Raw genomic sequence first — 71,589 nt, 5'->3', positions numbered from 1 at the left:
GCTCGAACTAAGGCGCCTATTCCTCAGCAGTGATCACCAGAGAGCTACGTTGGATTTTTGCCTCGACCATTAGTCTCGCTTTCAGAAAACCCAGCTGATCTGGAAGTATTAACCCCAGCACATTTTTTGAATGGTGGTTCGCCTTCCTCTTTCATCGAGCCGGATTTGACCAGTCTTAACTTTAATCGCTTGGATGGATGGCAACGCGTGACTTACTTGCAGCAGATCTTCTGGTCCCGATGGAAGGAAGAATACTTAACATTACTGCAGCAGCGGTCCAAGTGGCGCACCCCAAAACCTGGCATGGTTGTCGATGACTTAGTTCTGGTCAAGGACGAAAACCTTCCTCCCATGAAAAGGCCCCTCGCCAGAGTGATCGAGCTTCTGTTCGGTGGAGATGGGGTTGCTCGAATTGCCGTTCTGAAGACAGCATCAGGAGTGACAAAGCGAGCAGTAAACAAGCTGTGTCTGCTTCCCCTTAAGGATGATGTTGAATCCCAGGCTTCCAACGGGGGGAGTGTGACGGGTCACGCAGCCGCAGCAGTTAATTAACTTAATTCGATCTCTTATATTAATTGCATCGCGAAAAGTAGCTCTCTCTATCTAGCTCTCTCGTTATACCCGTTACTCGTAGAGTAAAAGGGTATACTAGATTCGTCGGAAAGTATGTAACAGGCAGAAGGAAGCGTTTCCGACCCCACAAAGTATATATATTCTTGATCAGGATCACTAGCCGAGTCGATCTAGCCATGTCCGTCTGTCCGTCTGTCCGTCTGTCCGTCTGTCTGTCCGTCCGGATGAACGCTGAGATCTCGGAAACTATGGGAGCTAGGCTATTGAGATTTGGCGTGCAGATTCCTGAGCTTCTTACGCAGCGCAAGTTTGTTTCGGCACAGTGCCACGCCCACTCTACCGCCCACAAACCGCCCAAAACTGTGGCTCCTACAGTTTTGATGCTAGAATAAAAATTTTAACTGAAATGTATTGTTCTCATCAATACCTATCGATTGACCCAAAAAAAAGTTTGCCACGCCCACTTTAACGCCCACAAACCGCGAAAACCTGTGACGCCCACAATTTTCATGCTAGATAAAAAATTTTAACTGAAATGTATTGGTCTCGTCGATACCTATCGATTGATCCAAAAAAAAATTTGCCACGCCCACTCTAACGCCCATAACGCTTAAATCTGTATACCGCCGGTAGGTGGCGCATTTTAATCTCGCTTTGCTGCTTGCATATCTCCATATAGCTGAGTAACGGGTATCTGATAGTCGAGGTACTCGACTATAGCGTTCTTCCTTGTTTTTTTTGTACTTGCATTCTTGGGCCCAGCATTCGGCTGGCTGTCCCTTTGTAAAAGTAGTACGAATTCTGATCTCGACATTAAATGCACTCTCGTTTCGCCTGCTGTACTCGCTCTCGCTAATAAATTCTTAACAAGCCTAAAGCAACCTGAAATTCGTATTTTAATTTAGCAATAACTAATAAAAAAGCTTATTAGTTCAACATATGATTTTATCCAATTTAGTAATATCGAAGGTATACCCAAGCGTGCCAGTTTTGCCTGTGGCTAACTTTGTCAAAGGCTTTCGCAAAATCAGTGTATATAGCATCAATCTGAGATCGCATATCAAAGGCATGATTGCAATAGTTGCTGAAAATGGCAAGGTTAGTCGAGGTTGACCGAACTGCTACAAAACCATGCTGAGAAGTGCTTATGTGAGTTTTTACAAGAAATGATAATTTATAAGCCACAATGCGTTCGAAGAGTTCATCGATATTAATGATCTTTGCTTTAGGCTTGTAATTGGCAATGAAATTGTTCGGCCCTGATTTTAAAATAGGGGTCACAGATGCGACCTTCCATCTATCCGTGAAGTGACCACTAGAAAGTGATTTATACAAGAGAATTGTTAGTGGTAAGCATAGCACCTCTATACAATGTTTCAGAATGTAGGCCGGAAATTTATCACAGTCTGGAGTGTAAGAATCACGATGATGATCAACAGCCATATGAATATTCTCTTTTAGCACGGTTAAACTACCTAAATTCAATAGAGGAGTGATCGCATTTAGGGTTTGAGAATCATTATAGGCTGCTGTTGGCTCAAAATTAGCTTTAACATAAGAGGCAAAGAGATTTGCAGATCCTATATTTGAATGCGAAGATAAATTCCCTAGGAACATAGCAAATGGGACTGAAGAAGCGTTCTTCTTCGAATTGATGAACCGCCAAAAAGAGTTCAAATTGAATTTTAGCCCGGTATTAACATTCGCTATATACTGATTATAAAGAAATTTATTAAGAAGTTTAAATTCTTGCTTGTGCTGCAAGTGTCTATTCCAATCACCAGGACCCTGTGTAACTAAAAACCTTTTATTGAATTTATTTCTAATATTTTTAAGCTTTTTCGTATACCAAGGCAACTTAAGTGAGCTGTGGACCCTTTCTCGAGCACTGTTCTTGATTATGTTTAAAATAACAACTAAAAAAGTTTCATAACACTACTCCAAACTGATATGCGATAAAACTGACTTCCAGTTAATGGCAGAGAGCTCATTTCTGATGTCACAAAGGCTGGTTTTATTGAAAGTAAATGTAGGAAAATATTGAGCAGAAGGCGCAAAACTGTAAAGGTTTATTCCTAGTAGCAATGGGCTATGATGGATATCACAATTGCTTATAGGAGAATTATATTGGACTAAAGAAAAGTTAATATCAGCGCTAACGAATACTAAGTCTAAAATTGTATGTAAGTTATTGAACAAATTATTGACTTGTACTAAGCCCATACATCCAATTGACAAGCAGCGCAAATTACAGCGAACAGCAAAAATTATGCCACCCCCTCTAGCACAGTGGGTTTTCGGGCTATCTTTGTCTTTGCGGAACACATGGTACAAATTGGGGTCAACGAATTCATTTGAGTAAAAGTTTATATTGAGCCAAGTTTCAACTAAAACTATAACATAAAACTCGCATTGGGATGTGGCAAGGTATACTTGCTCCGGCGATGTCCGCATTCCAGAGATGTTTTAAAAATATATTTTTAGTGGAGCTGTACTCACAATAGCACGATCAACAACCTCCGGATTCGCATTTAAGGCATCACAGTAATGTAGTGATTTTGATACGAATTTTATCATGCAGACTAGAATTGAGGTCATTTTGAAGTTTGCTATGTACTTTTAATAAAGAGCAACTAGTTCTTAAGAGCGATGGCAATGTCGTTGTTAAAAGAGCATATCTATCTAAGTTGAGAAGAGAAGAGCAATGTTGTTGTTGATGCAGCCATAGAGAAGAGCCACACAAAGCAGTCGATAAGAAATCCAAGCAATTTCGAAACGTCAGAGAGGAGCGCATTAGACGAACGTAACACAAATCAAGCAACGACAACTCCAGCTGACGTTGTGGTTGGTTTGATTGTGATGAGCGCACAACTCCGAAGAGCGCGATCATAGCGGGAATCATGATGAAATATGATGAGAGCGCCTCTTTAAAGAGCGTTGGACGAACGTCGTGCGAAACAGACAACGTATACGGTAGTAAATTGAAATGCAACATTATTTTAATCTTTCTGTAACTAGTTTCTAGTTTTCTAAGAATAGGAAAGCTCCGAACATACAACGCTCCCACGGTAAGGATATAGAGACTACGGATTACCGAAGTAAGCTTCCTTTCCTGTTTATTTTTAAGTTTACATATAAACAGCTGAGCTTCACACCTTAAGCAATGAACAAGACAGTATTCTTTTCCAGTATGCTGACGATTTTTTCCTAGTCTGCTATGATAACGACTTTACGTTTGCCGAAGAAAATTTAGGGCAGAAAGTTTATAGTTTTATGGATATGTGACTTAATCTTGACAAATCGGCCACTATTCATTTTAATCTTCGAAAATTAACTTTAAGACCTTTCTTTACAATAACACTACCTTAAAAAGCGAAGATAGTGTTAAATATTACGTTACGTAGCATTATAAATGCAAAAAACTCTTCTGTTCAGCATGTGGAGAAATCGATTTCTAAATCAAGTCAATAAAATATGTTTCTTTAAATACTCAGTGGCTGCCTCTTTGGAGTACATCCAAGCAAGTCACTGCTTTTCTATAAGGCTTTTATTAGAAGAAGATATGAGTATGCCTACTCCTCATTTTCTAACATTTCAAAAACAGTGTAGAACAATATCAACAAACATCATAATTTCCACCTTAGAAAGGCTTTAGGACTACTTAGATCGACCCTAGTAAATATTATAAATAAATTTTGTAGTAAAACTACCTGCAGTTTTTAGAATTAAATTTGCTACAATGCGCCGCCTACCCGCGATCTCAATTTATGGTTATGTGGACGGTAGACTGATTTAAGCGATATGGGCGTTAGAGTGAGCGTGCCAAACTTTTTTTGAGTTCTTGTTCTATTTTCGGTCTAAGACATGGAACGGAGTTTAGAAATTACTCCAAATCCATCCACACATTCTTGAGTCTTTTCTTTGGTCAAAAAAGTTTGGACAAAAGTAGTCGGGAGATATGACTTCGGTGCAGAATTCGATTACAATTTTGGATACCATGGTTGTTGATATGCCAAATAATCTGCCAATAGTTCTGTATTCCGAGGATGAGCAAGCGAATAGAGGGCAACAGCAATACGTTTATCCAATGGTATGGCGAAACCCTGTATCATTTTGATAGGCCTGGTGCCATCCCCACCATATGCTGAAATGATTTCCCGCCAACGCGGAAGTATTCCTTGAAAAACACATTCGAATTTTGGTGCGCTTCAACCTCCCAAAAGTTTCCATTTTGTTTTTATCCATATATAAATGGGTTTTAAATAATAATAATATTTGTCTTTTTTCTAGCTCATGTAAATTAGGTTTCTCACTAGTGAATTGATTAAAAAAATTTATTTTTATTTTTAACAATCACTTATTCACTATTACAATTTTACAATAGGTCGAACTTATTTAATTCACTGCTCTTGTATTTATTCTCGAATATTTGTTCTGCTCGATTCGGATCTCAAAAACGGACTGCCTGCTCTCTAGTTCAATGATCAATAATCAAACCTCGGCTTAAGAGATTTTATCCCCAAAAATTGATAAAGAGAATGACTCAAGAGAGTCGGAAAATAGGATGATGCAATTTGCCAATTAAATTCGAAGTCCAATCTTGGCCGGAAATTGGTGTTTACATTAGCGGAGTTTAGGGACCGCTTTGGGGATCTTTTTGTTTACGTTAGCGGACTCGGGACTCGCTTTGGGGATCTTTTGTTTACGTTAGCGGACTCAGGGCTCGCTTGGGTCTCCGATTGTTTACAATATCGGTTTGGATGTTTACAGCATCCGTTTGATTCGGACTGCGTGAAATTGATCTGGGTGGGAATGATTTGTAGGCCTGCTTGGCAGAAATAGCTGACCACGGATTTATCTCGGGTCTGTCAGAGTTCTTTGGAAATTAGCTCTCGGCTCAAAGTTGTTTATAAATTGGGTAAGAGCCCCTAAATAATGTGTCATATAACTCCCCCCATTCTAAATTGAATCGTCCCGATTCATTGGAACTGTTGGGTATATTGAATGTAATTGATTGGTTAATTCGACAATGATATTTTCTTCTAGGGTATTTTCATTGTCGGGTGTATTATTTATCTCAATATCGGAAATATTGCTTTCTGGTTCGATTTCTATACGAATTTGCCATGGTTTGAATATTACAAATTTTCTGAATTTGATTATAATCATAATAATTAAATATATTAATGCTAATATGATTAATATTAACGTAATTGGTATTTGAGTTTGTTTAATTTGAATAAATGGATTTAGTACGTTAATATTATCAAATGAGAGTTCCGAATCATTAGATATAATATATTCGGATATTAAACAAGGAAGAACGCTATAGTCGAGTACCTCGACTATCAGATACCCGTTACTCAGCTAAATGGAGATATGCAAGCAGCAAAGCGAGATTAAAATGCGCCACCTACCGGCGGTATACAGATTTAAGCGTTATGGGCGTTAGAGTGGGCGTGGCCAATTTTTTTTTGGATCAATCGATAGGTATCGACGAGACCAATACATTTCAGTTACAATTTTTTATCTAGCATGAAAATTGTGGGCGTCACAGGTTTTTGCGGTTTGTGGGCGTTAAAGTGGGCGTGGCAAACTTTTTTTGAGTCAATCGATAGGTAATGACGAGACGAATACATTTCAGTTAAAATTTTTTATCTAGCATAAAAATTGTGGGCGTCACAGGTTTTCGCGGTTTGTGGGCGTTAAAGTGGGCGTGGCAAACTTTTTTTTAGGTCAATCGACAGGTATTGATGAGAACATTACATTTCAGTTAAAATTTTTATTCTAGCATAAAAACTGTAGGAGCCACATATTTGGGCGGTTTGTGGGCGTTAGAGTGGGCGTGGCAGTCTACTGAAACAAACTTGCGCTGCGTAAGAAGCTCAGGAATCTGCACGCCAAATCTCAATAGCCTAGCTCTCATAGTTTCCGAGATCTCAGCGTTCATCCGGACAGACGGACAGACGGACAGACGGACAGACGGACATGGCTAGATCGACTCGGCTAGTGATCCTGATCAAGAATATATATACTTTATGGGGTCGGAAACGCTTCCTTCTGCCTGTTACATACTTTCCGACGAATCTAGTATACCCTTTTACTCTACGAGTAACGGGTATAAAAATCTGTATATTTTCGAGCTGTGATGTATTCCAATATCTTATTGTCTACATTGGTGTAGGAAATATTATTAATTATAGAGGTGCCATTAAAAGTAATTAAATATGACCCATTTAAATGAGTGTCATTAACCGTATTTTCTCCATTTACAAAAATGGCTCCATCTTGGATTACATCTACTTTTTTATTTTTTTCTCTGATTTTGTTACAAAAAGATTTTTCTCCATTTAGTAATCTGGTGAAACAAGAACCTTCTGGGTTAAGTGTGCAATAATTGTTAAATATTTCTGTCTTAAAATTAGACATTACATAGTACTTATTTCTACATTTTGCGACGTGATTATCAATTAATAATTTTCCATCATCATGTGAAATGGATCTTGAATTGTAAACGTCACAGCGATCGGTAATAATAGGGTATTTTATGTAAATTATAATAAGATCTTGATGCAAAGCGATTTTAAATTCAGATATATCTAAAAGGTCTGTTATAACTACAGGTCTATTTTCGTGTTTATAAATTTCTTGTATATCGTCGTTGTTTAGAATTTTAGTATTAAATACATCGATTTTGGCGAGTGTAATTGTGTCCATTAAATTCATAAGATCGTAAGTAAGCAAACGCAGACGATATTTTCTAAGCGGAATTTCTTGATCTTTAAAGGCTGTTTTGAATTCTTCAGATAAAGATTTTATCTCTTTAAATATTTTAGAATTAATAACGTATTGATCGTTATTATTTTGTATTAAATCATCGATTTTATTTTGAACAGTTATGAAATCATCATGATCTGGTGTTCCCGCTATCCATTTCCAAATAGTGCCTATTTCATTAATGCCTCTTTTCGATCTACTGGGTATAATTTGGGAGATAAGTATTTGGATAATTTTTAAATCGTGGGATATTTCCCAAAGAAAATTGTTGCTGTCGTGACTCCTCAGAAATTCTGTTTCAAGATTAATTATATCTCTATAAAGACTTATATTAGTTATATGAAATAAATCTGCGTATGATTCATAAATAAGAACATCTTTGGTATCCTTGTAAAGAAGGAAATCATGGTTCGTGTAATCCATAATTTCGGATTTGGTTGTAGCTACCAGCAGTAATAAGTACATTATTGAAATCATTATCTGTAATTTGAAACAAATTATTTTATATTATCTTTATGAATCGTACGGTTTCTGTTATTTATAATAACTTTATTAGGGAGATTTTCCTTAACTACTTGTTTTTTGTATCTAGAATTTAGCTTGTTTCTTTCCCCATGTTTCTTTTCGTAAATTACCTCTCCTACGTGATAATTCTTATTTTGTCTATCTTTATTGTGGGAATGCAACATTTTCTCTTGAGCTTGTTGCAATAATTTAGGCATATCTTCGTGTTTGATTTTATTAAATAGTATGTCAAAAGGTCGTTGGTTGGTTATTGAGTGAATTGTTAAATTATATTTTTGTGCTGCTTTAATAATAATTTCGGAATAGTCAACTAAATTAAGCTCATCTTTAATGCAGCGAGCAATTTCTGTTAAAGTAGAGTGTGCCCTTTCTATTTGTCCGTTGGACGTACTATGTCGAGGATCTGCAAAGAATAGAGATATCCCATTTCTTTGAGCAAAGGATTTGAATTGGGATGAAGAGAAACTTGGTTCGTTATCTATCATCAAAGATTTGGCTAATGGAAATTGTTGTAAAATTTCTGAAACTTTATTTTCTATATTTAGTTTGTTAGGGATTTCTTTTACGACCAAATATTTCGAATAGGAATCTATACAAGTAATGAATATAAGATTTTGGGCGTAATATATGTCAAGATGCAAATTTTCACCTTCTCTTTCTGGAATAGGCGCTTGACCGATAGGAATCTGTACTGGGTGTCTGTTGTATTTGTTTTGATTGCAGATTGTGCAATTCTTTATAAATTCCTTAAGCTTTTTGTATAAATTAGGCCAATAATAGAGTCTAGTTATTTGCTTATAATTTTCATCAAGCCCTCTATGAGCTCTACAATGAGTTTCTGTGATAATCACGGATCTGTCTTCAGCGTCTTCGACATCCTGGACAAATGTCTTAGTGTATAAAAATGTATTTATAAAATTGTCTTTAAGTGGTTTTTGAATTCTATAAAAATCTTCTAGAGTACAGTGAACTCCTATTGTTATATTGGGTGGAATATATTCTCTTAATATTGATATTAAATTTTCTGGAGTATCATACTCTATTATATGTCTAGTATTTCCGAATACATTAATCGACTGATGTATTGTATACCTCCCCGTTGCTATTAGCAATTGTTGCTTAAATTGGTTTAAGGGTTTTCGGGTTTCTTGTATAACATTCTCAAAACTACTCTCTGCTGAATGCTGAGTATTTTGATCTGAGACCGATTCATTACTTTCCGTTAAGTTATTAACTTGTATCCTTGATAAAGCGTCCGCAACAACATTTGTTGCTCCTGGCTTATAAATTATTTTGGGTGAATAGCTTTCAATAAAAGAATACCATCTTTTCATTTCGATATTTGGATTTTTTTGAGAAATGGAAAATGAAAGAGGTTGGTGATCGGTATAGATCTCGATGTTGTTAACCCCATATAAATAATTACGAAGGTTTTTAAAAGCCCATACTATGGCTAAAAGTTCCTTTTTATTTGTCGCGTATAATTGTTCAGTTTTGGTTAGAGTTTTTGAAATAAATGTGATTGGTTTTCCTTCCTGAGAAAGAACCGCACCAATTGCTAAGTCAGACGCGTCAGTTGTTAGGGTAAATTTTTTATTATAGTCCGGTTGTACTAGTTCTACTTGTGCAATTAGATTTTCTTTGAGCTCGTTAAAAGCTCTTACAGCTGAATCATCAAACTGTATTAAAGTTTTACGTGATGCTTTTTTAGATACTTTGCCGTTTTGGCCTTCTAAATATTTTGTTAATGGTTTAGCTATCTTTGCGTAATTTTGCACAAATTTCCGGTAATATCCTGTAAGGCCTAGGAAGCTTCTAAGCTCTCGAATATTTTTAGGGATTGGATATTTTACAATTGTTGAAATTTTTTCGGGATCGGTTTTGATCACATTGTGAGAAACAACGTAAACGAGAAAGTTTGTTTCTAATTTAAAGAACTTTGATTTTTCAATCGAAATTTTCATGTTTGCGTTCAGCAAAATTTTAATAATGACAATTAGGTCTTTGTAATGTTGCTCAATTGTTTTTGAAAATATGATTATGTCATCCATATAAACATGACATGTTTTACCCACTTGTTCTCTCAAAATATCGTCCATCGCTCGTTGGAATATTCTAGGAGCGTTTGTCAAACCGAAAGGCATTCTTAGGAATTCGTATTTCCCATTATTTATTGAAAATGAGGTTTTTTGTATGTCAGGTTCGTTCATGAGAATCTGATGAAATCCAGATTCCAAGTCAATTGTTGAAAAGTATTTGGCTTTTCCGAGATTTGATAAAATCACTGAAGGGTCCTGCATTGGATACCTATCAGGTATAGTATTTTCATTTAGTTTTTTATAGTCAATTACGAGTCTTAGTTTTGGAGTTCCATCTTCATTGAAACCCTTTTTTGGTACCACTATTATAAGGACTTCTACTTGGCCTTATAATTTCTTCTTTTAGCATTCGACTTATTTCAGAATTTACAAAATCTGAAGCTGATAAAGCATAAGGGTATTGTTTGCTGTAAATGGCCCTATCATTTACGGTGTTTATTTCACCGCGTATATCTGTCCTAAAAGGAATCTGCATATTTATTTTTGAATGCTCTTCATTTATAATATTTAATATTTCATTCTCCAGATCTTTTCTTTGATCTGCAGATGATATTTTTATGTTGTTTATTTTTTGATTGTCGGATAGTTCAACGACGGCGTGTTCCGAATTTTTAAATTCCAAACTTTTATTTTTGTCGGATATTTCAACGACGGCGTGTTCAGAATTTTTCAATTCCAAACTTTTATTTTTGTCGGATATTTCAACGACGGCGTGTTCAGAATTTTTCAATTCCAAACTTTTATTTTTGTCGGATATTTCAACGACGGCGTGTTCGGAATTTTTAAATTCCAAACTTTTATTTTTGTCGGATATTTCAACGACGGCGTGTTCAGGATTTGTATATCCCAAACTAAATTCGCTTTGATTACCCATTTCAGATTCGGATCTGATTTGAGCCTTTTCATCAAAGTATTTTTTTAATATATATTCTTTTAATGGAAGAATGGTGTTTTCTTCTGTTAAAGAATGTTGGTTTAAATTGTTTCCGTTGTCATAATATAATTTCTCTTCTATTCCGTTATATTTAATAACTCCCTTAGCTGTATCAATCACAGCTCCTATTTTTTTCAATAGGTTATAGCCGATCAGTAGATCTGAGTCTAGCCCTTCTATTTCATAAAAAGTATACCGTGTATCCAAAATAGTTATTATATGATAATATTTAATTATTGAATATCCATTCACTGTGGATACTCTTTTGTATATTGGAAGCTCATTCTTATTTTTGTAAACTCCAGTTCTAATATAACACGAGGTTGCCCCAGTGTCAATTAATATTTTTAATTTTTTATTTATTTTCGGGTCATTTCTAAATAAGTAGGGTAAGCCTACTCCTGACTTTTGTCTAAAAAATGGTTCTCCTCAATGTTGTTTAGTCTCATTGTCTTGTTAGCCGGTTGGTTAACAGTTCCAGTTGGTACCCTTTTATTTTGGGCTTGTCCTTGCTGAGTATTCTGGGTCTCAAACTTTTTTGTTTGATCCCACTTGTTTTGGCTATAATTATTATTTTGATATTTATTATAGTTTTGATTATAGCCGTTGTTAGCCCTATTCTGAACCTGGATAGACTCGTCTACCTCCATTGGTTCTGGCTTATTTTGTGGCTGCCTATATGTGTTCCACTGATTTTGTTGGTTATTATTAAATCTACCCTGGTTCCAGGAATTATTTTTGTTCTGATTATAATAACCATAATTATTTTTGTTCTGGTTGTTGTCATGATTAAACCTTAAATTATTACTATTTCGCTGGTTATTGTAATTGTTGTTTTGTTGTCTTTGCTTTTGGTTGAAATGTGTTTGGCCATTTCCACCAGAGTTTGGCTCACTATTTTTTCTCTGAGTGGTTGAGAAACTATTTGCGAAATGCGCCCTCATGTTGTTGCTTTCCAATTCCTGAACTATGACCATTGCATTCGGTAGGTCAGGTGGATTCATTGAGAAAATTGTGTCTGAAATTTAACCGTTTAGGCCGGTAATGAAAACTCTAAGAGCAGTCTTCCTATGTTTTTCATTCATTTCTGCTGTTATCGGTTTGTTTCTCCCGTAGGTCATAATTGTTTTATTAATAAGTAGAGTTAACTTTCTATTAACTGTACCATAATAATCCATAATTGATAATTTTCCCTGACTCAAAACACTTAGTTCCTGTTCAATAATATGAATAGGACGTTTGTCGCTAAAGACAAAGTCAAGTCTGGCCATTATGGCATCGAAATTTAATACCGTTCCGTTATGGGTTAAGGCATCGTTTGCCATTCCCGTTATTTTGTTTCTTAATATCGATAGGGCGGAATAAAATCTTTCACTCCCTCTGGCATATTGCCCCATGGCTATTTCAGCCGATTCTCTCCAGCTTACATATTTATCTTCTTCTCCTTTATATTCCCTAACAGATTTGATGATCTCATAAGATGTGTCGCACTTTATATTTGGATCTATAATCTCTATCTGATAATCTTCAACCGTTTTAATTTTATGAGAAAGCTGCGATCTTAAGTTAACGATCTCTTCCTTTAATGGATTCAATTCAAAATTTACAATTTGTTTAATTAAATCTCCTACATTTAACATGGTATTGTTTGTTATCGCCTGATGATGTTCTTGAGGCGAACTTATGTGGAGTCTTTTATTTGCTCCGTTCTGGCTTGTTGACGGTTCTGACATTTTGAGAATATTTTCGAAATCAGAAATTAATTCTTCCACTTTGTATAATTATATTTTTTTACAAATTTCTTATTAAATAATAATAATAATAAAAAAAAGGATTATATCGCTCACGAATCGTCCTCCTTATTTTTCTTGTCGTTGTTTTTGGGGTTGTTGTTTTTCTTGGATGATCCTGCTTGGGGTCGTCCTTCTCTTTTTTTGTATCTTGGGGTCTTCCTTCTTTCTTCAGTGTTTATTTCTTGGCGAGGGATTGCCCTTCAGCCTTTTTGTCTTTAAATGTCTTTTCGAAGATTTGTTTGTAGATTTTTGTTTTTAGATATTTTTTTAATTAAATTGTTTTTCACAATGGTTATTTATTTCAATGAATTTTGTTGTCACTTTTTAAAATTTTTTATTTTGTCCGAGCAGTGAATTTATGTTACGAACACTATTTTGTAATGTGAGATTTTAAGGGGATTATTCCATTAATTATTTTCCACCTTATTATTTTTTGATCAACACAAACTTTTTATTTTTTTGCCGGTTGTATAGAGTTTAAGGGGATTATTGCATTTATTAATTTCCACCTTATTTTTATCAACACAGGCTTTATATTTTCGTCGGTTGTATCGGGTTGTTGGCCGCGCAAAATTCCTTTTTCACTTTTAAACTTTTTTGGGGTTTATTTAAAAGCTTTGCTTTAGAATTTTTTAATCACACGGCCCCACGTTGGGCGCCAATTAAGTTTCTCACTAGTGAATTGATTAAAAAAATTTATTTTTATTTTTAACAATCACTTATTCACTATTACAATTTTACAATAGGTCGAACTTATTTAATTCACTGCTCTTGTATTTATTCTCGAATATTTGTTCTGCTCGATTCGGATCTCAAAAACGGACTGCCTGCTCTCTAGTTCAATGATCAATAATCAAACCTCGGCTTAAGAGATTTTATCCCCAAAAATTGATAAAGAGAATGACTCAAGAGAGTCGGAAAATAGGATGATGAAATTTGCCAATTAAATTCGAAGTCCAATCTTGGCCGGAAATTGGTGTTTACATTAGCGGAGTTTAGCGACCGCTTTGGGGATCTTTTTGTTTACGTTAGCGGACTCGGGACTCGCTTTGGGGATCTTTTGTTTACGTTAGCGGACTCAGGGCTCGCTTGGGTCTCCGATTGTTTACAATATCGGTTTGGATGTTTACAGCATCCGTTTGATTCGGACTGCGTGAAATTGATCTGGGTGGGAATGATTTGGAGGCCTGCTTGGCAGAAATAGCTGACCACGGATTTATCTCGGGTCTGTCAGAGTTCTTTGGAAATTAGCTCTCGGCTCAAAGTTGTTTATAAATTGGGTAAGAGCCCCTAAATAATGTGTCATATAACTTGTACGATGTGCAAATGCTCTTCTGCGATGTAATTGATCAATAGCAAGCTATATTATTTGAACACAGTGTTTACTAAAACGGCTGTTCTCTTAAAAAGCACCGACCTCCAATTCCGTGTTGGCGCCGAAATCGATTTCTTGATTTCTTGATACCCGTTACTAGTAGAGTAAAATGGTATACATACTAGATTCGTCGGAAAGTATTCAACAGGTCGAAGAAAGCGTTTCCGACCCTTTAAAGAATATATATTCTTGATCAGCATCACCGGCCGAGTCGATTTAGCTAAGTCAGTCTGTCCGTCGGTACGTCTGTCTGTCCGACCGTATGAACGCTGAGATCACGGAAACTATACAAGCCAGAGAGTTGAAATTTGGCATGTAGATTCTTGAGCTTTTAAGCAAAAGCATGTTTGTTTCAATAAGGTGCCATTATAACGCCCACAATCGCCCATAACGCTAAAAGCCATCTAGCACTCCTAATTTAAAATATTTTTGAAAAATGTTTATGAAGTTTGGTTTTGTTTATCAATTACTACTACTACTTCTAAATTGTACACATCGAGAACGCAGATATACAGGGGATCTTCTAGATCCTTGAGCCTTGTATAGCTCAAAACTGGTAAGCGGCCGGCCATCTGCTGCTGCTTCTATTTGTGGGGAGTTATTCAACTCCTCACAACTGCTCTGAAGTGGTCTCACGGTTACGTTTGTTGTCCGGAGTGAGCAAACGCGGCACCCATCTCGGCGACAGCTTTCTCATGCCCAAAATTTCATGCAGGATATGATTCACGCGATCTTTTGACATGCCTACTGTCTTAGGTATCTCGCGTATCTTCAACCGGCGGTCTGCCAATACGAGATCGTGGATTTTTGTCACGTTATCCTCCGTGGTAACCGTTTTCGGGGCACCTGGGCGTGGCTCATCAAAAACCGACGAGCGACCACGTTGAAACTCGTTAAACCAATTTTTGACGGTCGTCATCGAAGGAGAAGAGTCACCGTACACAGCATCCAAGCGCTCTTTGATTTCGCTGCGCGATTTCCCTTCCAAAAAGATGAATCGAATCACAAACCGATATTGCTCGTTCTCCATTTTTCTAAAATCCGCGGACACGTCCGATACCACACGCAGTCAAAACAAAATTACGAGTCCGGTTCGGCTGAAATTTCTACAGTAGCCGTCTACGAGAATGTACTACACGACAGTAAATTTCTCTTGCGACAGTGACGCCATTGGGCGGTGAGGCTAAGTACTTATCGGACTGTCCTCGTATTTCTGCCATTTTTACCTCAGTACTTCCAAATCTAACTGAGTCCTTTTCATACTGTATCTTTAGTTTAGTATCAAGTACCATCATCATCGCATCATAATGTTTTGATGTGAAATAATCGTGCTCAACTACACAGGTCTTTAGCAAAACACTATGGTTATGTATAAGAACCTTTTGGAGGTCTAAAGAGTTTTGAAACTCCTGTTGTGATTGAGATGGCAGCAAGAGCTCAATGGTCTTGTCGGAGTCGGAGAATTGGTGGCAGAAAGCAACACACTTTTTCAAAACACGTGGCACGAACTTCACTTTTCAGACGTTTCCGACCCCATAAAGTATATAATTATTGATCAGCATCACTAGGCGATCGACTCGACTGTCCGACCGTTTCTACGCAAACTAGTCTTTCAGTTTTAAAGCTATCGGGCTGAAACTTTCCCAAAAGTCTTCTTTTGCAGGTGGTACATAAGTCTGCACCAGCCGGATCGGAAAATAATATCTTATAGCTCCCATAGGAATAATCGGAAAAGAAAATTTTAAAAAATTATATCTTTAGTGTTTTTTAACATATAACCTCCTACGCTTGGAAATAACATTTTTTTAATAGTTTTTGTTGGAAATAAAGGCCACAACTTGTCCGTTCTAAAGCCAAAGTCAAAGAGAGAGAAGACAAGCCACTTTCAGTGTGACCAGCCCTTCGGTGTTGAACAATCTTTTGCGTATAGAAAAATACGAAGATGGTATTTTTTCCACACACACAATTTAAAATTAAATTAGTATTACAATAATATTCTTATTTGGACAGTTGTGTTTTCGGGGAACAATAATAATGATAATTAAAAAATTCAAATTTCATTTGACAAATTAAATGTTTCTTAGCTTCCAGCTAATAAATACACTAAAATTCATAATTTTAGTTAAATTAAAATATCAGTTCATCTTAAAATTCATAATTTTAGTTAAATTAAAATATCAGTTCATCTTTTTCTTTAAGCTAAGTTCTAAATTAAATATCAGTTTCAATAGTTTCCTTTTTTTTTTGGTTCATAGTATATAGTATAGATTTTTAGTTCTTAAGACCCATCTCGTTTCTTAGTGTCAAGAATCATGCAGCGGGCAACGGCTTCGTGAGGACATCAGCAACCTGGTGTTCTGTGGGAATATACTCTAAGATAATTAATTTATTTTCAATTTGCTCTCTTGAGAAATGGTACTTTATATCAATGTGTTTGGATCGTTTGTGGCATGTAGGATTATTAGCTATGCTTATGCAACCTTGGATATCTTCTAATATTTTGATTGGTGTATTTAATTCAAATTTTATACTAGAGACTAACGGTTTTAACCACAAAGCTTCCCGTACTGCTTCAAATAAAGCCATACATTCCGCTTCAGTCGAAGAAGCAGCCACTGCATTTTGCTTCCTCGTATTCCAGCAGATCACATTAGAGTCAAACATTTTAAATATAAAACCTGTTGTACTCTTTCTGTCAGATACACTTCCTGCCCAGTCAGAGTTAACATACCCAATAATTGTGTCGCTCAAATTTTCATTTTTGATAAAAGTTAATTTCTGATCCACAGTACCCTTTAAATTTCTTAAGACTCTTTTTAAACTTTGCCATAATTCTGAATTGTTTTTGTTTGTATATCTACTAAGTATACTTATTGCTGTACTTAGATCAGGACGCGTACATAACATTAGATACATCAAACACCCAATCAGATTTCGGCACGGCGCATTACATTCTTCGTCTGAGTTTAAAGCTTCATAATTTAGCTTGGTTGGAAGTGGTGCTGACTGCATGACATTCGACCATATTACATTTTTTTTAAATACTGTTAATGTATGCTGATTGACTAAGATATAAATAACCATCTTTTCTTTCTACTTTTATTCCAATAAAGTGTCTGATTTCACATAAATCTGTCATCCTGAATTTACTCATTAGGAATGTTTTAAGATTTTTCATTGTGTCAATGCTCTTTGTTGCAATTACAAGATCATCTACGTATAAAAGCACATAGATATTTTTTAAGATATCCCCATGGTCTAGTAGATAGATACATCTATCCACTGCCGAATTAATAAAACCGATGCTCTTTAAAACATTTTCAAATGTTTCGAACCAACATCGTGCCGCTTGTTTTAGCCCATAAATAGAATTGTTCAATTTACAGACTTGACCATCCTCATATGGTAAGCCCTCCTGAATCTTCATTAAGATTTCCTCTTTCAAAATACCATTTAGGAATGCCGTCTTAACATCCATATGGTGAACTTTTAAATTGAATTGGTTTGCCATGGATAAAATGAATCGAAAACTAGATATTCTTGCAATTGGAGCAAAAATCTCATCATTATCTAAAAGATACTCTTGAGTGAATCCCCGAGCTACTAATCTGGCCTTATATTTGATTTGCTTGCCATGCTCATTAGTTTTTATAGAAAACACCCACTTGCAATCAACAATATTTTTATGTAGAGACTGATCAACTAAAGTCCAAGTTTTATTATATAAATGCGAATCTAATTCTTCTATTACGGCTTCTTCCCACTTAGTTCTGTCTGTTCTATTTTTAATATCATTGTAGTTATTTGGGATATCATCACAAAAGGCGTGAGCATTCATTAAGCAATTGTTTAAGAACCGATAAGACGTTTTTGGCCTGTCTTTTAATCTTTCACTTCTTCTGACTTTAATTTCATCTACTTTTAATTGCATACTAGGCAATTCTTCACCAATGATTGGATCGGCATTTTCACAAGTTGTTGTCTCACTAGGCTGTTTATCTGACTTAAAAAGATCAGATTTTCCATCCGTACTCTCATTCGGGATATTCGACTCCTCTGCTCCTGAATTCATTTCAGTCGACAATTGTGATTGTTCATACTATCATTCTGAATACTTTTTACCAGTTCCATACATTCATTCTGAAACTCTGAGTCATTTGCCACAGTCCTAGTATTCTCCATATTCATTTTATCAACAACTACGTCTCTAGCTACCAAAAACCTCTTTGAATTTATGTCCCACAACTTATAGCCATTCTGTTCATAGCCAACCAGTATACATTTGAATGATTTGTCATCAAATTTTCTTTTCCGCATTTTATCATGCACACCCAGTCGTAAATGACAGCATTCCAGCATGCGTTCTTTCATTATGAAATGGCATCAAAAAGGTGTTCCGGAAGTGATGAGTCTGTCCATTCTTTTTACACGGGTGCGGGACAAAAAAGAATGCACCCGTTGCACGCTTCTGGAAGCATATATCTGGAATGCACCTGGAAGTAACAAACTAAACACATTCTGGGTGTACTCTTTTTTAATGCACCTGGGAGCAACATACTAAACACATTCTGGGTGTACTCTTTTTTAATGCACCTGTAACATGTACCCAGGAATGCACCTAGAAGCATTCAAAAACCAAATATCTGGAAGTTTTCCCCAGGAATATATTAAACTGGATTTCAATTTCATATTTATTTTCATTTCAATATTCAAAAACGCAACTAATTTTTAATCGGAGTAACTCCCCTTCTGTACGGTGCTTCCTTCTTGTTTATGTACTTTTGTCATTTACGCAGTTCAGTCCTTGGTGTGCCCATTCATTTTTTGCGATTCTGAAAAATATAAAGCAAATTGAATATAATATATTTTGAAATATGTGTATATACATTACAAATATACATTATTTTTATTTTGTATGTACAATTTACAAACAAATAGTTATTATTTTATTTGTTTAATATGTTTTTAGTTTGAATGTTCAGTGTACATGTACTGTGTTATTTTATTGTGTTCATCTACACTTTACTTACCTGTGAAAATATTGATGTAAAATTGGTGGCAGAAAGCAACACACTTTTTCAAAACACGTGGCACGAACTTCACTTTTCAGAACTAAAAATGCAACTGACGAGAAATGCAAGAGACAAGAAAAACCGCTCGCTTCCTTGCATGTTCCCTTTTGTCTTTATTATTTGTTTGTCAAGAGAACAGTTCCGAAAAAAACCGATTGTAAAAAAATGGGCATCGGCAACCTTCGGGTTTGAGTTTGGTTTTTTACATTCCCACTAAAATACACCTGGATGCACTATATTGAAATACACCCAGATGGCACCCAAAAGACTGCCCCCAACACGCACATTTTGCTGGGTAAATTTGTTTTGCGTAAAAAAGATACGACCCAGAACTATTTTTTTTCGGAATACATTCCCGAATACCCGTTTGGGCAATACCCGTTCTGAAACACATCTAGAAGGCACCGCCATAGAATGCACCCAGCACGCACATTTTCCTTGGTAAATTAGCATGCGTGCTGTTTTGCGTAAAAAAGATACGACCCAGAACTATGTTTTTTTTAAACACGTTTCCCAACTTACGACTGGGACTGCTCTAGATAGATTTTCATATTGACATGAACAGAGCGCATAAAACCTTAGAATTATGACAATTAGTTTTTTTCTTGAACAGATATCTTAGAATTAAATGAGGACCAGTTAAAGCGAAGATTTTTATTATTAATGAATGTTACACCAAGTCTCGAACTGTAGGATGGGTTATGAGAGTATGTTGGAGAGCCATTCTTAAGACAAAAAAAACCTGAGTTGTGGAGGGCATTTTCCAAGTGGTCGCCTCTGGCATCTTGAGTATAATTGCCCCAAATGCTAGGCTTGGCACAGGCAGGGCCTGTGGTTGCTAGGCCTCTCGATTGAGTGGCATTTAAGATTAGATCATTACAGCCTTGTTCAAATAAGCTTTTGTCAGGGTTTGGTGCAGCATAAATACTGAAGGTAATTTATTTGAGCGTAATGACTCGTTTGCGTGAAGCAATTCGTCTAAAAACACCAGATGCTTAAGTACTAGATGCTTACGTACTATTTACAGCATCGTGCGTTCGTAGTAGAAATCAGAGGTCTTGTTAAAAATAATTTAACATCTTACAAAAAAAATTGGCTCCAACTTGTAAAAAACCCATTGTGGCTGATAAGCTGGCGCATAGAAATTTTTTTGTGGGAGAAAGGACTAAACTATTTTTTAAAATTCAAATAGTTTTTAATTTGAAAAAATTAAAAAAATAAATGTCTTAAAAAATGTATTTTAAAAGAAGGCGTTTCAAAGGACCAAAAACAAAACAAGGAAGAACGCTATAGTCGAGTAACTCGACTATCAGATACCCGTTACTCAGCTAAATGGAGATATGCAAGCAGCAAAGCGAGATTAAAATGCGCCACCTACCGGCGGTATACAGATTTAAGCGTTATGGGCGTTAGAGTGGGCGTGGCAAATTTTTTTTTGGATCAATCGATAGGTATTGACGAGACCAATACATTTCAGTTAAAATTTTTTATCTAGCATGAAAATTGTGGGCGTCACAGGTTTTCACGATTTGTGGGCGTAAAAGTGGGCGTGGCAAACTTTTTTTTGGGTCAATCGATAGGTATTGATGAGAACAATACATTTCAGTTAAAATTTTATATCTAGCGTCCAAACTGTAGGAGTTACAGTTTTGGGCGGTTTGTGGGCGTTAGAGTGGGCGTGGCAGTCTACTGAAAAAAACTTGCGCTGCGTAAGAAGCTCAGGAATCTGTACGCCAAATCTCAATAGCCTAGCTCTCATAGTTTCCGAGATCTCAGCGTTCATCCGGACAGACAGACGGACAGACGGACATGGCTAGATCGACTCGGCTAGTGATCCTGATCAAGAATATATATACTTTATGGGGTCGGAAACGCTTCCTTCTGCCTGTTACATACTTTCCGACGAATCTAGTATACCCTTTTACTCTACGAGTAACGGGTTAAACATCATTAGGTGACGATCCAAACTGACAATCTTTCTTGGAACAAAAAAGAGCCATTTTTAAAAAATTTTAATTTTAAGAAAAAAAAGTTGTTTATAAAACCAAAGAATCAAAAGAATTATAAATACCTCACTTAATTTGACACTGGGATCAAACAATAAAAATGTAGACACACAAAAACACAAAAGTATAAGAGCGCGAAGAGACTGCGAAAGCGAGAGAGCGCGACAGAGTGGCTGTCGACTGAGCGTGGCTTGCGAAACACAAACAAAATATACACGTCAACAGTTGAGACGACAAGAAACAGGAGAGAGATTACAAGAAAGTTATGGGAAACAACAACAAAAGCTATTGAAACAAATGCACCGCAGCGTACAGAAGTTACAATAACAAAATGCACAGGTTAAAAACAGAGTTAGGTTTTGTTAAAATTGCTACAATAAAATAGACAATTAAACATAAACAGACGATTTAAAACACAAGCAGGGCTGGTTATGTTGGACTAAGACACAAAGCAAGGCACCAGTAACACAGATATTAATGACAAATTGACAAAAATCACAGAGCACAAGATAAACACAACCGGTCACAAGCGACGCTAAATCGATTATGTATATGTTTCATAATAAATGTATATCAAAGAGAGCCATAAATAAAAGCCAGGCTGATGATCTGGACAAAATATAACAAGGAAGAACGCTATAGTCGAGTACCTCGACTATCAGATACCCGTTACTCAGCTAAATAGAGATATGCAAGTAGCAAAGCGAGATTAAAATGCGCCACCTACCGGCGGTATACAGATTTAAGCGTTATGGGCGTTAGAGTGGGCGTGTCAATTTTTTTTTTGGATCAATCGATAGGTATTGACGAGACCAATACATTTCAGTTAAAATTTTTTATCTAGCATGAAAATTGTGGGCGTCACAGGTTTTCACGATTTGTGGGCGTAAAAGTGGGCGTGGCAAACTTTTTTTTGGGTCAATCGATAGGTATTGATGAGAACAATACATTTCAGTTAAAATTTTTATTCTAGCATCAAAACTGTAGGAGCCAAAGTTTTGGGCGGTTTGTGGGCGTTAGAGTGGGCGTGGCACTGTACTGAAACAAACTTGCGCTGCGTAAGAAGCTCAGGAATCTGCTCGCCAAATCTCAATAGCCTAGCTCTCATAGTTTCCGAGATCTCAGCGTTCATCCGGACAGACAGACGGACAGACGGACATGGCTAGATCGACTCGGCTAGTGATCCTGATCAAGAATATATATACTTTGTGGGGTCGGAAACGCTTCCTTCTGCCTGTTACATACTTTCCGACGAATCTAGTATACCCTTTTATTCTACGAGTAACGGGTATAAAAAATGAAGTCCGGATAACTACAGCTGCAGATATAGATTCTCAAACAGAGGACTTTTTTAAATTTTGTCGTTTTTGGCAAATTCAAAAAAATTAAAATAAAAAAAACGATTTATTCGGCCAAGTCCCGAAACACGTGATTACTTATAGTACGCGAATAAAATGATTCAGAAAAATTAAATATGTTAAAAATGATTTTTTGCGAAATCCTTTCGGTTTGTACATTATGTACATTAAACATACAATAGAAAAACAAATTAATTAAATAAAATAATAAATATTTGTATGTAAATTGTAATTGAAATAAATAAATTGTAAAATATATATATTAATCCATTTGCTTTATACCTCTCAGAATCGCAAAAAAGAGATGGGCACCCCAAGGACTGGACTGCGTAAATGATAAAAGTACAAAAACAACGAACAACGCTGTAGTCGAGTACCTCAACTATCAGATACCCGTTACTCAACAAATGGGAACAAAGGAAAATGGAGGTATGCAAGCAGCAAAGCGAGATTGAAATGCGCCACCTACTCGTGATCTCAATATGTTGTTATGTGGGCGGTAGACAGATTTAAGCGTTATGCGCGTTAGAGTGGGCGTGGCAAACTTTTTTTTGGGTCAATCGATAGGTATTGATGAGAACAATACATTTCATTTTTATTCTAGCATCAAAACTGTAGGAGCCGCAGTTTTGGGCGGATTGTGGGCGTGGCACATTTCTGAAACAAACTTGCGCTGCGCAGGAATCTCAGGAATCTGCATGCCTAATCCCAGTATTGTAGCTCGTATAGTTTCCGAGATCTCCGCGTTCATACGGACAGTCAGACATGGCTAGATCGACTTGGCTAGTGATCCTGATCAAGAATATATATACTTTATGGGTTCGGAGACGCTTCCTTCTGCCTGATATATACGTTCCGACGAATCTAGTATACCCTTTTACTCTACGAGTACTGTCCACTTAACCATATATTGAGATCGCGGGTCGCATTCCATTCTCGCTCAACTGAGAACGGGTATCTGATATTCGAGATACTTGACTATAGCGTTCTTCCTTGATTTTTCTCAAGTGGCGTCTTTTTCCTCGGCGTTACCTTATTGTTCTTTTGTTAGTGCTGCTACGTGGTCAACTCGTTTTGGCGGGGCGATTTAATTTACGGCAATAATAACTACCCTTGCTTCAAGACAATTTTTGAGTTGTTGCAAAATATCACAAGTAATGAAGATCATACAAAAAAATTTAAAAAACGTGTCCGCGTTTGGAACATAACTTCGGAAAATACTTACATTTACAAATTTCTCGAGCGACCAATGTCCAATAGTGTCTCGAGCACAATAAAAATATTTGATCAATTCTGAAATTCACAGAAATTAATTTATAACTTCTTCAACCGATGCACTATGAAGAATTTAACCACTTTTGTTGGTCAAAACCCGTATTTGAAAAGTCTTTAAAAAAAAATTTTGTTTCAGGATGCATTAACAGAAGACCATTTATCAATATTGCGTTTCAGGAAATCCAATGGTGTATCTAAAGACCGAAATCGGCTACTCACAACTGGTTGTCTTTTATGGTACGCATAAAATGGATATGTATAAAAATGGAGTTTTGTTGAGATGAGATCTGAACTTTCTCTACAATGTTCATTTTTAATTGGTAAGATTATTGATCCGAGCATTCTAAAAAGATGTTTTAGTTTAAAATAGCTCGATAACAGAACATGTATACATTATTACCTACATTTGTATACTAAACTCAATACGCAAGCTACATTGTTGCTTGTGTAAAATTGAGCTTCGTTTGCCAGCTGTTTTTTAGAAGTGGTATATTTAAATTATCATGTGTACATATGTAATCCTTTTTAGTATATTTTGATCAATAAAAAGCTAAAACAAGGGTGCGGCAACAAAATGTTCTCTTATTAAGGTTTTCGCGCTTAGTTGTTCCCCCTTTACCAAGTGGTACAGTACCTCGTATTAAATATTACTTTCTTTAGAAAGATGCAAATGTGTTTTGTATATATTTGTATATATTTGTGGTTGCTGGTTGACGACGTAGTTTAAAAATGGATACACAGAGAGAACTAAATGGATACAGAGGATGTCCTGCTTTTCAGCGAAATTTTGTAAGCTCCTGCGGCTGCTAGATGTTGTTGCTTCCGCGCTGATGATGTTGGTTCTCTGTCCGCGTCTACTCCTTGTCGAAGGGTGGTTGGCTGCCTTTTTAAATTTATGTTTGAATAAATATTTAACTTGAGTTTATTTATTTGCTGATCTCTGAATAATTTATGTTTGCGCTCGGTTATTAATTTTGCAGTTCTTGGTGGCTGATTTGCTAACTCACTTTTTATTTTGAATTATTTCTTAGTTGTTTTGCGGCTCAGCAGAAAATATTTAAATCAAATCGGCAATGTTAGCAGGCATTTCCTCAATTGTTGTATGGTAGAATTGTTCAATATCCTTAAGGATTCGTCGATCATCATCTGTTATAAAGTTAATCGCAACACCCTTACGACCGAATCGACCACCGCGACCAATCCTGAAATGGTGCACAAGATGCAAAAAATGTTTTAAAAAAAATGTAAAGTTTGGATTCAGTTGTTAAGGGTACTACTCACCTATGGATGTAGTTCTCGCGGTTTGAGGGCAGATCATAATTGATGACCAAAGAGACCTGCTGCACATCAATACCACGCGCCAGTAAATCAGTGGTAATCAAAACACGAGAAGAGCCCGAACGGAATTGTTTCATGATGACCTCGCGATCACGCTGCTCCATGTCGCCGTGCATAGCCGAAACGGTGAAGTTGTGGCTCGACATCTCCTGGGTCAGCTGGTCCACCTACAGAAAAGGGGAAATCGATAATTATATAATATATTTTCCCCTGCTTTGACCTATTGTAAAAAATCAAACTAGTTTGAGTCTTTCAAATCTAATTAAGCCTGAAACTCTTCCAGCTTGCCGAATAAAGCTAGCCTAAACAGTAAAATGTTAATATTTCTAAGCATTGAAGACTGGAAACAAAATTTAACACAAATGTATAAAGATGAGTGAATTAACCTTGCGACGGGTATTGCAGAAGATAACCGACTGGGTAATGGACAGCGTATCGTACAGATCGCATAGGGTACCCAGTTTCCAATTTTCTTGCTTAACGTTCACGTAAAACTGCTTGATGCCCTCGAGAGTCAATTCTTCCTTCTTCACCAGAATGCTGACTGGTTCGCGCATGAAGCACCGGCTCACTTCGAGCACATCCGGAGGCATAGTGGCGGACAGAAGGATGACCTGCACGTCTGGGGGCAACATCTTGAACACGTCCTGGATTTGGTCTTTGAAACCACGCGACAACATCTCGTCGGCCTCATCGAGCACAAACAGCTTGATATACTGGGTGCGCAGCACCTTACGGTTGATCATGTCGTAGACGCGACCAGGCGTCCCCACCACGACATGGCAGCCGGATTCCAGGATGCGGGCGTCCTCACGCACGTTAGTGCCGCCGATGCAGGCGTGCGAGTGCACCTTCATGTACTCTCCCAGAGCCATCACCACGCGCTGGATCTGCGTGGCCAACTCACGAGTTGGCGCCAAAATCAGCGCCTGGCACTCGCGAATGGAAGTATCGATCTGCTGAAGGATAGCAATCGAGAAGGTGGCAGTCTTGCCAGTACCTACAGAACAGAATAAGATGAGAAATGGTTAGCACGCTTTTATTTTAGTTTGCAAAGGGGATGTTTTTGAATACTATTCGTAGTTTCCGTAGAATGTGATTATATAAAACTGCGCAGTATTTATAAATTTAGTAATAAGAAACAACATGCACCGAAGAGGATAGGATTATAAATAAAATATGCATGTGTATAGAAAGAGTTACGCTTTTTAAACTCTGATCTTCACCATTTTTTAATTGTCTTAGGAACGCTATTTCAAGGTAGGTCTTGTTCGTGAAAACCTCAGCTTATAACTTATTTCAGTGTCCACACGGCTAATATCCTCTGCAAGGATTAAGAGGCCCAGGTAGAGGCGAAGTGCAAAGTAGGGGTGTGGATGGGATAGACTACATGGGTTTAAAGATCCTTCAAAATGGATTAGTACCAAATAGGCGGTGTAGGTAGATCGCATTTCTTTCAGTTGATCTTAAAAACGCAGCTCACGGCTGGAGTCCTATGACGACCTTCTTTCTGGGAACTTTCTTCTGTCTTGGTGTTTTTTGAGGCGAAAGGCAGCTGTCCAGCGAAAAGGGGCGCGCAAGCGCAGCGACGCCAAGATGCGAGAAAGAGCGAGCGTCAGATGAAGGAAAAGAGAGATCGAGTAACAGGGAGGCAATTTCAACAAAGAATATAGGCGCAGTAGCTGAGTCATCGCTAATACTTTCCTAGCACTTTTTTTCCCCCGATTTTTCACATTGGCAAGTTTTTCTTTGTTGCTGACGATGAGGTTCGAGGGGAATTGGGAAACTTGGGAATGTGAACCCGGAGCTTGGAATACAATTTATTTACTCACCCGACTGTGCCTGGGCAATGACGTCGCGACCCTTGACACAGGGAATGATGGCGCGCTGCTGGATGGCCGACGGTTTCTCGAACCCGTAGCCGTAGATTCCGCGCAGCAGCTCTTCGCGCAAGTTCATATCATCGAAGTTGTCGTACACCTCGTGCCAGGTAGACTCGATGACTCCCTCGGGGTCCATGCTGGCGGGGCCATCCTGAGCTATTTCACTTCGGTCATCCCTGCGAGAAAGAGAAAATGCGTTGATGGGCGAACGAAACAACTTCAAATTCAGGTGTTCAAATGTTCCAGCTACATTTGTTGGTTACGTCGAAAATCGCGAGTAGCGCTTGGCAACCAGAGTCACTCACATAATCAACAATAAAAAATTGTCTAGGTAAACTTATGTCCTGAATTTCGACGGCTTGAGCCCGGTAAACTCAATCAACCTGTCCGTCTTGAACAAAAAACAAAGAATTTCAGTTGAGTCTGCGGCCTGTGTTGTTTTCTCCCGAAAGTCGAATACCGAACAAATGAACATAAACGCGTTTCCAGTGTTACTTTTTTGCTTCGGTGCGCTCTGCCTGCGTTGCCTTTCGTACGAACGCGACTGCCAGTTGCGACGACAGCTGGCCGTTTGCTGTTGAGCGCGGCAAGAATCCGCCCCTGAGCGGGTGCGAGCGGGATGACCCTAGTGTCGCGTGTGTCAATGTCAGTCGGCGAGAGGGGTCTAGCGATATGTGCACGTAACTGCGAAGACAGTGTTGGTTGCCTAACGATGGACGCAAATAGTAGTAGCCGGTTAAAAAAGGCAGAAGTTGCCAAGGTAGTTGATTAGGCGAAAACTAGACAGGCAAATATTCCAGGGCGTGTGACAAGCCGACGAATATTGAGATAGAATCATTCAATATGCGTCATGGAGAAGTTATGAGTCAAGCAAGAGTGTGTGCGTGAGATTGAGTCAAGTGGAAACAGGCGTCATCAGATTTCAGCAAACTCGCCTTATTCGGATGTTCCGAAAAGAAAAGGTCGAGCCTGGAAAGTCCGCTAACAAAATTCTCTTGTAGCAACCACTGCACTCTCTCGCTCTTGAAGTTCGGGCGTTGAATATTTTTTCTTCGAGGTCCACGCATTCTGACAGTCAGAAATTTTATAAAGTATTTTCTGCATTGAAGCACACTTGGACCGGATACAACGGTTTTCTATTCAATGAGGAACACGTTCACCTGGCCGCTTTCCCTATTTTAAACTCTTAAATTATGATATATACTAACATTTTTTGAAAATTATTTGGCACTTTTATACACGTGCTGCTACTGATTTGTTAAAATCAAGCAAAAGAGGCTCCATCTTGCAAAAGTTTTAGTGATGTAAGAAAACATCGCCGACTATCGATAGCTCGATCACCATTTAGCTGTCAGTGAATATCCTGCATTTCCGTCGCGATTTTGGAGAGCATCGACCGCATTCAAAAGGGATGAAAAATTGGGCAAACTTTCTTCCTAATATACATATTTTATGGGGTGCATTTTCATTAATTTGATTATTTTTCGGGACTTTCTGACGACGCTTAGGGCTGCATCTCAACTGCAACTGACTGAATGGAACGCCTATCAAGTTTCTTTGGTTTATGGCGAAACTATTTAACTATTAATCATAGTACTCACATTGACGAAAACCGTGAGCTATCAATAGGAGAGAGTTCGTTTTTGACCTCGGTACTCAGATGAGTTAAGGGAATACCAGATTTTGGGAGTACATTTCAAGGAACGCCGTTATACCCTCTGCACACAGCCGCTTAAAAATCGGTGTTGCAACCTTACGCGGATTCCTGTTCACATAGAGAATCGCTGAAGCGAACAGCTGATCGGCAAAAGCTAACCGTATCCGAAGGGAAGAATGTGCAAGTTCTCTCGCTCCGAAAAAAATGGAAAGCAACGCAAAAATGAATACAGTTTAAGCGCTTTCATGTGGGATGTTTTCAGCGCCAATTGATTATTTCTTTGCTATTAGCAAATTAAACAATGATGAGATTTTCATTCATGCTAGCTTAGTGAAAATTGAATGAGACTATTTTTGGGCCAACAGTGACGCCACGACAATTTTCGCAATTTAGAACCGTTTAGACCCCTAAAAGACATTATAACACCTTCCTCGCATACTGTTCTTTGACTATATCCATTTCTAAGCAAACATTTTGAGAGGTGGACGCGCCTTCAAATGGCTTTTTATTTATATATATAATGTGCGTTTTGGTGCGACAGATGCCAAGTCTTGCCAGGAAGGGCAAAAGTTGTTGGTTGCCTATTTTCTTAACACAAGCATAGCAATAATTATTTTCAAATTGATACTAATTGCTAAGTTCCGAGCCGTTGGGAGGCTTCTTGAGCCTGCTCCAACAACAATTTCCTTATAACGGCGCCACTGCACTGCAGTGACTGCAGTTTAAATGAATTTCTGGCTCAAAAAAATTACGAAACGCAAAATACAAAAATCACCTAAGATCGTAAAAAATACTAAATAAAATACTGGAATACTGAATCGGCTTGCGTGCGCGGTCCCATTTTTCCCTGCAGTGAGTTTAAGTAACTTTTTGCCGTCCCATTCCTACACTTGCATTTCTCATAGAGGAAAAAGTCGCCTAATCCCCTCTGAGTGATTATGCCTTTAGCCATCACTTAAAGGATAAGAAATTTAAACTTTCGGTGTATTTGTGCAGAAAATGAAAAATGGAAGGAAAAACCCAAAAACGCCTGCAGGAGGTCAGTGCAAATCAAAAAGGACTCCTAGTCCACACTGCTGCCATTATTGTGGGACTTGACCCACACACACCAAAGAACCGGGCAAATCCGCAGAAGAATGGTTGTGGTGAAGGTAATCCAATCAAGAAAACCATTGTAAAGGAAATTGCCGAGAGGCTTTTCACTTTAATGGAGATCCTGCCGGACGTGTCCTCGCAAAGAAAGTAGGTTCTGGCCAAAAGAATTTGGTTACGCTGCACTAATATAAATAATTTAAGCAGAACCATTAATAATACGATCTGCGACGAGCTCTCCATTGGGGAATTGCTGGACTCCACCAGCATCAGCTACTTGGCAGCTAAAACGGAGCTGGAGGGGCCGCTGGCTTCTACAGGGTGTTGTAAAAAAGGACGCCCGCTAAGGGACGGCTGCAGGGGCCATTACCAGCCATTGGAAGGATGCTGTGCGACTTTCTGCAGCATCAGCGGAACAACCCCGATCCCAATTCGGCTTCCACTCTCTCAAGGCCCATATTGGCATATTGGTAATCGGAGCTAAACAGATGGCGCGGAGAAGATGGCGAAGCATCTTCGAAACGCGAAGGAAGCTTTAAACTACTACCCAGTCGTAAGTTGGGGAACGTGTTTTAAAAAAACATAGTTCTGGGTCGTATCTTTTTTACGCAAAACAGCACGCATGCTAATTTACCAAGGAAAATGTGCGTGCTGGGTGCATTCTATGGCGGTGCCTTCTAGATGTGTTTCAGAACTATGCATCCAGAAGCATGCCCAAACGGGTATTCGGGAAAGTATTCCGAAAAAAATAGTTCTGGGTCGTATCTTTTTTACGCAAAACAAATTTACCCAGCAAAATGTGCGTGCTGGGGGCAGTCTTTTGGGTGCCATCTGGGTGTATTTCAATATAGTGCATCCAGGTGTATTTTAGTGGGAATGTAAAAAAACCAAACTCAAACCCGAAGGTTGCCGATGCCCATTTTTTTTACAATCGGTTTTTTTCGGAACTGTTCTCTTGACAAACAAATAATAAAGACAAAAGGGAACATGCAAGGAAGCGAGCGGTTTTTCTTGTCTCTTGCATTTCTCGTCAGTTGCATTTTTAGTTCTGAAAAGTGAAGTTCGTGCCACGTGTTTTGAAAAAGTGTGTTGCTTTCTGCCACCAATTTTACATCAATATTTTCACAGGTAAGTAAAGTGTAGATGAACACAATAAAATAACACAGTACATGTACACTGAACATTCAAACTAAAAACATATTAAACAAATAAAATAATAACTATTTGTTTGTAAATTGTACATACAAAATAAAAATAATGTATATTTGTAATGTATATACACATATTTCAAAATATATTATATTCAATTTGCTTTATATTTTTCAGAATCGCAAAAAATGAATGGGCACACCAAGGACTGAACTGCGTAAATGACAAAAGTACATAAACAAGAAGGAAGCACCGTACAGAAGGGGAGTTACTCCGATTAAAAATTAGTTGCGTTTTTGAATATTGAAATGAAAATAAATATGAAATTGAAATCCAGTTTAATATATTCCTGGGGAAAACTTCCAGATATTTGGTTTTTGAATGCTTCTAGGTGCATTCCTGGGTACATGTTACAGGTGCATTAAAAAAGAGTACACCCAGAATGTGTTTAGTATGTTGCTCCCAGGTGCATTAAAAAAGAGTACACCCAGAATGTGTTTAGTTTGTTACTTCCAGGTGCATTCCAGATATATGCTTCCAGAAGCGTGCAACGGGTGCATTCTTTTTTGTCCCGCACCCGTGTAAAAAGAATGGACAGACTCATCACTTCCGGAACACCTTTTTGATGCCATTTCATAATGAAAGAACGCATGCTGGAATGCTGTCATTTACGACTGGGAAGTGATACTCCACATAGATCGTTGTATGGGGTGTCCGCTTTTCCACAAGTGAAAATTGAAAACGAATTTTTTTGACGTTACTCGGGATTTCACTTGTTCCTTATACTCATTTGTCGTATGGCCTGTTACCTACAGGTGGCGGGTCCCACGTGTAATCGCTTGTGAGATTCAGAATCTTTCCTATGAGTTTTCACTTATAAAAATATAGAATTTAAAATGCATATAATTTTATTTACATTTTAATTCATTTTAATTATATTGTGTTATTAAAGTTTTCCGTTAAGGGACAATTATTGTAAGTAAGCTTATTTATCTGTTTTGTTAATTTTTTTTGACGTTGGACATCGCTATATTCATTTGTCCGCTTCCTTCGAATTATTAACCAACGCTCCTGAAAATATGTATGGTCATATGTTTTAAAAATGCGTTTTGCTATCTTTTGTATATTTACCTTTTAGAGCTGTTTATAACCCTTCGCGGGATTTTTATTGGCACAAGACATTTCATCATTCACTTTTGGCTAACGGAACCCATAAAACACCTTCAAAAGGTACGTACTTTAAACTAAGATCAATGCACAACATCTTAAACTTACCTGACCTTATGATTTTCACTTTTAGAAACGAAAAAAGTAAATCTGCTGCGCACAATTTAAATGTCTTCTCCTCAGCCCTTTACTTGATTTCTTTTGTTTTCTCTTCGCTGTTGGCGCGCCCCTGCACCTATACCCTTTCTTAAGCGAAAATTACCCGACTATATAGTATATACTCCTTGAGTAAAAAATACAATATAAATTTTTTAAAAATGTTAATATTTAAATGTTTTAAGTATTTAAATAAATTTTAACGGACTAAATTTCTATAACTAAACTAAAAAATTCTATTTTAATAAAAATGTGCAATACGTAAATATAACTTTATAAGTAAATTCAATTTACTTAATTTTACTATAATCAAATAATTTACTTTTCTAGTTGTTGCTTTCTGTTAGTTGCTTTTTAAGAATATACAAAAATGCTCCCAAAAAATATTACGGCTTTCACATGTCGCTGCTCCACGAAAACTTTTCAGCCGAAATGTTAGTCGCTAGCCTAGTCAACAGCGGCACAGCGTTTTTAGCACAAAAAAAACAAAAAAGCTTTTTGCATTCTGATATGTCATTCCGGCCCTACTGCAGAACTGAAGGAAAGTCATTCCTTGAACATTTAATGTATTATACCCGTTACTCGTAGAGTAAAAGGGTATACTAGATTCGTCGGAGTCCATCTAGCCGTGTCCGTCTGTCCGGTTGAACGCTGGGATCTCGGAAACTATAAGAGCTAGGCTATTATGATTTGGCATGCAGAATCCTGAGCTTCTTACGCAGCGCAAGTTTGATTCAGCAGCGTGACACGCCCACTGTAACGCCCACAAGCCGCCCAAAACTGTGGCTCCTACAGTTTTGATGCTAGAACCAAACCTGTGACGCCCACAATTTTCATGCTAGACAAAAAATTTTATCTGAAATGTATTGGTCTCGTCAATACTTATCGATTGATCCAAAAAAAAATTTGCCACGCCCACTCTAATGCCCATAACGCCTAAATCTGTCTACCGTCGGTAGGTGGCGCATTTTAATCTCGCTTTGCTGCTTGCATATCTCCATTTACCTTTGGTCCCTTTAGCTGAGTAACGGGTATCTGATAGTCGAGGTACTCCACTACAGCGTTCTTCCTTGTTTTTTATATATTTCAGATCAATTATAAAAATAATTCCAGGACTTAGCAATAAATGACCGATCACGCTGTACTCGGATGCCTCCTCTAGTTTTGCATCAGCGCCAGGAAGTCCTTCTTCTGTCCTCGATAAAAGTTTCCCAGCGATGGGGTGGACGCTAACTTGCCCAGTTCGGCATCTTGGCTAGCCATTTGACTTTTTGTAGTGCAGTCTGTGTTGTCAGCCACCGAAAAGCACGTTACAGTGTCCAAGAAATAAATATATTAGAATTAGACAAACATAAAGTAATTACAATTAAAAATGGGATACTTACCATTTGCTCAAAAAAATATATAAATAAACATATGTCAGAGTGACCGCGACCATTCAGCCAAAAAAATATCTTTAGTACCATACTATATACCATAAATACACAAAAGATACGAAAGCACAGTCATACTTTTTTTTCGAAGACTTTTCGATGTTACTTTTGACATGAAAAACATATCAAATTAATTAATTAACTAGTTAATACGAATTTATATATGAAAATGATGCCAAATCCTATAAATTAGAAATGTTGGCATGAATCCGTATCATATTGATATGAAATCATATTGATATGAATTCATATCAATTTGATATAAAAAAGGTGATATGTCAAAATTGAGGAGACAATATCAAACGGGTATTTTTTCTTTTTTTTCTCTGTTTAGAATTAAGACTGCAGGAGGCACAGTTTTGCGCGGCTTGTAGGCGTAAGAGTGGGCGTGGCACCCTGACGTAACAAACTTGCGCTGCGCAGAAATCTCGTAGCCCTTATAGTTTCCGAGATCACAGCGTTCATACGGACAGAAAGACAGACGGATAGGCGGAAATGGCTAGATCGACTCGGCTAATCCTAATCAAGAATATATTTACTTTATGGGTTCAAAAACGCTTCCTTCTATCTGTTACATACTTTCCGATCTACCCTACGAGTGCTGCTCAGCTCCGATTTCCAATATACCAATATGGGCCTTGAGAAATGGGAGCCGGATTTGAAACGGGGTGGTTCTGCTGGTGCTGCAGGAAGTCGCCCAGCATCCTGGCAAATGGCTGGTACTGGCTTTTCCAGCTGGCAAATCAGTTGGAGCCATTAAAAAAAGAAGAGTCTGCTGGTGCACGAAGAAATTATAATAAAAGCAAGGAAGAACGCTATAGTTAAGTACCTCGACTATAAGATACCCGTTACTCAGCTAAAGGGACCAAAGGGAAAGAGAGTCTCGCGAAGCGAGACTAAAATGCGCCACCTACCGGCGGTAGACAGATTAAAGCGTTATTGGCGTTAGAGTGGGCGTGGCATATTTTTTTTTAATCAATCGATGATATTGACGAGACCAATACATTCCAGTTAAAATTTTTTATCTAGCATGAAAATTGTGGGCGTCATAGGTTTCGTTGGTTTGTGGGCGTTAGAGTGGGCGTGGCATATTCGGGTAAAAAACTTGCGCAGCGCTCAAGGCTACGGAATCTAAAACTGAGATCCCAATTCTCTATCCTTGATAGTTTCCAAAATAACCACGTTCATATTTACGATTTTTTGGGTATTTAGGCGGTTTGTGGGCGTTAAAGTGGGCGTGGCAAACTTTATGTCAATCGATAGGTATTTTTCAATTTCAATTAAAATTTTTATTTTAGCATTAAAACTGTAGGAGCCACAGTTTTGGACGGTTTGTGGGCTTTAGAGTGGGCGTGGCACTCTGCTGAAACAAACTTGCGCTGCGTAAGAAGCTCAGGAATCAAATCTCAATAGCGTAGCTCTTACAGTTTCCGAGATCTCAGCGTTCATCCGGACAGACAGACAGACGGAGAGACGGGCATGGCTAGATCGACTCGGCTAGTGATCCTGATCAAGAATATATATACTCTATGGGGTCGGAAACGCTTCCTTCTGCCTGTTACATACTTTCCGACGAATCTAGTATACCCTTGTACTCTACGATTAACGGGTATTATAAATGGAATGTTCAACGAATGCTTATAATTATGAATTGTATTGTTGAACGTTGATCCATTACAAACATTACAAACAAATGGCCCAAACAGCACCAAGCACGTGCTCGCTACGCGCGTACACATTTTTATTTCGGGCAAATACGGTTCGCGAGGAAGGTACATAGAACAAATAAAGACAGGACAAAACATTGATCAACTGAGACTAAAGCAAATGAGCTAATTTTTAGTTTTTAATACAGGTATATAAGTTGAGAATCAATTTATAATTATTAGAAAGAACGCGAAAGAGCTCGTACTGACTAAAATTAAATATACATCGTAGCAAGTTAATAGGATAGTAGTTTCGCATTTGTTTAACGGGAACATTAAAGGTTAGGCGGCTTACCAAATTAAGTCCGTAGCAATATCTCCTCTGATAAGATTATGTAGGAAAGTAGTACCAAGCCTAGTTCTACGATTTACTAGAGTAGGCAAATTAATCAATAGCAATCTACTCGAGTAAAAAGGCAACCTAACGTTTTGATCCCAGTTCTAACCACGTAAGGCAAAAAAAAGAAATTTTTTCTGTACGGACTCTATACGGTCAATGTGCACTTGATACTGAGGACTCCAAACGGACGAACAGTACTCTAAATCGTCCCACGGATGCTTTGTCAACTTTCCCGCGCCATCTGTAGTCTAGCTCCGAGTCCCAATAGGCATACTGGACATTGGAGAAGTGGGAGACGGAATGAGAACGGGGTGGATCCGACTGATGATGCAGGAAGTCGTGAAGCCAGTGCGTCCTCCACCTCCGCTTTAGCTGCAAATTAGCTGGTGGAGGTGGAGTCCCTGGGGATCCCCAATGGAGAGCTCGTCGGAGATCGTTATGGTAGTTCTGCTAAAAAGATACTTTTATTAGTACAACGTATCCAAATTCTTTTGGCCAGAACTTACATTCTTTGTGAGGACACGCCCGGCAGGATGTCCATGTAGGGAGCGACGTCCCACTCGGAATGATCCTTCCCACCGAAGTTCTTTAATGGATCTCCTCCAGCACTTCAACTATTTTGCGGATTTATCCTGTTGTGGTATTGTTTCCCGTCGGTGAAGTTCCACAATAATTGGCAACAGCTTGGAATAGGCGTCCTTTTTCAACTGCACTGACCTCCTGCAGTCGTTCCTGGGTTTTCCTTCCATTTTTAAATTTTAGTTTTCACAGCGTTTTCGCGGTGCCAACGGCGTCCATCAAAACTTCCTCGCTAAATCTGGTACTTTTTCTGGCATTTCCTTAGCTCATCTGAGTACCGAGCTGAAAAACAGACCCGACGAAAAGCGTTAGCAGCGTATTTGCCTCTCGCTCATTTTAGTTTTCATAGCGTTTTCGCGGTGCCAACGGCGTCCATCGAAACTCCCTCGCTAAATCTGGTATTTTTTCTGGCATTTCCGAGCTGAAAAACAGACCCGACGAAAAGCGTTAGCAGCGTATTTGCCTCTCGCTCACTATGGTTAGCTCGCGATTCTCGTCGATGTGAGTACTGGGCTTTAGCTGTTAATTAGACGGTGGTGGCGGAGTAATGCTATTCCCCAATGGAGGGCTTGTCGAAGATCTTACTACAGATGGTTCTGCTAAAAAGATACTTATTCTAGTACAACGTAATTGTTTGTGGGGAAGACAACAAATATGCCACCCTTACATTTGTAATTAATAACGCATGAATAGGTTATATTAAAATGTATAGCGTTTATTCGGAGCGGCAGACGGGCTGTGTAAAAGCTCGGCTCCAAGAATTTTTTATAGACATTTGAAGGCTTACAATGTAGTTTCTGAATAGATAAGCGACAGCTTTAGTGGTATAAGAAAGAAGGCGACAAAGATAAGCAGAGAGCGCTGCAGGTGCCGTCGTACACCTATGCGCGCATGACTAGGCGCTGGCGATCTTCTCCGAACATACTCCACCCGTTGAAAGAGGTAAGGTTCCAACTATCTCGGAATCGATGGGCAGAACGGCTAGTTTGGCGACGGCTCTCTTGATCAGACCCGTAGCTGTACGGACCATATATACTCTGATGACTCCGTCCCCGCCGGGTATGACTTCCTGGATGCACCCAAGCTGCCATCTCAAGGGTGGAACGTTGTCCTCCTTCAGCAAAACTATGCTTCCAACCGTGATGTTAGACGTTTGGACGCGCCCCTTGCTCCTCTCTTGAAGTAGGGACAAATACTCGGTGCTCCACTTTTTCCAGAAATGTTGTTGCATCTGGGTCACCCGCTGCCATCTGTTGAGGCGGCCATCGCGAAGATGAGTAATGTCAGGCTCAGGAAAATTAGGGTAGCTGGAACCCTTCAGGAAATGCGCCGGTGTTAGCACCTCAAGGCTTTCAGCATTTTCTGAAATTGGACAGAGTGGACGGGAGTTAAGGATAGCAGAAATCTCATATGCAAGAGTTCTTAATTCATCGATGGCTAAGATGGATGCACCGGCGACTCTGTTGAAGTGAAATTTAGCTGACTTCACAGCAGCCTCCCATAAACCACCGAAGTGCGGAGCACGCCTCCGCGCTCCAGACTAAGTGAGCATAGCTCTATACTTAAGAATATATAGGCCGTCTCTCCGCTGCCGCTGTTGGCAGCGCCGCTATGAGACTTAGACCTCCTTAGCTCCTAAGTAAATTAAGTTTGTCAAGAAACTCTTTTGAGCTCAGAGCGGCAACAAAGGCTGCTCTGCTCCGAATAAAATACAAATAAAAATCATCCAAATGAATATCAAACCTAAATGAATTTGACTTATATTATTTGGGCTATATGGAAAATCCTACTCGTTTAAACATATTACATGGCGACCGCGACGATGGTCCTGGAGGACCTAGGACAGCAAAACTGCAGGACAGGAAATTAAAGACGATTGCATTTCACCGTGACGCTGGTCTTGGAGGACCTAGAAAGGAACAACTGGAGGACAGAAATTGATGAATTTCATTAGCAGCAGACAAAAAGATAATATCGCAGTGAGTAGAGTGTGATGTGTGCAAAACGCAGTGGTGTGGTAAAGAGACTAAAAGCCAGAAGGGCTGAACTACTGAAGCTACTAAATAGCGGAAGTAAATTAAATTGGAGCGATTCGGTCAAATTACATGCCGAACTCGAAAATATAAAAACTTTAATAAGTGAAAGAAAAAATCAAGCCACAGCCACAAACACACACACCTACCCTGCAATTAAAAGTCTTGCAAAAACTAATGAAAAATTAACTCCACCACAGAAAAAAGAAATACCAAAATTTACAAGGAAGTGCCCAAACGACTGCGAGGGACCACTGTGCTCGCCCCATTGCGAGTACACCTGTGCAGCCAGCACCGGTGCCCCAACAAAGAAGACCGTCGAGGAAGTCCTGCCTGTGCAGCCAGCACCGGCCACGTCTTGCCAACCAAGCTTGACCAAGGATAAGTGAGCCGACAGCGCTTAATAGAGCGCATTTTTTTTCACCATGCACTGCGTTGCATAATTTTTTTGATTGCACTGCGATGCATATTTTTTTTATATTATATAAAAAACTAATGTAAAATTGAGCGACATTAAAGTTGCCCAATTAGCGTGTGGCCTGAAAACCATACAAAAACTAGGCAGGCTTTCCCATTGATAAAAAAGTTTTTTATCAAATTATAAAAAAAAAATTTCACGGCCCAATAAGGCAAATATTAAACTATTACATTTTCATTTTTTAACTACATGAGCCAAACTAAATGGCAAATAAATTATAAATTAAACTACACACCTATTGCTAAAGCAACTCATAGAAAAACACCCAAAGTGGGTTTAGTAGACGTAAAAAAAGTGGACTCCACAGCAATCGTCATAAATAAAATCGAGTCTAAAAATATTAATAAGGATTTAACGAACATTTTATTATCAATTATTGTCTTTATTATGAGCGCATTTATTTTGTACAAGGCATATATGTTTCATAATAAATGTATATCAAAAAGAGCCATAAACAAAAGCCAGGCTAATGATCTGGACAAAATATAAATACATAAAGCGCCAACAATAATTATAAAACGATGTTCAAAATAAAATAAAAACAAAAGAGCAAACCATTTAATATAAATATGTACATATGTCCATATATTGATATATTGAATATAGATATTATTTCATCTTACAATCATATCTAATGTACATAAAAAAAAAAATAAAAAAAAAATAATAAACATAATAAATGAATACTACAGAGTGTATTAGAATCACTCTTGATAGGGAACCCAACTTTCAGAACAGGGTATTATCAATAATTAAAAAAAGAAGCTGAGCCTCTACTAATTAATGAATTCGAATATGAGTACATGAATAGGTACAACTTAGACTTTTCACCCTTGATACATTGCTCAAGTACCCAGAAGGCGATAGTATTGAGCACCGTCCCGACCAAAAAAATTAGATCAGTTATTAACGATAACAAGTTACTTGGGAGACATCTTTCATTGATGGTTTCAAGAACCTAGAAAATATTCCATTAAATAATGGAATGGGACGAGTTATATAAAGAATTAAATAATATAAAAATTGATTTTGACAGATCTTATAAGTCACTATCAAGACTCCGGTCAGCACAGCAAAACACTGTGAACAAGCATGCCGAAATATTAGTAACCCGCTTCAATACAGCGCGTATACTAATACACGATTAGAAAGACCGGCTATTTAAACAAATTACGGGATAACCTAATATTTATAAAGCAAAGGTACGACTTAACAATTTCAGTACCAACTATCCTAAGAGTCAGAACCATCAGATCCACCAGTACAGGCTGAGGCTGACGACCCTATCTCTAAAGATCCCGATATAGAGGAAAAAGATATAAACAACCTCACTATTCCGGCAGTCCTTATTCAATCTGAATTATCAGACCAGGAATCGACCGACTCGGATTCTCACAACAGCATTGTAGAAATAAATCCAATCAAAATGGCACAAACTAATATTGATTTTATTAATACAGCAAGCAAGCTTATACCAGTTTTCGATGGTAAAGCTGAAAACTTAACAAGTTTTATGGATGCATTAGAAATAATAGAATCAATAAAAGGCAAACACGAACAATTAGCAGTTTCCATTATAAAAACAAAGCTAAAAGGTGTCGCCAGAAATCTAATCGGAAATGAAACAACAATAGCTGAAGTAATTTCCAGATTAAACAAGGAAGAACGCTATAGTCGAGTACCTCGACTATCAGATAACCGTTACTCAAAGGGAAATGGAGATATGCAAGCAGCAAAGCGAAATTAAAATGCGCCACCTACCGGCGGTAGACAGATTTAAGCGTTATGGGCGTTAGAGTGGGCGTGGCAAATTTATTTTTGGATCAATCGATAGGTATTGACGACACCAATACATTTCAGTTAAAATTTTTCATCTAGCATCCAAATTGTGGGCGTCACAGGTTTTCGCGGTTTGTGGGCGTTAAAGTGGGCGTGGCAAACTTTTTTTTAGGTCAATCGATAGGTATTGATGAGAACAATACATTTCAGTTAAAATTTTCTATCTAGCATCAAAACTGTAGGAGTTTCAGTTTTGGGCGGTTTGTGGGCGTTAGAGTGGGCGTGGCAGTCTACTGAAACAAACTTGCGCTGCGTAAGAAGCTCAGGAATCTGTACGCCAAATCTCAATAGCCTAACTCTCATAGTTTCCGAGATCTCAGCGTTCATCCGGACAGACAGACGGACAGACGGACAGACGGTCAGACGGACAGACGGACAGACGGACAGACGGACAGACGGACATGGCTAGATCGACTCGGCTAGTGATCCTGATCAAGAATATATATACTTTATGGGGTCGGAAACGCTTCCTTCTGCCTGTTACATACTTTCCGACGAATCTAGTATACCCTTTTACTCTACGAGTAACGGGTATAAAAACAACGTCAAAGGCGAAACTGTAGAAGTGTTGTCAGCAAAACTGATGAACCTACAACAACGCAACAAAACTGCCAACCAGTACACACAAGAGGTTGAGCAGATGACGAAATCTTTAGAAGGTGCAGTTATAACAGATGGCTTATCCCTAGAGTTAGCCAGAAGTTATTCCACTCGGCATGCAGTGAAAGCAATGACTAAAAATTGCACAATCGATAAGGTAAAAACTATCATGCAAGCTGGTACCTTCAATACAATGAATGAGGCCATATCCAAATTTGTAAACAGTTGCACAGAAGCAACCGGACAGCCAAACACTGTCCTATACTACAAAAATTACCCGCAGCGCGGTGGAAATCGCGGACGAGGTAATAATCGAAGTAATTATAACAATACCAGATATTATCAGAATAACGGATATAATCAAAACAAGGAAGAACGCTATAGTCGAGTACCTCGACTATCAGATACCCGTTACTCAGCTATATGGGGATATGCAAGCAGCAAAGCGAGATTAAAATGCGCCACCTACCGGCGGTATACAGATTTAAGCGTTATGGGCGTTAGAGTGGGCGTGGCAAATTTTTTTTTGGATCAATCGATAGGTATCGACGAGACCAATACATTTCAGTTAAAATTTTTTATCTAGCATGAAAATTGTGGGCGTCACAGGTTTTCGCGGTTTGTGGGCGTTAAAGTGGGCGTGGCAAACTTTTTTTTGGGTCAATCGATAGGTATTGATGAGAACAATACATTTCAGTTAAAATTTTTATTCTAGCATCAAAACTGTAGGAGCCACAGTTTTGGGCGGTTTGTGGGCGTTAGAGTGGGCGTGGCACTGTGCCGAAACAAACTTGCGCTGCGTAAGAAGCTCAGGAATCTGCACGCCAAATCTCAATAGCCTAGCTCCCATTGTTTCCGAGATCTCAGCGTTCATCCGGACGGACAGACAGACGGACAGACGGACAGACGGACATGGCTAGATCGACTCGGCTAGTGATCCTGATCAAGAATATATATACTTTGTGGGGTCGGAAACGCTTCCTTCTGCCTGTTACATACTTTCCGACGAATCTAGTATATACTTTTACTCTACGAGTAACGGGTATAACAATGGTTATAACAGAAATAACAATAACCAAAATAACAATTATTACAGAAACAACAACCGTGGTGGAAACACCAGGGGCGGAAACAGCCGTGGGGGAAACAACAACAACCACAATAACAATGTTAGAGTAGCACAAACAAATTCGGGAAACTCCCAACCACCTTTAGATACACGACAGTAAACAACATCAAAATTCACACTCTAAATCTCAGTCAAAATACATTTGTCACTTTCATGAACGTAGCAACAGGAAAAAAACTAGTTCTCTTACTAGACACAGGTGCGAAAATATCCTTATTGAAGGAAAATTCCGATAATTTTCAAAACATTCAAGATAATCACATCATAAACATAGAGGGTACAAGTCAGGAAGTTACCAAATCAAAAGGCTTAACTTCTATTGAAATTCAAACTTCTAAGTACATAATTCAACCTGATTTCCATATCGTAAATATGCAATTCGCTATTCCATGTGATGGAATACTAGGAATCGATTTTATTAAAAGTTACAACTGTCAATTAGACTTCAAGCCGTCTGAAGACTGGCTTATAACAAGACCAAATAACCTAAAACATCCAATTTATGTTCCAATAGCATACAGTTCTGGCAACAACTCCCTGATTCTGCCAGCAAGATCCCAAGTCGTCCGAAAAGTCGAAATAAATTCAGAAGAAGACAGTGTATTAATTCCGAAACAAGAAATTCAGCATGGTATCTATATCGCAAGTACCATAGCAACAGTCCAAAATGCATATATGTATAAGAATACTAAACACTACAAACACAGATCAAGTAGTCTATATCAAAACAAGGAAGAACGCTATAGTCGAGTACCTCGACTTTCAGATACCCGTTACTCAGCTATATGGAGATATGCAAGCAGCAAAGCGAGATTAAAATGCGCCACCTACCGGCGGTATACAGATTTAAGCGTTATGGGCGTTAGAGTGGGCGTGGCAAATTTTTTTTTGGATCAATCGATAGGTATCGACGAGACCAATACATTTCAGTTAAAATTTTTTATCTAGCATGAAAATTGTGGGCGTCACAGGTTTTCGCGGTTTGTGGGCGTTAAAGTGGGCGTGGCAAACTTTTTTTTGGGTCAATCGATAGGTATTGATGAGAACAATACATTTCAGTTAAAATTTTTATTCTAGCATCAAAACTGTAGGAGCCACAGTTTTGGGCGGTTTGTGGGCGTTAGAGTGGGCGTGGCACTGTGCCGAAACAAACTTGCGCTGCGTAAGAAGCTCAGGAATCTTTACGCCAAGTCTCAATAGCCTAGCTCCCATAGTTTCCGAGATCTCAGCGTTCATCCGGACGGACAGACAGACGGACAGACGGACAGACGGACATGGCTAGATCGACTCGGCTAGTGATCCTGATCAAGAATATATATACTTTGTGGGGTCGGAAACGCTTCCTTCTGCCTGTTACATACTTTCCGACGAATCTAGTATACCCTTTTACTCTACGAGTAACGGGTATAAACATTCATCATGAACCACTTTCAAACTACGAAATAGTAAAAACGGACTTAGAAGACAGACAAAAAATTGTATTATCCCAACTTGCAAAAAACTTCCCGCCTCAATTCAATGAACAACTTACAGCATTATGCACCCAGTATAGTGATGTGTTCGGACTAGAAACCGAATCGATCACTACCAATATTTTTTATAAACAAAAGCTGAGATTAATTGATGATGAACCCGTATATATAAAAAATTATAGAAATCCTCATAGTCAACAAGACGAAATTCAAAAACAAGTCCAAGAACTCATCAATGATGAAATAGTGGAACCCTCTGTATCACCTTATAATAGCCCACTTTTGTTAGTACCAAAAAAGTCACTTCCAAATTCGGAAAATAAAAAATGGCGATTACTAATTGACTATCGTCGAAATTATAAAAAACTCTTGCCTGATAAATTTCCACTCCCTAGAATCGATGATATTTTAGATCAACTTGGTAGAGCAAAATATTTCTCATGCCTTGACTTAATGTCAGGTTTTCATCAAATTGAACTGGAAAAAATTTCACGGGACATAACATCTTTTTCAACAAACAATGGTTCGTACCGCTTCACGCGAATACCATTCGGTTTAAAAATAGCGCCAAACTCTTTTCAGAGAATGATGACTATAGCTTTCTCTGGATTAGAACCTTCGCAAGCATTTCTTTATATGGATGACTTAATAGTCATAGGTTGTTCCGAAAAACATATGCTCAAGAACTTAACTGATGTTTTCGAGAAATGTAGAAAACACAACTTGAAGTTACATCCTGAAAAATGTTCATTTTTCATGCATGAAGTCACTTTCTTTGGACATAAATGCACAGATAAAGGAATCTTGCCCGACGACAAAAAATACGACGTAATTCAAAATTATCCAGTCCCACATGATGCGGACAGCGCTAGAAGATTCATTGCACGTTTCGACGCGCCACTTGCTCCCCTCTTGAAGTAGGGACAAATACTCGGTGCTCCACTTTTTCCAGAAATGTTGTTGCATCTGGGTCACCCGCTGCCATCTGTTGAGGCGGCCATCGCGAAGATGAGTAATGTCAGGCTCAGGAAAATTAGGGTAGCTGGAACCCTTCAGGAAATGCGCCGGTGTTAGCACCTCAAGGCTTTCAGCATTTTCTGAAATTGGACAGAGTGGACGGGAGTTAAGGATAGCAGAAATCTCATATGCAAGAGTTCTTAATTCATCGATGGCTAAGATGGATGCACCGGCGACTCTTGTGAAGTGAAATTTAGCTGACTTCACAGCAGCCTCCCATAAACCACCGAAGTGCGGAGCACGCCTCCGCGCTCCAGACTAAGTGAGCATAGCTCTATACTTAAGAATATATAGGCCGTCTCTCCGCTGCCGCTGTTGGCAGCGCCGCTATGAGACTTAGACCTCCTTAGCTCCTAAGTAAATTAAGTTTGTCAAGAAACTCTTTTGAGCTCAGAGCGGCAACAAAGGCTGCTCTGCTCCGAATAAAATACAAATAAAAATCATCCAAATGAATATCAAACCTAAATGAATTTGACTTATATTATTTGGGCTATATGGAAAATCCTACTCGTTTAAACATATTACATGGCGACCGCGACGATGGTCCTGGAGGACCTAGGACAGCAAAACTGCAGGACAGGAAATTAAAGACGATTGCATTTCACCGTGACGCTGGTCTTGGAGGACCTAGAAAGGAACAACTGGAGGACAGAAATTGATGAATTTCATTAGCAGCAGACAAAAAGATAATATCGCAGTGAGTAGAGTGTGATGTGTGCAAAACGCAGTGGTGTGGTAAAGAGACTAAAAGCCAGAAGGGCTGAACTACTGAAGCTACTAAATAGCGGAAGTAAATTAAATTGGAGCGATTCGGTCAAATTACATGCCGAACTCGAAAATATAAAAACTTTAATAAGTGAAAGAAAAAATCAAGCCACAGCCACAAACACACACACCTACCCTGCAATTAAAAGTCTTGCAAAAACTAATGAAAAATTAACTCCACCACAGAAAAAAGAAATACCAAAATTTACAAGGAAGTGCCCAAACGACTGCGAGGGACCACTGTGCTCGCCCCATTGCGAGTACACCTGTGCAGCCAGCACCGGTGCCCCAACAAAGAAGACCGTCGAGGAAGTCCAGCCTGTGCAGCCAGCACCGGCCACGTCTTGCCAACCAAGCTTGACCAAGGATAAGTGAGCCGACAGCGCTTAATAGAGCGCATTTTTTTTCACCATGCACTGCGTTGCATAATTTTTTTGATTGCACTGCGATGCATATTTTTTTTATATTATATAAAAAACTAATTTAAAATTGAGCGACATTAAAGTTGCCCAATTAGGGTGTGGCCTGAAAACCATACAAAAACAAGGAAGAACGCTATAGTCGAGTACCTCGACTATCAGATACCCGTTACTCAGCTAAATAGAGATATGCAAGTAGCAAAGCGAGATAAAAATGCGCCACCTACCGGCGGTATACAGATTTCAGCGTTATGGGCGTTAGAGTGGGCGTGGCAAATTTTTTTTTGAACCAATCGATAGGTTTTGTCGAGACTAATACATTTCAGCTAAAATTTTTTATCTAGCATAAAAATTGTGGGCGTCACAAGTTTTCGCGGTTTGTGGGCGTTAGAGTGGGCGTGGCATATTCGCGTAACAAACTTGCGCTGCGTATAAGGCTACGAAATCTAAATCTGGAATCCCAATTCTCTATCTTTGATAGTTTTCGAGATATCCACGTTCATATTTACAATTTTTTAAAGTTTGTGGGCGGTTTATGGGCGTTAGGGTGGGTCTTTTGGGTCAATCGATAGGTATTGATGAGAACATTACATTTCAGTTAAAATTTTTATTCTAGCATCAAAACTGTAGGAGCCACAGTTTTGGGCGGTTTGTGGGCGTTAGAGTGGGCGTGGCACTCTACTGAAACAAACTTGCGCTGCGCAGGAGTCTCAGGAATCTGCGTGCCTAATTCCAGTATTGTAACTCTCATAGTTTCCGAGATCTCAGCGTTCATACGGACAGACGGACAGACGGACATGGCTAGAGCGACTCGGCTAGTGATCCTGATCAAGAATATATATACTTTATGGGGTCGGAAACGCTTCCTTCTGCCTGTTACATACTTTCCGACGAATCTAGTATACCCTTTTACTCTACGAGTAACGGGTATAACTAGGCAGGCTTTCCATTGTTAAAAAAAAATTTTATCAAATTATACAAAAAAAATTTCACGGCCCAATAAGGCAAATTTTAAACTATTACATTTACATTCTTTAACTACATGAGCCAAACTAAATGGCAAATAAGTTATAAATTAAACTACACACCTATAGCTATAGCAACTCATAGAAAAACACACAAAATGGGTTTAGTAGACGTAAAAGAAGTGGACTCCTCAGCAAACGTCATAAATAAAATCGAGTCTAAAAATATTTATACGGATTTAACGAACATTTTATTCTCAATTATTGTCTTTATTGTGAGCGCATTTATTTTGTACAAGGCATATATGTTTCATAATAAATGTATATCAAAAAGAGCCATAAACAAAAGCCAGGCTAATGATCTGGACAAAATATAAATACATAAAGCGCCAACAATAATTATAAAAAGATGTTTAAAATAAAATAAAAACAAAAGAGCAAACCATTTAACATAAATATGTATGTCCATATATTAATATATTGAATATAGATATTATTTCATCTCATAATCATATCTAAACAGACGGAAGATATCGTTGCTGTGTGCTGTTCGCTCAAAAAGAGCTCTTTCAGCTTGGCAAGCTCGCTCTATGCGCCGACAAAGTTTGTATTGCATTGTGAAAGAATCCGTCGTGAGATCGTGAGATCGGACGCATTTGTTGATAACGCTGGCGACGAACTTGCGGCCTCCAATCGGCCAGTACCTTTGCCGTAATGCGGCAAGCAGCGCCTGCAATCCTCCGTGCAAATATTTCTCATGATAATAAACGACGATAGCCTTGGTGACTGGATGTCCAAGTCTGCGTTCTGAAGCCTTCCATCCACGAGAAGTAACCCATCGGAGTCGAGTATAGGCCTAAACGAAACCAGCTTGCTTTTCTGTGGAAACGGCTTGCTCTGGCTAAGAGATCCTTACTCCTTTGCCAAGTTAACCTGTTGGATGCTCCTCAAAAGAAGTACAGTTCCAGATTTGATCTCCTCCACCGAAAGCCGCCCTTTAACGGCGCAGATTTAGCTGTGCAATTTGAAATGAACCGATAAATGTATGCAAATACGCGCTGCAACTTATCGAAAGAGTTGAGGAATTTGCAGTTTGATGAACTGTCTATGCAAAAGGCCCCAATTAGAGCTACAGAACGGCGCTTTGGCAGATCCTTTACTGAGTCTAGCAGGGACGGCTAATTCGACGAGCTTTGCAGAAGGAATGGAGGCCCGTTAGCCCAAAGGAAATGTTCCAACAATTTTCTTAGGGTACATCCTCGCGATACGACGTCTGCCAGACTCAAGCTTGTAGGAACGTGATCCCAAGTCATGTCTTTCGTTCTCCCCTGAATTTTCGCGATTCTGTTAGATACGAAAACGTTAAACTCCCTCGGAGGTTGCCGAATCCACGCCAACACAATGGACGAGTCCGACCAGCAATGAAAGGTGCAATCGAAATCTATGGCTTCCTTGGCGTTTACGATTAGCTCAGCCAATAAAAGCGCTGCGGAAAGTTCTAGTCTTGGAATTGTTAAGGCCTTCAATGGAGCTTCCCTTGACTTGGCACAGAGCAGATGGACTTTCGATTCTCCATTGGTCTCCGATCGCAAGTATAGACACGCTCCATAAGCTGACATGCTAGCATCGCAGAATCCATGCAACTCAACGGAAGCCCTTGGTTGCAGTACGAATCGTGGGAATTTTAAGTTCTGTACGAATCTCTACATTCTAGCTTTTATAGTTTCTTATATTAAGCTGAATGTTCTTAATTCAATAACGAAATGGTAATGGTAAAAAAGTGAAATAAGTTGGTTTTGTTCCATTTTCAAGTTAATTATACCCGTTACTCGTAAAGTAGAAGGGTATACTAGATTCGTCGGAAAGTATGTAACAGGCAGAAGGAAGCGTTTCCGACCCCATAAATATATAAGTATATATATTCTTGATCAGGATCACTAGCCGAGTCGATCTAGCCATGTCCGTCTGTCCGTCTGTCCGGATGAACGCTGAGATCTCGGAAACTATGGGAGCTAGGCTATTGAGATTTGGCGTGCAGATTCCTGAGCTTCCTACGCAGCGCAAGTTTGTTTCAGTAGACTGCCACGCCCACTCTAACGCCCACAAACCGCCCAAAACTGTGGCTCCTACAGTTTTGATGCTAGATAGAAAATTTTAACTGAAATGTAATGTTCTCATCAATACCTATCGATTGACCCAAAAAAAAGTTTGCCACGCCCACTTTAACGCCCACAAACCGCAAAACCCTGTGACGCCCACAATTTTCATGCTAGATAAAAAATTTTAACTGAAATGTATTGGTCTCGTCAATACCTATCGATTGATCCAAAAAAAAAATTGACACGCCCACTCTAACGCCCATAACGCTTAAATCTGTATACCGCCGGTAGGTGGCGCATTTTAATCTCGCTTTGCTACTTGCATATCTCTATTTAGCTGAGTAACGGGTATCTGATAGTCGAGGTACTCGACTATAGCGTTCTTCCTTGTTATATTTTGTCCAGATCATCAGCCTGGCTTTTATTTATGGCTCTCTTTGATATACATTTATTATGAAACATATACATAATCGATTTAGCGTCGCTTGTGACCGGTTGTGTTTATCTTGTGCTCTGTGATTTTTGTCAATTTGTCATTAATATCTGTGTTACTGGTGCCTTGCTTTGTGTCTTAGTCCAACATAACCAGCCCTGCTTGTGTTTTAAATCGTCTGTTTATGTTTAATTGTCTATTTTATTGTAGCAATTTTAACAAAACCTAACTCTGTTTTTAACCTGTGCATTTTGTTATTGTAACTTCTGTACGCTGCGGTGCATTTGTTTCAATAGCTTTTGTTGTTGTTTCCCATAACTTTCTTGTAATCTCTCTCCTGTTTCTTGTCGTCTCAACTGTTGACGTGTATATTTTGTTTGTGTTTCGCAAGCCACGCTCAGTCGACAGCCACTCTGTCGCGCTCTCTCGCTTTCGCAGTCTCTTCGCGCTCTTATACTTTTGTGTTTTTGTGTGTCTACATTTTTATTGTTTGATCCCAGTGTCAAATTAAGTGAGGTATTTATAATTCTTTTGATTCTTTGGCTCTTTTTTGTTCCAAGAAAGATTGTCAGTTTGGATCGTCACCTAATGATGTTTAACCCGTTACTCGTAGAGTAAAAGGGTATACTAGATTCGTCGGAAAGTATGTAACAGGCAGAAGGAAGTTTGCCACGCCCACTTAAACGCCCACAACCCGCGAAAACCTGTGACGCCCACAATTTGCATGCTAGATAAAAAATTTTAACTGAAATGTATTGGTGTCGTCAATACCTATCGATTGATCCAAAAATAAATTTTCCACGTCCACTCTAACGTCCTTAACGCTTAAATCTGTCTACCGCCGGTAGGTGGCGCATTTTAATCTCGCTTTGCTGCTTGCATATCTCCATTTCCCTTTGAGTAACGGGTATCTGATAGTCGAGGTACTCGACTATAGCGTTCTTCCTTGTTTTATTTACTGTCGTCTCTGCAATACAGTCATTCATCCAAAATGTACTGGACTTGTTGGCAGAGTAAAAGATTTTATTGATCTGCGTGTTGGTTTTTCGTGGACTTGTGCCTCTTGCGTTGAAATAGACCGTGATTTGGATGGCTATGTTGCGCTGACCAATGATCGTTTTATGAAACTTTTTGATAAGCTTATGAGCTTAGTTGCTGATTTTAAAGAGTTTAAGGCAAGAGTTAAACCCAAAAAGACCGCTCCTTCAAAATCTGCTCCCGTAAAGGCATCAGTTCCAAATCCCAACTCAGCTCCAAATATTTTTACCCGATGGGTAACGGCAGCTATGTCGGCATCTACTGGGTCTGGGGTACCTAAAGTTTCTCTGACAGCAGTACCCATAGGTACCAAAAGCTCTAGAGGAGTCCCTGTTTCTGCTAGTCAGCCTAAGGGGTCAAACCCTATGCAGCTTTCTGTGCCTACTGGTGAAGTTAGCTCTGTAGGAGTCCCTAGTCTTGATAATCAGACGAACGATGTTCAGATTGCTAATGGTGGAAGAAAGAGCCTCTCGGTTGTTCCATATAGGAAGCAATTATTTGTGTCTCGTTTAAGTCTGGTGGTCTGGTTTAAGGTGCTGGTTGCCGTTACCTCTACTTTATCATCGGAGAGAATATACTTTCTTAATCCCAATGACATAGAATTCGTTGGTGTTAAAGTTTCTTTGAAATCTTTTTCTATTTATGTAACTTGTTCTTATATTCCACCTGGATCCGACTTAACAATTTATGAGCAACATTTGTCTGCAATAAAAACTGTTTTATCTCATCTTTCCGAAAGGGATCTTTTAATTGTTTTGGGTGATTTCAATCTCCCTGACATTTCTTGGTCCCTTTCCACTGACTCACTTGTCTCTACCCCTTTATCTGACCATGACTTCGTTGACGGTCTGTTAGAATTATCATTACAGCAAGTTAGCTTTATACGTAATTCACTAAACAGACAATTAGATCCTGTAATTGTTTTAGATCCGTCTGAAGTCACTGTATCTAGAATTGACACACTAGTTGTGCCTGAAGACCAGTATCATACCACATTAGAACTTACAATTTGTCTTCCCGGCGTTGATACCCCCTCTCTTTCACTTTCTCCAAATAAATGTAGATGCTTTCGTAAATGTGACTTTAGTAAACTCAACAACTTGATTTCACAATATAACTGGACAAATTTATATAATTGCTTGGATATTGAAAGTGCTACGGAACTATTTTATAGTGTCCTAAACTCTTTTTTCTGTGAATGTGTTCCTGACAGTTATCCTCCTAAGTTAGACAGGCCACCTTGGACTACCAATCAGTTGCAAAGACTTAGAAACCTAAAAGCAAACTTCTATAAAAAGTACAAAAAGTCGGGTAGGCCATCCGATTTTTCAAGATATGTGGTGGCTCGTACTAATTTTAATGTACCTAACAGTCATTGCTATTCCATGTATTTGAACCGATGTAAATTTGAATTTTCAAAGGATCCGAGGCAATTTTATAACTTTATAACTAAGCGAAAGTCTTCAGCATTGCCATCATCCGTACGATTAAACTCTATTGAGGCATCTACGGATCCCGAAATTGCAGATTTATTTGCTGAATTCTTCCAATCTACTTATAGTTCTGTTTCATGGTCTAATTCTAGCTACCCTAATCACTTAAACAGGGCAAATTGTATTTTTTCTCCTGTAATCACCGAGAGTTCTCTCTTAAGTGATTTAGAAACTATAACGCCAACCTATTCTCCGGGGCCAGATGGACTCCCTGGGTGTGTTCTTAAGTTTTGTGCCCGAACTATTTGTAAACCCATTCTTAAACTTTTTCATTTGTCTATCTCATCATCTCTTTTTCCTACTATCTGGAAAGATTCTTTTATTATTCCACTCCACAAAAAGGGTTCGAAGGTTAATGTTCAGAACTATAGAGGAATCTCCAAATTGTCTGCAATTCCTAAAACATTTGAACGCATTATTACCTCTCAGTTGCAACATTTGTGCTCCTCCTTAATATCGCCGTGTCAACATGGTTTTGTTAAGCGTAGATCGATAACCACTAACCTGCTCGAATTGACATCTTTTGTACTAGATGGATTTAACAAAAAATTGCAGACGGACGTTATATATACAGATTTTAGTAAAGCCTTTGACTCTGTTAACCACTCTCTTCTTTTATTCAAATTAGATCAGCTTGGGTTTCCGAATAATCTGTTAACTTGGATTTCAAGTTATTTGAAAGGTAGATCTCAGAGGGTTTTATTCAAAAACGCTGTTTCCAAGATGATCAACGTGACATCTGGAGTGCCTCAGGGCAGTCATTTAGGCCCTTTGCTGTTTACTCTGTTTATAAATGATCTTCCTTCTATCGTAAATCACTCTCGTGTGCTAATGTATGCTGATGATGTTAAGCTTTGTTTTTCATATAATAATATTGAATATGGTTTCTGCTTGCAGTCAGACATAAATAGATTCCAGGAATGGTGTCAGTACAACCTTTTGAATTTAAACTATCTTAAATGCAACGTTATGAGTTTTTATAGGGGTACGCCAACGTTCGTGATTTACTTTCTTCAGAACATGTCCTTGGACCGAATATACTCAATAAACGATTTAGGTGTTCTCCTAGATCCTAAACTTAAATTTGACTCCCACATAACCTCTACTGTAAATAAAGCTATGAGTGTTCTTGGGTTTATAAAGCGTTGGTCAAAGGAATTTGATGATCCATACACTACCAAATTATTATTTACCTCCCTTGTCCGTCCTAATTTAGAATACTGTTCTTCCGTTTGGAGTCCTCAGTATCAAGTGCACATTGCCCGTATAGAGTTCGTACAGAAACAATTTCTTCTTTTTGCCTTACGTGGTTTGAACTGTGATCAAAACGTCAGGTTGCCTTCTTACTCGAGTAGATCGCTATTAATTAATTTGCCTACTCTAGTAAGCCGTAGAATTATGCTTGGTACTATTTTTATGAATAATCTTATCAGAGGCGATATTGATTCTGTAGATTTGGTAAGCCGCCTAAGTTTCAATGTTCCTGTTAGACTAATGCGAAACGACCATCCTATCAACTTGCCACGATGTTCATCTAATTTTAGTCAGCATGAGCCCTTTCGCGTTCTTTCTAATAATTATAACAACCTATATCATTTAATTTGTTCCTCAACTTCTATCCCTGTACTAAAAACTAAAATCTTAGCTCATTTGCTTTAATCTTGTTGATCTATGTTTTGTCCTGTCTTTATTTGTTCAATGTACCTTCCTCGCAAACCGTATTTGCCCGAAATAAAAATGTGCCCGCGCGTAGCGAGCACGTGCTTGGTGTTGTTTGGGCCATTTGTTTGTAATGCTCTTAGTGGATCAACGTTCAACAATACAATGCATAGTTATAAGCATTCGTTGAACATTCCATTTATTATACCCGTTAATCGTAGAGTAGAAGGGTATACTAGATTCGTCGGAAAGTATGTAACAGGCAGAAGGAAGCGTTTCCGACCCCATAAAGTATATATATTCTTGATCAGGATCACTAGCCGAGTCGATCTAGCCATGCCCGTCTGTCCGTCTTTCTGTCTGTCCGGATGAACGCTGAGATCTCGGAAACTGTAAGAGGTACGCTATTGAGATTTGATTCCTGAGCTTCTTACGCAGCGCAAGTTTGTTTCAGCAGAGTGCCAGGCCCACTCTAAAGCCCACAAACCGTCCAAAACTGTGGCTCCTACAGTTTTAATGCTAAAATAAAAATTTTAATTGAAATTGAAAAATACCTATCGATTGACATAAAGTTTGCCACGCCCACTTTAACGCCCACAAACCGCCCAAATACCCAAAAAATCGTAAATATGAACGTGGATATCTCGGAAACTATCAAAGATAGAGAATTGGGATCTCAGATTTAGATTCCGTTGCCTTGAGCGCAGCGCAAGTTTTTTACGCGAATATGCCACGCCCACTCTAACGCCCACAAACCAACGAAACCTATGACGCCCACAATTTTCATGCTAGATAAAAAATTTTAACTGGAATGTATTGGTCTCGTCAATATCATCGATTGATTAAAAAAAATATGCCACGCCCACTCTAACGCCAATAACGCTTTAATCTGTCTACCGCCGGTAGGTGGCGCATTTTAGTCTCGCTTTGCGAGACTCTCTTTCCCTTTGGTCCCTTTAGCTGAGTAACGGGTATCTTATAGTCGAGGTACTTAACTATAGCGTTCTTCCTTGCTTTTATTATAATTTCTTTGTGCACCAGCAGACTCTTCCTTTTTTAATGGCTCCAACTGATTTGTTTTGCGCTTGGCAACAAGCCCAGCTGCTTGACTTTGGACACACTACAAAGAATACGATTTTTCCACTAGTAAAACTCTTAGCCGATCTGAGTACTAGGCTTAAAGCAGAGCGGGAGCACGCTCTAACTGTAATAGGGAGAAGGGAAAACGCTGCCCGCTAAGGGCCAGCTGGAAAAGCCATTACCAGCCATTTGCCAGGATGCTGGGCGACTTCCTGCAGCACCAGCAGAACCACCCCGTTTCAAATCCGGCTCCCATTTCTCAAGGCCCATATTGGTATATTGGAAATCGGAGCTGAGCAGCACTCGTAGGGTAGATCGGAAAGTATGTAACAGATAGAAGGAAGCGTTTTTGAACCCATTAAGTAAATTCTTGATTAGGATTAGCCGAGTCGATGTAGCCATTTCCGCCTATCCGTCTGTCTGTCTGTCCGTCTGAACGCTGTGATCTCGGAAACTATAAGGGCTACGAGATTTCTGCGCAGCGCAAGTTTGTTACGTCAGGGTGTTGTTTATTTTTTTGAGCAAATGGTAAGTATCCCATTTTTAATTGTAATTACTTTATGTTTGTCTAATTCTAATATATTTATTTCTTGGACACTGTAACGTGCTTTTCGGTGGCTGACAACACAGACTGCACTACAAAAAGTCAAATGGCTAGCCAAGATGCCGAACTGGGCAAGTTAGCGTCCACCCCATCGCTGGGAAACTTTTATCGAGGACAGAAGAAGGACTTCCTGGCGCTGATGCAAAACTAGAGGAGGCATCCGAGTACAGCGTGATCGGTCATTTATTGCTAAGTCCTGGAATTATTTTTATAATTGATCCGAAATATATAAAAAACAAGGAAGAACGCTGTAGTGGAGTACCTTGACTATCAGATACCCGTTACTCAGCTAAAGGGACCAAAGGTAAATGGAGATATGCAAGCAGCAAAGCGAGATTAAAATGCGCCACCTACCGACGGTAGACAGATTTAAGCGTTATGGGCATTAGAGTGGGCGTGGCAAATTTTTTTTTGGATCAATCGATAAGTATTGACGAGACCAATACATTTCAGATAAAATTTTTTGTCTAGCATGAAAATTGTGGGCGTCACAGGTTTGGGCGGTTTGTGGGCGTGGCAAATAGGTCAATCGATAGGTATTTATGAGAACATTACATTTCAGTTAAAAATTTTATTCTAGCATCAAAACTGTAGGAGCCACAGTTTTGGGCGGCTTGTGGGCGTTAGAGTGGGCGTGTCACGCTGCTGAATCAAACTTGCGCTGCGTAAGAAGCTCAGGATTCTGCATGCCAAATCATAATAGCCTAGCTCTTATAGTTTCCGAGATCCCAGCGTTCAACTGGACAGACGGACACGGCTAGATGGACTCCGACAAATCTAGTATACCCTTTTACTCTACGAGTAACGGGTATAATACATTAAATGTTGACTAGGCGACTAACATTTCGGCTGAAAAGTTTTCGTGGAGCAGCGACATGTGAAAGCCGTATTATTTGTTGGGAGCATTTTTGTATATCGTAAAAAGCAACTAACAGAAAGCAACAACTAGAAAAGTAAATTATTTGATTATAGTAAAATTAAGTAAATTGAATTTACTTATAAAGTTATATTTACGTATTGCACATTTTTATTAAAATATAATTTTTTAGTTTAGTTATAGAAATTTAGTCCGTTAAAATTTATTTAAATACTTAAAACATTTAAATATTAACATTTTTAAAAATTTATATTGTATTTTTTACTCAAGGAGTATATACTATATAGTCGGGTAATTTTCGCTTAAGAAAGGGTATAGGTGCAGGGGCGCGCCAACAGCGAAGAGAAAACAAAAGAAATCAAGTAAAGGGCTGAGGAGAAGACATTTAAATTGTGCGCAGCAGATTTACTTTTTTCGTTTCTAAAAGTGAAAATCATAAGGTCAGGTAAGTTTAAGATGTTGTGCATTGATCTTAGTTTAAAGTACGTACCTTTTGAAGGTGTTTTATGGGTTCCGTTAGCCAAAAGTGAATGATGAAATGTCTTGTGCCAATAAACATCCCGCGAAGGGTTATAAACAGCTCTAAAAGGTAAATATACAAAAGATAGTAAAACGCATTTTTTAAACATATGACAATACATATTTTCATGAGCGTTGGTTAATAATTCGAAGGAAGCGGACAAATGATTATAGCGATGTCCAACGTCAAAAAAATTATCCCTAGAGTTAGCCAGAAGTTATTCCACTCGGCATGCAGTGAAAGCAATGACTAAAAATTGCACAATCGATAAGGTAAAAACTATCATGCAAGCTGGTACCTTCAATACAATGAATGAGGCCATATCCAAATTTGTAAACAGTTGCACAGAAGCAACCGGACAGCGAAACACTGTCCTATATTACAAAAATTACCCGCAGCGCGGACGAGGTAATAATCGAGGTAACTATAACAATACCAGATATTATCAGAATAACGGATATAATCAAAGCAATGGTTATAACAGAAATAACAATAACCAAAATAACAATTATTACAGAAACAACAACCGTGGTGGAAACACCAGCGGTGGAAACAGCCGTGGGTGAAACAACAACAACCACAATAACAATGTTAGAGTAGCGCAAACAAATTCGGGAAACTCCCAACCACCTTTAGATACACGACAGTAAACAACATCAAAATTCACACTTTAAATCTCAGCCAAAATACATTTGTCACTTGTCAAAGATTTAGTCCTCCTACTAGACACAGGTGCGGAAATATCCATATTGAAGGAAAATTCCGATAATTTTCAAAACATTCAAGACAATCACACCATAAACATACAGGGTATAAGTCAGGAAGTTACCAAATCAAAAGGCTTAACTTCTATTGAAATTCAATCTTCTAAGTACATAATTCCACATGATTTCCATATCGTAAATATGCAATTCGCTATTCCATGTGATGGAATACTAGGAATCGATTTTATCAAAAGATACAACTGTCAATTAGACTTCAAGCCGTCTGAAGACTGGCTTATAATAAGACCAAATAACCTAAAACATCCAATTTATGTTCCCTGGTTCTCCCAGCAAGATCCCAAGTCGTCCGAAAAATAGAAATAAATTCAGAAGAAGACAGTGTATTAATTCCGAATCAAGAAATTCAGCATGGTATCTATAACGCAGATACCATAGCAACAGTACAAAATGCATATATAAGATTACTAAATACTACAAACACAGATCAAGTAGTTTATATCAAAAACATTCATCATGAACCACTTTCAAACTACGAAATAGTAAAAACGGACTTAGAAGACAGACAAAAAATTGTATTACCCCAACTTGCAAAAAACTTCCCACCTCAATTCAATGAACAACATACAGCATTATGCACCCAGTATAGTGATGTATTCGGACTGGAAACCGAATCGATCACTACCAATAATTTTTATAAACAAAAGCTGAGATTAATTGATGATGAACCCGTATATATAAAAAATTATAGAAATCCTCATAGTCAACAAGACGAAATTCAAAAACAAGTCCAAAAACTCATCAATGATGAAATAGTGGAACCCTCTGTATCACCTTATAATAGCCCACTTTTGTTAGTACCAAAAAAGTCACTTCCAAATTCGGAAAATAAAAAATGGCGATTACTAATTGACTATCGTCGAAATTATAAAAAACTCTTGTCTGATAAATTTCCACTCCCTAGAATCGATGATATTTTAGATCAACCTGGTAGAGCAAAATATTTCTCATGCCTTGAGCGCCAAACTCTTTTCAGAGAATGATGACTATAGCTTTCTCTGGATTAGAACCTTCGCAAGCATTTCTTTATATGGATGACTTAATAGTCATAGGTTGTTCCGAAAAACATATGCTCAAGAACTTAACTGATGTTTTCGAGAAATGTAGGAAACACAACTTGAAGTTACATCCTGAAAAATGTTCATTTTTCATGCATGAAGTCACTTTCTTTGGACATAAATGCACAGATAAAGGAATCTTGCCCGACGACAAAAAATACGACGTAATTCAAAATTATCCAGTCCCACATGATGCGGACAGCGCTAGAAGATTCATTGCATTTTGCAATTATTACCGACGTTTTATAAATAATTTTGCTGAATACTCCCGTCACATAACAAGATTATGTAAGAACGATGTAAAATTCGAATGGACAACAGAATGTCAAAACGCCTTCGAACATCTTAAATAAATCCCACTCTGTTGCAATACCCAGATTTTAGCAAAGAATTTTGCATAATCACAGATGCTAGCAAATACGCTTGTGGAGCAGTCCTAACTCAAAACAAAAATGGACTACAGCTTCCAGTGGCATACGCATCAAGATCCTTTACGAAAGGTGAAAGCAACAAGAGCACTACAGAACAAGAATTAGCATCCATTCATTCATTCATATTTATGGTAGACACTTCACTGTCAAAACAGACCATAGAGCACTTACATACTTATTTTCAATGGTAAATCCCAGTTCCAACTAACACGAATGAGACTTGAATTGGAGGAATATTATTTTACGGTAGAGTATCTAAAGGGTAAAGATAACTATGTAGCCGATGCGCTCTCTAGAATAACCATCACAGACTTAAAAAGTATACAAACAAGCAATAAAATTCTGAAAGTCACTACCAGAAACCAAAGTAGACAAAAATCCTGCGCAGGAAAAGATCAATTAGAAGTGCATAAGCAATCTATAGAAAAAGCTTCAAAGACCAACGTATACATATAAAGTCATTAATAATGCTGAAGTACGTAAAGTAGTGACCTTGCATCTAAATAATAAAATGTGTTTATTTAAGCACGGAAAGAAAGTTACAGCAAGTTATGATGTTAGCGATTTGTATACTAATGGAACCATTGACTTAGGTCAATTCTTTCAAAGGCTTGAAAAGCAGGCCGGTATTCACAAAGTCAGCCAACTCGCACCATGGGAAAATATTTTTGAACATGTTTCAATTGATAATTTTAAAATGATGGGCAATAATATATTGAAATCATTGAGAGTAGCGCTACTCAACCCGGTGACCGTAATCAAAAATAATAAAGAAAAAGAAGCTATATTGTCTACATTCCATGATGATCCAATACAAGGTGCTCATACAGGCATTACAAAAACCTTGGCCAAGGTCCAGAGACACTATTACTGGAAAAATATGTCCAAAGACATAAAAGAGTACATAAAGAAATGTCCTAAATGCCAAAAGTCGAAAACGACTAAACATACTAAGACCCCACTAACTATAACCGAAACTCCACAAAGAGATTTTGATATTGTAATTGTAGATACTATTGGTCCACTTCCAAAATCGAATAATGGAAACGAATACGCAGTAACACTCATCTGCGATTTAACTAAATACCTAGTAGCTATACCTATACCAAATAAAAGTGCAAATACAGTAGCAAAAGCTATATTTGAAGATTTTATTCTAAAGTACGGTCCGATGAAGACGTTCATTACGGACATGGGAACAGAATATAAAAATTCAATTATTGAAGATCTATGTAAATACTTACATATTAAAAACATAACTTCAACTGCACACCACCACCAGAGTGTAGGTACCGTGGAGCGAAGCCACAAAACACTCAATGAGTTCATTCGTTCATACATCTCAGTTGACAAAACAGATTGGGATGTATGGCTACGATACTTCGTCTATTGTTTTGATACAACCCCATCTATGGCACATGACTATTGTCCATATGAGCTAGTTTTTGGTAAAACTTCAAATCTACCAAAACATTTTAATAGCATAGATAAAATAAAACCCCTTTATAACATAGAAGATTATGCTAAGGAATCCAAATTTAGATTAGAACAGGCAATTAAGAGAGCTAGACTAATGCTAGAATCTCATAAGTTAAAACAGAAAATTAGTTACGACAAAACTAGTTTAGATTTCGATTTAAAAATAGGATATCAGGTTTTATTGAAATATGAAACAGGACATTAGTTAGATTCGAAATATATTGATTCTTATAGGGTAGAACAAATAGGAGATAGAGATAACATAACTATAATAAAAATTAAAAATAAAAAACAAATAGTACATAAAGATAGATTAAAACTCTTTATTTCATAATCAATTTTTATACCATAAATATATCACGTATGGCCATACATAATATAAGAGCATATACAAATAATCATATCTAAAATAATTATACACAAAAAAAAAATAGAAAAACAAATTAAAAACAAAAAAAAATTTTAAGCTTATTGCTATAAATAATATAAATTTTCTCACAATTTGCTCAAAGAAAATAACTCCATTATATTACGTTATTTTTCAAAAGGAGGGAGATGTAGTATGCACTTATATTGAATATCTACTGTACCAAGAGTACTTGAATCAAACACACTGTAACACTTTGTTGCAGTGTTTACATAAACAAAGGCTCGGTCAAAAACCTAAGTGGCCGAAACATGAGTCGATCGGCGGCGTACACAGAAAGTGCAAGTGTCAGCATTCTGTTGCACACGCCGGCCGCTCAGCCAAAGTCAAGTACATACAAGTTAACAACAGAGGGCTGGCAGCCCACCTAATAAATAGAAGAGGGCTGACCGGCCGGCTTCCCCTTTCCCCCGCCGCGATGCCGACTCAGCGCGGCAACATGCGCCGGGCGCTGACCTACCTGCCCGCCGCACCCCGTGCCGAGTCAGCACAACGACATCCGCTGGCCTGGCTCGGGAACGCTGTCCGCTCACCGTGCAAGTGGAGAACGGTGAGAACTGCAAGGTCGGCAAAACTTCAGCCGGCCGCTGACGTTGACGCCGACGTCGACGCCGGGACCGGACTCACCTGGGCTCTGGCAGGTGTCGGCGCAGAAGACTGGGGCAGAGCCAATTGGACCGCCGAATCAACACGACTTGTCAGCTTAAGTTTATTGAATAAAGAAGAATTCTAACGTATACTAAAGGCCAACGCTATTGATTGGGAGGAACTATCACGTATGCAAGGGCCAACGCTATCGATTGGGAAGAACGAGCTACGCTTGGGACTGCACAAATACACCGGAATGTCTAGGTATTAAGTCGGTCCTTCCCAGGGACATACGAGGCCCCGCGGGAAGGACTTAACTTACATATACCTCCGCGCTCCAGACTAAGTGAGCATAGCTATATACTTAAGAATATATAGGCCGTCTCTCCGCTGCCGCTGTTGGCAGCGCCGCTATGAGACTTAGACCTCCTTAGCTCCTAAGTAAATTAAGTTTGTAAAGAAACTCTTTTGAGCTCAGAGCGGCAACAACGGCTGCTCTGCTCCGAATACAGTACAAATAAAAATCATCCAAATGGATATCTAACCTTAATGAATTGGACTTATATTATTTGGGCTTTATGGAAAATCCTACTCGTTTAAACATATTACAGTTTAAGCGAGGTTATGGTTTCCAGACCCACGCCGCCCAAACTCGAACGCAAATATTGTAATTTTTCAATATCGCTTAGCTCATCATCATTTCCGATGTCTGCGCAGAATCAAATGCCAGGTTTAAGGAATTGATCCATTCCATTCGCGCCATCAAATCAGCTTCGTCAAACTGATTAATCGCATAAGCGTTTAAGTAACATTTTATCGAGCTCATTTGCCGCAAAATAGATTGGGCTTTGACTCGGTAGTAGTCGACGAAACCGAGATTTCCGTATCAGACATTATTCAATCACGAGAAAAAAATGAAATAAAATAAAATGTCCGACCGCGTTAGAGGCACGAAACATCGTATACCTTGTACTGCGAAAATGTGGAGGTTAACAAGCGTCGCCGAGATGCAACGGAACCTTTAACTTGGTTGTTGTTGTTCTTGCCGACAAATTGCGTGCATAGCAGCAACAAATACGCCACCCTTATATTTATAATTAATAACGCACGAATAGGTTATATTAAATGTATAGCGTTTATTCGGAGCGGCAGACGGACTGTGTAAAAGCTCGGCTCCAAGAACTTCATACTTACAAAGTAGTTGCTGAAGAGATAAGCGACAGCTTTAGTGGTATAAGAAAGAAGGCGACAAAGATAAGCAGAGAGCGCTGCAGTTGCCGTCGTACACCTATGCGCGCATGACTTGGCGCTGGCGATCTGCTCGCACAGTAATCATATTCCTTTGGCCAGAAACTACTTTCTTTTCGAGGGCACGTCCGGCAGGAAGTCCATTTAGGGAGCGAGGTCCCAATCCAAAACTTATATTCTTCTGCGGATTTGTTCTGTTGTGGTATTGCATCCAGTGGTCCAAGTTCCACAACACTGAGTAGTATGCGCATATATTGAGGGTACACTGTACCAATAAAGTAACATCGGTTAAGCATAAATATATCAGCAACACATTGTTGCAGTACACAAATAAAACCTTTTTAAGTGAGCGTGTAATAAGATTGCCCACTTATGAGCTATGCTAAGTCAGCGGCCACACGTTGACCACTTGTAGCATATGCATTTATATGCAAGTATGCACATAAGACTCTCTCTCTCCCGATTAAGCTGATAAGACAAAATATGTGTGAAGCCGATCCGCTGCTGGCGAAACCAGCAGCACAGCTTTGCGGTCTTAGCTATAAGAATATATTGAATATAACATTCAGAAATCAAAAGTCAAACAGCACAGACGTGCCAGTGTAATTATTCAAGACCAATTAACTATCGACCCACTACATGTCGACCGTGACCAGGACCGGAAGGAGTAAAACGGAGAAACGGCAACCTGGATGCAAAAAAAAGGCTGAGTGATTAAGAGTGCGCGTGATGGGAAGAGGCGGAGGTGTGAAGAACAAAACTCAAAAGAGAATAGCGCACGTTAAGTGGCTATTATACTTAAAAACACCACCTCCCGTGGGCAATTGCTCAAAAACTTCAATCAGAGCTTGACTCGTTAAAGTCAGTTGTCAAAAGGGAAATCCCCAATACCGCAGCTCACTCAGCACAAATTAAAGATATATATGGAAACAATAAACTAAAGCCGATTCTCCAAAACAGCTGCCACAGAGGCCAAAACTTTGCACGGCCGATTGCCCTGGTCCGCTGGATAGCGCCCTCTTTTTTTTTTTTTGTATTTCTTTTTTACTTTGTTCCTACTAATAACAAAAATACATTTAGAAAAAACAACGGGTGAAAAGGGTAGCTATTCGAGTGGTGTAGGTTTTATTCAGGATAGTTGTGTTGGATATATTAATACATAAAGAAATTATAACTATAAGTGTTCTGCACACGTTCTGCTCTGGAGTCTATCTCTGTCTCGACTACTTTACATATTCAGAGTCGGGATATCTCGAGGTTCATACCCGTACAGGAGCTGAAAGGGAGAGCATTTAGTAGTACTATTTACCATGGTATTAATGCTCCACTGGATTGATCGGACATTGTCATCCCAACGCTTATCGATGTCATTGGAAGGCAACAACATTGACAAAATTATGCGATTTGTGCGCTCTGCGTGACCATTGGCTCTGGGTGTTCTTACAGCATTTAAAATGTGCTTTACATTGTTCGACTTGCAGTACTTTTCGAAATCTTTTGATGTAAATGCTGTACCACGATCTGTTACAATTCGATCTGGCATTCCCAGGTAGCTGGTTACATCTTGCAGGACATCCAGGACGTGCTTAGTTGCTGTACTTTTCACCGCTCGTACAATCGTAAATTTGGTGAACGCATCGACTATCACAAGAATATGCTTTTTTCTCTTGGAACTCTTTGGAAATGGCCCCAAGTGGTCCATGTGTATCGTGGAAAAGGGAATCGGCTTGATGTCATCGTAGTGGTATTGACCTTCCTGACGTCCACCTGGTTTTTTATAAAACGCACAGCCCACACAGGATTTGATGTAGCTTTTGACATAGTTTCGCATTCGGGGAAACCAAAATAAGTTTCGAATTCGTGCCATAGTCTTATCCATGCTCATATGTCCGGCCTTATCGTGACATTCATGTAAAATGTGGAATCTCAACTGCTTCGGCACGACCCACAACAGATTGTTACCATGTTTTCGAAACAAGCGATCTTGCTCGATCACATACTCGTCGGTCTCAGATTTCTTTTGCAATTTCATGTTGTAGACAATTTGCTGTATTTTCTCGTCCTGCAGCTGTATAGAAAATAGCCAATCCTCTTCGTCGATTATCGTTTTTGCTATTTTCAGACTTGCGGTATCCATCTCTCGAGCATCTTCGAACGGAGCTCGACTGAGTGCGTCTACGTGGTTCATCTGTGTTCCTGCTCGATGAACGATGTCTATGTCGAATTCTTGAATGCGTAACCACCATCTTGCAATCCGGGGTATCAGTTCACGTTTCTCCATCGACGTCTTTAGGGCATTGCAGTCGGTGATAACCTTTATCTTCTTGCCATAGATGTAATATTTGAATCGCTCCAACGATTCCATAACGGCTAGAGCCTTAAGTTCGTAGCTGTGGTAATTTTTCTGCGGCTTAGAAGTAGCTCGGCTATAATAAGCGATTGGTTTTAGCTGGTCCTCCTCACGATGAAGCAAAACTCCTGCTAAACCATCGGCGCTGGCATCGGTATGTAGTTCATGCTCTGCGTCTAGACGATAGCTGGTGACAACTGGATTTGATACTAGGCATTGTTTTAATTCCTCAAAGGCTTCTTCTTGTGGCGCTTTCCAAGAAAACGGCATATCCAGCAACGAACGATGGCGTTCGTCTTAATTTCTCCAGGACTGATTCCTTCTGCGTGTATCTGGTGACCAAGGAATGTTATTGACTGCTTATATAACTCACATTTGTCCAGGTTTAACGTTAATCCGCACTCCTTTAAAACTTTCAGGATCCTCTCAAGCTTCTCGTACATCTCATCAAATGTTTGACTGCCAATTAGGATGTCGTCCATGTAGTGTATCATGTCGCCTTTCTGCACTCTCTTTTGTAACACTGCCATGAGTCTATTGAAAACCGCAGGTGCGTTCTTCAATCCGAACGGAAGTCGCTTAAATTCGTATAGTCCATCTGTGGTGATGAATGCAGTAAACTTTCGGCTCTCTGGGGCTATCTCTATCTGATAGTATCCACTGTTGAGGTCGAGGGATGAGAAAAACTTAAATCTTTTTGCCTGCTGCAGACGTTCTTCGATGTTCGGCACTGGAAAATTCTCCTTCTTGATCAGCTTGTTTAGGCGGCGGTAATCGACGCACATTCGATCGCTACCATTCGGCTTCTTGATGAGCACCACCGGGCTGGCGTACTCTGATGTTGACAACGTGATGATGTCCTGCTTTAGCAGCTCGTCGACCATTCTGCTTACGATTTCTTTCTTTGGCTCGGATACTCGGTATGGGACTTGTGCGACTACCTGATTGCTTTCGACGGTGATGTCTGCTTTGACCACGCTTGTCTTCCCTATGCCTTCCAATCCTGTCGAGAAAACATCGGCGAAGTTCTCCAGTAAGCTGCGCATCTGCTTACTTTCTTTGTCGTTCTCAAAATTTTCCAGCAGCTTCGCGATATTGGTGCCTACAGGGGTTGTCGGCTGATGGACTGCCCGCTTGATTTTAGAATCGCCTGACTCAAAGTTGAGCTCGAGATGAGCGGAGATGACGTCCTGTCCTAACAGAAAGTCTTCCTGCAATAGATCGTTGTCTGTTATATACACTTTCGCTGTAATCGTCTTCTCATCGATTTCTAGATCCACAGTCATCGCTTCTGTGAGGATACATGAACCTCCGCAAATGCCTCTAATCTTCATAGAGCACTTGTGGCGCTTGGCGTTAATTTGCTCGGCAACCGATTATCGGATGAGACTGGCTTGACTACCTGTGTCGATGAAGGCGCTGTAATCGTGCGAGTGTACGCCGGTTTTTTCTCGTGAAAAGTTTGTCCTGATTTGCGGCTCTTAAACGCATGACATTGGTGGCTTGGCAACTTGCATTTGGCTCGTGGAACTTGTTGCATTTGGTACAGCGTGACTTTTTCTTCTCCTTCGGACACGAATTAGCAAAGTGTCCCTTTTCTCCGCAGTTGTAGCGTATTACGGATTCCTTTGTCCTTGGTGGTTTAACATCGCTGTCTGGCTTCTGCTCGAAGTTGCTGGCCTTCGGTGAATACTCTTTCTTGCTCGTACTTGACCGACCTCGATTAACGAAATACGATTTGGCTGCATCACGAAGGTGTTTCATTGTGCCAAAATGAATTACTGCAATACTGTTTTGCAATTCTCGATGCTGTAGACCTGCGCGAACATATCTGATGATCGCTGCCTCGCTGAGCTTGTAGCGCACCCCAAGGGCTGACATCCTGAAACAGTACTCCTTTACCGTCTCCTTTGGTCGCTGGTTGCATTGGCCATGTTGAAATGCACTTCTGCTTCGTCTGGATTTGCTCCGAACTCGTCCTGTATAGCTTCGGCGAAGTTTTTCCACGTAGTGTGTAGAATGGGTGATGAATCAAGCCACATCTTGGCTGGACCTTTAAGCTTTGTATAAATGGCTAGTAACAGGAACTTCTCGTCCCACTATTCCGGAATGCTCTCGTTGTTGATCTCGATGATATCCAAATCGATTATTTGGTGCTGTTGCTGAGTTCCTGCATGTGCTGGTGCTGCGTTTCCCATTTGAACGGTAACTAATTGAGCTAACATGTCCTTTAGTTCCTTCATCTCGTTTTGCAATTGTGAAATTGCCGCTGACTGCGCTGACATCGTTTCTTCTTGTTGCATGTTGATACCCACTGCTGCTGGCAGTTCTACGTCCTCCGATTGTTCAAACTCTACTAGTCTTTAAACCAATTCGACTCTGGTGCCCGAAACTGACACGTTTCTAGATCTCAGCAGGAATCTTAACACGTCGCCTTTAAGATCTGCTATCTTCGGCATTTTAATGTTGTTTTTGCGACTAGGTTGACAGTCCTCTTTGCGAGCGAGACAACTATATGTACCTCACAAAGTTCTGCATCTGCTTTCTCACTTGACCAATACACACAAACTCCTTGTATGCATGTATGTGCTCCGGCTTCTAGAGAATTCTGACTAGCATCGACTTGTAAAGTTCACCAATACTCACAACCGCTTTGTGTGTATGTGCTTTGGCCTCTCTTGAGACTTCTGCTGCTCTTGAGACTTCTGCGGCCACAGGCTCACTAAGAATCCTGATCTAACTGATATGCTTGACTCCACGGGTTCACTAAGATTCCCGATCTGCTTTCCTTGAATCCGTCTGCCACGTAGAACTGGAACAAATCCGTAATTTGCAATTTCAGCTGTCACATAGACCTGGGAACACATCCCATTGCAAACTTTCCACGCCGACGATTCTTGCCGCTTTTCTTAGAGTTCTTGACACAACTCCCCCGCTTCACACATATCCAACCACACTGATCCCACTTCTGAACTGAAAAGGGTAGCTATTCGAGTGGTGTAGGTTTTATTCAGGATAGTTGTGTTGGATATATTAATACATAAAGAAATTATAACTATAAGTGTTCTGCACACGTTCTGCTCTGGAGTCTATCTCTGTCTCGACTACTTTACATTTTCAGAGTCTGGTAACATTATAAAAAGGGACTTATTCTACACTAATATCGAAGGTTTGGTATATACTATATTAGGCGCTGTTCACACGGGCGTAAACTGTAGAAGTTGTGCGGTACGGCCGCAAAGCAATGCTTCGCACAACCGCGGCAGCTTACGTGACCAGGCCTCTCCTCTCTCTCTCTCAGCTATCCTGAGTTTTCGCATTAGAGACGCGGCGAATTTGGCCGTCGCGTCCCACTCCATTTGGCCTCTTAGCATGGTTGGCACTAGCGTGCTGGGGCTAGTGCTGACACCGGTCGCTGTTTCCAGGGCGGTCCTGTCCTCCACGAACCGCACGCACTCGAATGGGACGTGGCGCGATTCCAGAGCTGCAGGATGGGCATCCGTCACTCGTATCGTTTCCGTACATCTTCAGGTACGACCGGAAGCGCCCACTGCAACTCCACCTGTGCGATGACCAGCACCGGAACCGCCTGAGCCCATAGGCCCAGGACAACAGCAGCAGAGTATCAACAAGTGTGAGTGGTAGGCCGCAACTTGCACCAACGAAGGAGCATCAGCGTGCCATGCCAGGCGACGACAAGATGATGCAACGACGAGATCCAGCGAGCAGCATCAACAACATCAACAGCATGCAGATTTACGAGTAAATTGTAAGGTTGTGCGGACTTTTTTCTGCCCAATTAGAGTGCGGCCTGTAAAGCCACGCAAACACTAGGCAGCAAAAAGTGTAAAAAAAAGTAATATTTAATAATATTTAATATTCGTCGGAAAGTATGTAACAGGCAGAAGGAAGCGTTTCCGACCCCATAAAGTATATATACATATTCTTGATCAGGATCACTAGCCGAGTCGATCTAGCCATGTCCGTCTGTCTGTCCGGATGAACGCTGAGATCTCGGAAACTATAAGAGCTAGGCTATTGAGATTTTGCGTGCAGATTCCTGAGCTTCTTACGCAGCGCAGTTTGTTTCAGCAATGTGCCACGCCCACTCTAACGCCCACAAACTTCCCAAAACTGTGGCTCCTACAGTTTTGAAGCTAGAATAAAAATTTTAACTGAAAGGTATTGTTCTCATCAAAGCATATCGACTTACCCAAAAAAAACGTTTGCCATGCCCACTCTAACGCCCACAAACCGCCCAAGCCTGTGACACCCATTTATGCTAGATAAAAAAATTTAACTGAAATGTATTGGTCTCGTCAATACCTATCGATTGCTCCAAAAAACAAACAAACGCCCACTCTAACGCCCGTTACGTTTAAATCTGTCCACCGCCGGTAGGTGGCGCATTTTAATCTCGCTTTGCTGCTTGCATATCTCCATTTCCCTTTGGTCCCTTTAGCTGAGTAACGGGTATCTGATAGTCGGGGTAAAATAAACGATATTCTACTGAAAATAACATTTATAAAATTGAAGAAAGTCTATAACCGCCTAATATACCACCAGCCCTATCCGCGAACAACACAACATAGTGCTAATAAACAAAGTTGACTCTATAAATCAGAAAATAAATTCTTGCTGAACAACAAGTGCGGTTGTGCGTGCACCTTCAGTGAGAGACAATCGGTGCGGCAGCATCTTCGGAGTGCAAGAGAGAAAAAGTTTGCCCCATCAGCTACGCTATCGCCGATAAGGCAGCTATTCACTATTGTCGATAAGGCAGTTTGTCGGTAAAGCAGTGAGTGGTTGCAAGCTAAGCTTATACTTAAACTTAAAGATTAGTAGTAGGGAAACGCGGATTCTGGGACAATTAGCATATTAATGGCCCCCGACCCCCCTCCCCCCTCATTAACGTATGCGGGTTCTGGGACAATTAGCATAATCAAATAAATTAACTGATTTTAATGGGCTTTGAAATCATAAAAATGTCACGATCATGTCTATAAAGAGTAAAATTAATTGACCCCATCGCCCCCCCACCCCATGTGACAATATTGATCATGTATCCTTCCCCTCATTATGTGCAATTAATAGTCAGGTGAGAAAGGTGCACGTGAGAAAGGTCGCACAACCATAGTATCCAAAGGTTGTTATCTTAGAGGAACATATCCGATCATGTTGGGGAAAGGTGTGATCACGTACCCTTTGGCCTCATTATCACAGGTATTGCTGTGCACGTGTGAAAGGTCGCAAACCCAAAGTATTCAAAGATGGTTATCTTAGAGGAACATGTCCGATCATGTTGGGGAATAATGTTTCCTATGATTATAAAACTAATTTAGAAATCAAAAGAACCCCAGTAAAATAAATCTCACAAGTTAATGATTCTCAGATGTGGAGTATTTTCAAATACACATTTTTGTTTCAGCCCCAGAATGTTTAACTGGTAAATTGTCTAAGATTCTCTCCTTTCCACAAATCGGTCATAAACATGTCATAAAAGGGATTCAAGCAAGAGGTACCCGAACATGCGCACCTGTCAATTACCTGACCGCAATAAAAGGGACACATGCACAACCCAGAAGGCGCACGCTCATTGACAAGATCATGGGCCTCACGCCAACGACCTCATACGACCTCATACGACGTTCCCATAATAGGGGTTGAAATCACGACCGCGCAACAACTCGCAAGTAGCCGACATATCTCAGTCAAGGAAATATTTTCCATTCTCCGTACCTGTAATTTTAACTCGAAATAAAAAGTCAGACGTTTATTTTGTAGCATAATAATACATTTATTCATTTATTTTGGTATTGCGAATATTTTTGTTATATATAGAAATAAATTTTCTGCTTTGATTCCGGCGATTTGCATAGAAGAAGCAGGCGCACGTTTCCGACGTCATTTCTGGATTACAAAATGTAAATTGTTCACCATAATTCGTAGTTTTGAGATCATGTCCACCTCGGTTCATGAACATAGTTTTTGTGTTTAGAAGGTATTGAAAATGCTGACCAATTATAACTCCTTTAAATTGTTCAATAAATTGGTCAATTTCCTCATGAAATTTCATTTTGTTAATTTTATTTTCCTGTAGGTCTTTACACGTCTAGTCTCAACTTTAAAATGATGTATAACAATTATTTTATTGTTTTGGAGCTACTTGTAAACAATGTCAAAATAATGTATGCATTGTTTAGAGCACAAACCCCGCCCTTAAGGTGTGTTTCACAATAGGGAAACCGGTTTCCTTTAAACCTGTTTAATGACGGACAGCCCATTTCCTCGATATTAATGAGCTGACGACTCCCAAAAAACTTCTGTAGAAATCGTTTCTTTTCCACACCTTTACAAATAATTTGTTTTCCGCTTGTAATTGTCCGTAGATACTTTCGAGTTTGTGGAAAACTGTGCTC

General features: G+C 39.2%; 4 protein-coding genes and 2 long non-coding RNA genes across 18 annotated transcripts; 2 read left to right on the top strand and 4 right to left on the bottom strand.

The window, feature by feature from the left end:
* Window positions 1-13,383: 13,383 nt before the first annotated feature.
* LOC139354943 (protein GVQW3-like) lies at window positions 13,384-21,694 on the bottom strand. The gene is made up of 2 exons (XM_070999219.1): window positions 19,107-21,694; window positions 13,384-18,908 (listed from the first exon to the last, which is right to left on the bottom strand). The coding sequence occupies exon 2, from the start codon at window positions 15,104-15,106 to the stop codon at window positions 14,687-14,689; it is 420 nt and encodes a 139-aa protein (XP_070855320.1). The 5' UTR covers window positions 15,107-18,908; window positions 19,107-21,694; the 3' UTR covers window positions 13,384-14,686.
* A 2,766-nt stretch (window positions 21,695-24,460) lies between these two features.
* On the bottom strand, window positions 24,461-28,626 carry eIF4A (eukaryotic translation initiation factor 4A). Of its 7 annotated transcripts, none has more exons than XR_011605764.1 (6): window positions 28,217-28,266; window positions 26,958-27,184; window positions 25,512-26,125; window positions 25,069-25,292; window positions 24,795-24,989; window positions 24,461-24,727 (listed from the first exon to the last, which is right to left on the bottom strand). XR_011605764.1 is itself a non-coding variant. In XM_070999215.1 (5 exons), coding segments are annotated over exons 1-5 (1,212 nt in total). In that variant the 5' UTR covers window positions 28,612-28,626; the 3' UTR covers window positions 24,461-24,844. The 7 variants fall into 7 exon arrangements, 5 of the variants coding, with proteins under 5 accessions (XP_070855316.1, XP_070855314.1, XP_070855318.1 ...); XR_011605765.1 differs by having other exon boundaries at window positions 24,461-24,670; XM_070999215.1 differs by lacking the exon at window positions 28,217-28,266 and adding an exon at window positions 28,610-28,626 and having other exon boundaries at window positions 24,461-24,989.
* Window positions 28,627-29,505: 879 nt separating this feature from the next.
* Window positions 29,506-32,397, top strand: LOC139354942 (uncharacterized). Of its 4 annotated transcripts, XR_011605768.1 has the most exons (4): window positions 30,337-30,885; window positions 31,084-31,322; window positions 32,045-32,136; window positions 32,207-32,397. XR_011605768.1 is itself a non-coding variant. In XM_070999218.1 (3 exons), exons 1-3 carry the CDS (start codon window positions 31,704-31,706, stop codon window positions 32,239-32,241), a joined length of 171 nt encoding a protein of 56 aa, XP_070855319.1. In that variant the 5' UTR covers window positions 31,396-31,703; the 3' UTR covers window positions 32,242-32,397. The 4 variants fall into 4 exon arrangements, 1 of the variants encoding a protein (XP_070855319.1); XR_011605766.1 differs by lacking the exons at window positions 30,337-30,885; window positions 31,084-31,322; window positions 32,207-32,397 and adding exons at window positions 29,506-29,907; window positions 29,965-30,310; XM_070999218.1 differs by lacking the exons at window positions 30,337-30,885; window positions 31,084-31,322 and adding an exon at window positions 31,396-31,747.
* LOC139354945 (uncharacterized) lies at window positions 31,813-33,722 on the bottom strand. Of its 3 annotated transcripts, none has more exons than XR_011605769.1 (5): window positions 33,615-33,722; window positions 33,235-33,512; window positions 32,182-32,356; window positions 32,038-32,127; window positions 31,813-31,977 (listed from the first exon to the last, which is right to left on the bottom strand). It is a non-coding gene; the product is annotated as an uncharacterized lncRNA (long non-coding RNA). The 3 variants fall into 3 exon arrangements; XR_011605770.1 differs by having other exon boundaries at window positions 32,187-32,356; XR_011605771.1 differs by lacking the exon at window positions 32,182-32,356.
* A 3,254-nt stretch (window positions 33,723-36,976) lies between these two features.
* Window positions 36,977-37,824, bottom strand: LOC139354985 (uncharacterized). Its single transcript, XM_070999257.1, has 2 exons — window positions 37,740-37,824; window positions 36,977-37,649 (listed from the first exon to the last, which is right to left on the bottom strand). Exon 2 carries the CDS (start codon window positions 37,516-37,518, stop codon window positions 37,183-37,185), a length of 336 nt encoding a protein of 111 aa, XP_070855358.1. The 5' UTR covers window positions 37,519-37,649; window positions 37,740-37,824; the 3' UTR covers window positions 36,977-37,182.
* A 17,408-nt stretch (window positions 37,825-55,232) lies between these two features.
* LOC139354953 (uncharacterized) lies at window positions 55,233-56,856 on the top strand. Of its 2 annotated transcripts, none has more exons than XR_011605776.1 (4): window positions 55,233-55,334; window positions 55,437-55,714; window positions 56,558-56,732; window positions 56,787-56,856. It is a non-coding gene; the product is annotated as an uncharacterized lncRNA (long non-coding RNA). The 2 variants fall into 2 exon arrangements; XR_011605777.1 differs by having other exon boundaries at window positions 56,558-56,727; window positions 56,787-56,801.
* The last annotated feature ends 14,733 nt before the right edge of the window (window positions 56,857-71,589 follow it).

The sequence above is a fragment of the Drosophila suzukii genome, unplaced genomic scaffold, assembly GCF_043229965.1.
Source record: "Drosophila suzukii unplaced genomic scaffold, CBGP_Dsuzu_IsoJpt1.0 scf_5, whole genome shotgun sequence".
NCBI lineage: Eukaryota > Metazoa > Arthropoda > Insecta > Diptera > Drosophilidae > Drosophila > Drosophila suzukii.
Note: the sequence above shows the minus strand (reverse complement) of the source record. Positions and strands in the feature narration are given on the sequence as shown.

Coding starts and splice junctions, on each gene's coding strand:
- LOC139354943 (XM_070999219.1), bottom strand. CDS start 15,106: ATGGAGAACGAGCAATATCGGTTTGTGATTCGATTCATCTTTTTGGAA.
- eIF4A (XM_070999215.1), bottom strand. Junction 25,293..25,511: donor TCTGCAATACCCGTCGCAAG/GTTAATTCACTC, acceptor CCTTTTCTGTAG/GTGGACCAGCTGACCCAGGA. Junction 24,990..25,068: donor CGCGAGAACTACATCCATAG/GTGAGTAGTACC, acceptor GCACCATTTCAG/GATTGGTCGCGGTGGTCGAT.
- LOC139354942 (XM_070999218.1), top strand. CDS start 31,704: ATGGCCTGTTACCTACAGGTGGCGGGTCCCACGTGTAATCGCTT. Junction 31,748..32,044: donor GGTCCCACGTGTAATCGCTT/GTGAGATTCAGA, acceptor TTTACCTTTTAG/AGCTGTTTATAACCCTTCGC. Junction 32,137..32,206: donor CCATAAAACACCTTCAAAAG/GTACGTACTTTA, acceptor TTTCACTTTTAG/AAACGAAAAAAGTAAATCTG.
- LOC139354985 (XM_070999257.1), bottom strand. CDS start 37,518: ATGCAACAACATTTCTGGAAAAAGTGGAGCACCGAGTATTTGTCCCTA.